The 71,796-nt window shown below is 39.8% G+C and overlaps 2 protein-coding genes across 5 annotated transcripts in view; both read right to left on the reverse strand.

Annotated features, from left to right (window-relative positions):
- leo1 (LEO1 homolog, Paf1/RNA polymerase II complex component) overlaps positions 1–5,917 on the reverse strand; it is a 28,251-nt gene extending 22,334 nt beyond the window's left edge. The window contains exons 1-4 of the mRNA XM_061886977.1: positions 5,762–5,917; positions 3,510–3,640; positions 2,843–3,249; positions 1,556–1,755 (exon numbers count right to left, since the gene is read on the reverse strand). Coding sequence (XP_061742961.1) covers positions 1,556–1,755; positions 2,843–3,249; positions 3,510–3,640; positions 5,762–5,819 — 796 coding nt within the window. The 5' untranslated portion in view covers positions 5,820–5,917. The remainder of the gene's footprint in view (positions 1–1,555; positions 1,756–2,842; positions 3,250–3,509; positions 3,641–5,761) is intronic.
- A 5,721-nt stretch (positions 5,918–11,638) lies between these two features.
- On the reverse strand, positions 11,639–60,474 carry usp8 (ubiquitin specific peptidase 8). Of its 4 annotated transcripts, none has more exons than XM_061887576.1 (19): positions 60,310–60,474; positions 54,728–54,867; positions 52,768–52,912; positions 48,832–48,917; positions 45,628–45,757; positions 45,354–45,396; positions 41,994–42,159; positions 33,466–33,628; positions 33,251–33,392; positions 28,207–28,385; positions 27,458–27,865; positions 24,959–25,033; positions 24,618–24,886; positions 21,856–22,077; positions 21,583–21,793; positions 16,231–16,467; positions 16,026–16,168; positions 12,406–12,538; positions 11,639–12,267 (listed from the first exon to the last, which is right to left on the reverse strand). In XM_061887576.1, the coding sequence occupies exons 2-19, from the start codon at positions 54,829–54,831 to the stop codon at positions 12,109–12,111; spliced, it is 3,015 nt and encodes a 1,004-aa protein (XP_061743560.1). In that variant the 5' UTR covers positions 54,832–54,867; positions 60,310–60,474; the 3' UTR covers positions 11,639–12,108. The 4 variants fall into 4 exon arrangements, with proteins under 4 accessions (XP_061743560.1, XP_061743557.1, XP_061743559.1 ...); XM_061887573.1 differs by having other exon boundaries at positions 41,994–42,162; XM_061887575.1 differs by having other exon boundaries at positions 41,994–42,162; positions 60,320–60,473.
- Between the last annotated feature and the right edge of the window lie 11,322 nt (positions 60,475–71,796).

Below are 71,796 nucleotides of genomic sequence, written 5' to 3' on the forward strand. Positions count from 1 at the left end.
GGAGGAGCTGACTTGTGTTTGGAGTGAGAGTGATGTTCCACATGTGTACTAGTGACTGACTGTTAGGAGGAGCTGACTTGTGTTTGGAGTGAGAGTGATGTTCCACATGTGTACTAGTGACTGACTGTTAGGAGGAGCTGACTTGTGTTTGGAGGGAGAGTGATGTTCCACATGTGTACTAGTGACTGACTGTTAGGAGGAGCTGACTTGTGTTTGGAGGGAGAGTGATGTTCCACATGTGTACTAGTGACTGACCGTTAGGAGGAGCTGACTTGTGTTTGGAAGGAGAGTGATGTTCCACATGTGTACTAGTGACTGACCGTTAGGAGGAGCTGACTTGTGTTTGGAGTGAGAGTGATGTTCCACATGTGTACTAGTGACTGACTGTTAGGAGGAGCTGACTTGTGTTTGGAGGGAGAGTGATGTTCCACATGTGTACTAGTGACTGACTGTTAGGAGGAGCTGACTTGTGTTTGGAGGGAGAGTGATGTTCCACATGTGTACTAGTGACTGACCGTTAGGAGGAGCTGACTTGTGTTTGGAAGGAGAGTGATGTTCCACATGTGTACTAGTGACTGACCGTTAGGAGGAGCTGACTTGTGTTTGGAGTGAGAGTGATGTTCCACATGTGTACTAGTGACTGACCGTTAGGAGGAGCTGACTTGTGTTTGGAGTGAGAGTGATGTTCCACATGTGTACTAGTGACTGACCGTTAGGAGGAGCTGACTTGTGTTTGGAGTGAGAGTGATGTTCCACATGTGTACTAGTGACTGACTGTTAGGAGGAGCTGACTTGTGTTTGGAGGGAGAGTGATGTTCCACATGTGTACTAGTGACTGACTGTTAGGAGGAGCTGACTTGTGTTTGGAGTGAGAGTGATGTTCCACATGTGTACTAGTGACTGACCGTTAGGAGGAGCTGACTTGTGTTTGGAGTGAGTGTGATGTTCCACATGTGTACTAGTGACTGACTGTTAGGAGGAGCTGACTTGTGTTTGGAGTGAGAGTGATGTTCCACATGTGTACTAGTGACTGACCATTAGGAGGAGCTGACTTGTGTTTGGAGTGAGAGTGATGTTCCACATGTGTACTAGTGACTGACCGTTAGGAGGAGCTGACTTGTGTTTGGAGTGAGAGTGATGTTCCACATGTGTACTAGTGACTGACCGTTAGGAGGAGCTGACTTGTGTTTGGAGTGAGAGTGATGTTCCACATGTGTACTAGTGACTGACCGTTAGGAGGAGCTGACTTGTGTTTGGAGTGAGAGTGATGTTCCACATGTGTACTAGTGACTGACCATTAGGAGGAGCTGACTTGTGTTTGGAGTGAGTGTGATGTTCCACATGTGTACTAGTGACTGACCGTTAGGAGGAGCTGACTTGTGTTTGGAGTGAGAGTGATGTTCCACATGTGTACTAGTGACTGAGCGTTAGGAGGAGCTGACTTGTGTTTGGAGTGAGAGTGATGTTCCACATGTGTACTAGTGACTGACCGTTAGGAGGAGCTGACTTGTGTTTGGAGTGAGAGTGATGTTCCACATGTGTACTAGTGACTGACCGTTAGGAGGAGCTGACTTCCTGCTGGCAGGACGCTGGAGGTCAGAGTGCTCCCTCTCTTCATCCGAGTAACGTTGCTTCTCTCCTTCCTCGTCTGATTGGTCGCTCTTAGCTAGGCCCTCCCACTTGTCCTGGTCTGAATGATTGTCTTCTCCATCAGAGCGCGGCGTAGCTGCAGCCGACTGAGGCGTTCCTAGGTCACTGATGCAAAGCAACAAACAAAGACTTGAGTCCAGTATTCCTGCAGCAGGAACAACTATGGAGGTTCTGCTGTTCATGCTTCCAACTTCTTCTTCTACATTATGTCGACCACACCATCAACTCAATTATCTTCCTATGTCGTTTTCACAGCAAGAGGGTTCACTCAGTGCATGGCTCTCAGCACACGTTTGCTCAATAGCAGAAAAGATATGGATCATATACAATATGTATTGCCATATTTGTTCCTGGTATGGATCATAAACAATAGTACAACAAAAAGTACTATGTGAATGTCAATTATTTGAGTCACAAATACTGCTGACTAGTACAATGTAAATAATGTTGACTAGTACAATATAAATAATTATGACTAGTACAATGTAAATGTAACTACTGCTGATTAGTACAATGTAAATAATGCTGATTAATACAATGTAAATGTAAATACTGCTGACTATGACTAGTACAATGTAAATGTAAATAATGCTGACTAGTACAATGTAAATAATGTTGACTAGTACAATGTAAATAATGTTGACTAGTGCAATGTAAATGTAAATACTGCTGACTAGTGCAATGTAAATAATGTTGACTAGTGCAATGTAAATGTAAATACTGCTGACTAGTGCAATGTAAATGTAAATACTGCTGACTAGTACAATATAAATAATTGTGACTAGTACAATGTAAATGTAAATACTGCTGACTAGTGCAATGTAAATGTAAATACTGCTGACTAGTACAATATAAATAATTATGACTAGTACAATGTAAATGTAAATACTGCTGACTAGTACAATGTAAATGTAAATACTGCTGACTAGTACAATGTAAATACTGCTGACTAGTGCAATGTAAATAATGTTGACTAGTGCAATGTAAATGTAAATACTGCTGACTAGTGCAATGTAAATGTAAATACTGCTGACTAGTACAATATAAATAATTATGACTAGTACAATGTAAATGTAAATACTGCTGACTAGTACAATATAAATAATTATGACTAGTACAATGTAAATGTAAATACTGCTGACTAGTACAATATAAATGTGTCACTAAGCTGAGCATTAAGACAATTACTGACCTTCTATCAGAGCGGACACTGCCCCTGTCAGAGCCAGGACTTCCTGCTGCAGACACCCCACTTCCTGCTGCAGACACCCCACTTCCTGCTGCAGACACTCCACTTCCTGCTGCAGACACTCCACTTCCTGCTGCAGACACTCCACTTCCTGCTGCAGACATCCCACTTCCTGCTGCAGACACCCCACTTCCTGCTGCAGACACCCCACTTCCTGCTGGGCTTGCACCGCCTGAGTGCCGCGCCCCAATGTCCTCGTCGTCATCGTCTACAACGCCGCGCTCTGAGCCGCTGTGTTGTTGTTCCACATCAGAGTGTTGATGGTCAGAGTGCATGCTGCCATCTGACTGATGATCACTGGGGGCCGCCTCCTCCTCCTCTTCCTCCTCACTGTCATCTCCAAACAACTCCTGTAACACACACTCACTAACATGTCACTTCCTGCACACACACTCACTAACATGTCACTTCCTGCACACACACTCACTAACATGTCACTTCCTGCAACACACACTCACTAACATGTCACTTCCTGCACAGAAAGTAAGTAAGACAAACACTTCCTGTACAGAAAGTAAGTAAGACAAACACTTCCTGTACAGAAGGTAAGTAAGACAATCACTTCCTGTACAGAAAGGAAGTAAGATGTGAGAAGAAGTAGAAGACGGACCTTATTCATGCTGGCTTTGCCGTCCTCGTGGTCCTCTTGTCCTCGCTCGCTGTCACTGCCGCTGCCAGAAGGGTTGCTGGCGGTACCCGCTCGTTCCATCTCCGAGTCGGAACCCGAGCCGGTGCCAGACTCTGAGAAACATCAGTCACAACGTTAGCACACGGGAAATGCAAAGGAAGTGCTCTGAGAAAAAAAAACATCAGCACTTACACTTAGTTATTATGATGTACACAATGGTGTAACATTGAGTAGATGTTGGTTATGATGTACACAATGTGTGTAACATAGAGTAGATGTTAGTAATTATGATGTACACAATGTGTGTAACATAGAGTAGATGTTAGTAATTATGATGTACACAATGTGTGTAACATGGAGTAGATGTTACTTATTATGATGTACAAAATGTAACATGGAGTAGATGTTACTTATTATGATGTACACTTAAGATGTGACTTTAAGGTTTTACTACTTACGTATAAAATACTACACGGTCTAGCTCCAGCCTATTTTGCCGATTGTATTGTACCGTATGTCCCGGCAAGAAATCTGCGTTCAAAAGACTCCGGCTTATTAGTGATTCCTAGAGCTCAAAAAAAGTCTGCGGGCTATAGAGCGTTTTCCGTTCGGGCTCCAGTACTCTGGAATGCCCTCCCGGTAACAGTTCGAGATGCTACCTCAGTAGAAGCATTTAAGTCTCATCTTAAAACTCATCTGTATACTCTAGCCTTTAAATAGACCTCCTTTTTAGACCAGTTGATCTGCCGCTTCTTTTCTTTCTCCTATGTCCCCCCCTCCCTTGTGGAGGGGGTCCGGTCCGATGACCATGGATGAAGTACTGACTGTCCAGAGTCGAGACCCAGGATGGACCGCTCGTCGGGACCCAGGATGGACCGGTCGCCTGTATCGGTTGGGGACATCTCTACGCTGCTGATCCGCTTGAGATGGTTTCCTGTGGACGGGACTCTCACTGCTGTCTTGGAGCCACTATGGATTGAACTTTCACAGTATCATGTTAGACCCGCTCGACATCCATTGCTTTCGGTCCCCTAGAGGGGGGGGGGTTGCCCACATCTGAGGTCCTCTCCAAGGTTTCTCATAGTCAGCATTGTCGCTGGCGTCCCACTGAATGTGAATTCTCCCTGCCCACTGGGTGTGAGTTTTCCTTGCCCTTTTGTGGGTTCTTCCGAGGATGTTGTAGTCGTAATGATTTGTGCAGTCCTTTGAGACATTTTTGATTTGGGGCTATATAAATAAACATTGATTGATTGATTGATTGATTGATGTACACAATGTTGTAACATGGAGTAGATGTTACTATGATGTACACAATGTTGTAACATGAAGTAAATGTTAGTTATTATGATGTACACAATGGTGTAACATTGAGTAGATGTTGGTTATGATGTACACAATGTGTGTAACATGGAGTAGATGTTAGTAATTATGATGTACACAATGTGTGTAACATGGAGTAGATGTTACTTATTATGATGTACACAATGTTGTAACATGGAGTAGATGTTACTTATTATGATGTACACAATGTTGTAACATGGAGTAGATGTTACTATGATGTACACAATGTTGTAACATGAAGTAAATGTTAGTTATTATGATGTACACAATGTTGTAACATGGAGTAGATGTTACTATGATGTACACAATGTTGTAACATGAAGTAAATGTTAGTTATTATGATGTACACAATGCTGTAACATGGAGTAGATGTTACTATGATGTACACAATGTGTAACATTGAGTAGATGTTAGTAATTATGATGTACACAATGTGTGTAACATGAAGTAAATGTTGGTTATTATGATGTACACAATGTGTGTAACATGGAGTAGATGTTACTTATTATGATGTACACGGTGTCTGTAACATGGAGTAGATGTTAGTAATTATGATGTACACGTATGTAACATGAAAAAAATATTAGTTATGATGTACACAATGTGTGTAACATGGAATAGATGTTAGTTATTATGATGTACACGTGTGTTACATGAAGTAAATGTTGGTTATTATGATGTACACAATGTGTGTAACATTAAGTAGATGTTATGATGTAAGATGGATGGATGTTTTCCGTTCATATTTACATCTAACACAATTTCCCAACTCATATGGAAACGGGGTTTGTATAAAGATGAAGTACGCACACTTCCAATGTTGAAGTATGCAGACGTGGATCCTGGCTAACGTCGTCAGCAAAGTCCATTAAGGCTGAAAAGGAGCTCCTTACCTCGGTGCTCATTGTCGCTGTCGCCGTCGCTGCCGAACAGCTCGTCCATGTCCGCCATTTTCTCTCACCTCCCGGAAGTGATGGACTCCGCTTAAAGAGGAAAGCTTTCACTTCCGGAACGAAGTTTCACTTCCGGAACGAAGTTTCACTTCCGGAATGACGCTAAAAGGACAAGCTGCTGATAAAAGGCCAGAAGGTGGCGCTAGAGAGCAGAACCAAACTGATCCATCTGTACCACACTATCAATGTTGACATGCTTTTTGAAATATGAACACCATTTTGTGTAAAAATGACAGCTAAATATACGTTTACGTTTAGTGAATATATACATTTCATTTTCTAAATGATACTTTTGTGAGTGAAAACTCGCTGACATTTCCCAACACAGCAAGAGTTTCATTTCCATCCATTTCTACCATTTTTAATCCATTTTATTTGCGGTGTTTGTCTGTGATAATGCAGCAATGGGATAGGTTGAAATTCAAAAAGGACTATTTAAAATACATATATTGATTGGAATGTGCATGTCTTTAATGTAACAAAGTAGAAATCATTATGCCTTACAGACATGAATAAACATGAGTTACAGACATAAATAATAATGAGTTACATACATGAATAAACATGAGTTACAGACATAAATAAATGATAAATGGGTTGTACTTGTATAGCACTTTTCTACCTTCAAGGTACTCAAAGCGCTTTGACACTACTTCCACATTACCACACACATTCACACACTGATGGAGGGAGCTGCCATGCAAGGGGCTAACCAGCACCCATCAGGAGCAAGGGTGAAGTGTCTTGCTCAAGGACACAACGGACGTGACGAGGTTGGTAGCAGGTGGGGATTGAACCAGGGACCCTTGGGTCGCGCACGGCCACTCTCCCACTGCGCCACGCCGTCATGAATAAACATGAGTTACAGACATGAATAGACATGAGTTACAGGCATGAATAAACATAAGTTACAGACATAAATAATCATGAGTTACAGACATGAATATACATGAGTTACAAACATGAATAAACATGAGTTACACACATGAATAAACATGAGTTACACACATGAATAAACATGGGTTACATACATGAATAAACATGGGTTACACACATGAATAAACATGAGTTACATACATGAATAAACATGGGTTACATACATGAATAAACATGAGTTACACACATGAATAAACATGAGGTACAGACATGAATAAACATGAGTTACATACATGAATAAACATGAGTTACACACATGAATAAACATGAGTTACATACATGAATAAACATGAGTTACACACATGAATAAACATGAGTTACATACATGAATAAACATGGGTTACATACATGAATAAACATGAGTTACATACATGAATAAACATGGGTTACATACATGAATAAACATGAGTTACACACATGAATAAACATGAGTTACAGACATGAATAAACATGAGTTACATACATGAATAAACATGAGTTACACACATGAATAAACATGAGTTACATACATGAATAAACATGAGTTACACACATGAATAAACATGAGTTACAGACATGAATAAACATGAGTTACATACATGAATAAACATGAGTTACACACATGAAAAAAACATGAGTTACAGACATGAATAAACATGAGTTACATACATGAATAAACATGAGTTACAGACATGAATAACATGAGTTACAGCCATGAATAAACACGAGTTACACACATGAATAAACATGAGATACAAACATGAATAAACATGAGTTACACACATGAATAAACATGGGTTACATACACGAATAAACATGGGTTACATACATGAATAAACATGAGTTACATACATGAATAAACATGGGTTACATACATGAATAAACATGAGTTACACACCTGAATAAACATGAGTTACAGACATGAATAAACATGAGTTACATACATGAATAAACATGAGTTACACACATGAATAAACATGAGTTACAGACATGAATAAACATGAGTCACATACATGAATAAACATGAGTTACACACACGAATAAACATGAGTTACAGACATGAATAAACATGAGTTACATACATGAATAAACATGAGTTACAGACATGAATAACATGAGTTACAGCCATGAATAAACACGAGTTACACACATGAATAAACATGAGATACACACATGAATAAACATGAGTTACACACATAAATAAATAAATAAATGGGTTGTACTTGTATAACGCTTTTCTACCTTCAAGGTACTCAAAGCGCTTTGACACTACTTCCACATTTACCCATTCACACACACATTCACACACTGATGGAGGGAGCTGCCATGCAAGGCGCTAACCAGCACCCATCAGGAGCAAGGGTGAAGTGTCTTGCTCAGGACACAACGGACATGACGAGGTTGGTACTAGGTGGGGATTGAACCAGGGACACTCGGGTTGCGCACGGCCACTCTTCCACTGCGCCACGCCGTCCCTATGAATAAACATGAGTTACACCCATGAATAAACATGTCTTACAGACATGAATAAACATGAGTTACAGACATGAATAAACATGAGTTACAGACATGAATCCAGCAAGAACACCGTCATATTACAACTAATCTAGTGTATGTTATTATGGTATAGTTCCTTAATATCATTTGTGGTATATTTGAAGTTGTTTCCATGAAATGTAAATGTTTAGTTTTCTGTCAGAGGTCAAAACGTCATGGATGTTTATTTAAAACCATCGTCATGATCAGAGGTGGGTAGAGTAGCCAGAAATTGTACTCAAGTAAGAGTACTGTTACTTTAGAGATTTATTACTCAAGTAAAAGTAAGGAGTAGTCATCCAAATATTTACTTGAGTAAAAGTAAAAAGTATGTTGTGAAAAAACAACTCAAGTACTGAGTAACTGATGAGTAACCCGTTCCTTTAATAATTACAGCAACAAGTAATGCACAAAAACATAAAAATAGCAATGAGCAAATTCATAGCCAGGAATATCTCTTAAGCAACTATAACAATAATATATATGAAATAATAATACATCAAAATTAAAAAATTAAGGCAAATTGAGCCACAATAAGTTAACAGCACCATAGGCTCAGTAGGCATTTATTGATTGATTGATTGATTGAAACTTGTATTAGTAGATTGCACAGTACAGTACATATTCTGTACAATTGACCACTAAATGGTAACACCCCAATAAGTTTTTCAACGTTAATCAATTACTTAATAAATGACCAAGTCGAGGTGATCTACCTCATATATACATACACACACATATCATATATATATATATATATATATATATATATATACATACATATATATATATATATATGCAGTATATAATTTATAGTTTATTTTGACGTTTTTGTTGACATGTTAAAAGGTGTTTTAATGAATATACATGCATGTTTAACATATAGATTCCTATCTTTCATGAAGACAAGAATATAAGTTGGTGTATTACCTGATTGTGATGACTTGCATTGAGTGGAATCAGACAGTATAGTGCTGATAATGTCCACATTTTCAAATGGAGGAGAAAAAAAGTTCCTCTTTTCTGTCTAATACCACATGAAAGTCGTTGGTTTTTGGCATCTTATTTGTCCAGCTTCCATATTGGTTTTTATACACTTTACAAGAAATACATTGGCGGCAAACTCCGTAGCTTGCTAGCTTGTTTGCGCTGGCTTTCGGAGACTCTTATTTTGTTAGCGCATGCGCGATGGAGCGGCGCTTTTATTGTGAAGACAGGAACTGTGCGATAGTCTTTAGGCTTTTGACGGGAAGTACGGTTGAAATAAAAAGTGTCTTTTTTCCTTTACACTTTTGATTGATTGATTGAAACTTTTATTAGTAGATTGCACAGTACAGTACATATTCTGTACAATTGAACACTGAATGGTAACACCCCAATAAGTTTTTCAACTTTTTTAGGTCGGCTTCGACGTGTGACGGTCACGTGACCGCCTGGTTTTGTTTGATTGGTCCAACATCACCAGTGACTGCATGTGATTGGTGAAACGCAGGCATGCGTAGTTCCTACTTTGAATGTGTGTCTGACAAAATCAAAACAAACAAAACGTGCATTAACAGATCGATAAAAAAAAAAAAAGTAGCGAGCAACGAGCTGATTGTAGATAAATGGAGCAGAGTAAAAGTAGCGTTTCTTCTTTATAAATATACTCAAGTAAAAGTAAAAGTATGTTGCATAAAAACTACTCTTAAAAGTACAATTTATCCCAAAAGTTACTCAAGTAGATGTAACGGAGTAAATGTAGCGCGTTACTACCCGTGTGTGTGTGTGTGTATATATATATATATATATATATATGACCTTTTGTGTCTCGCCCTCCTTCTTTAAAGTATCAATGGTCATCTTTTGGACAGTTGTCAAGTCAGCAGTCTTCCCCATGATTGTGTGTCATACAGAATCAAAACGAGAGACCATTTTAAAGGCTTTTCCAGGTGTTTTGAGTTAGTTAGCTAATTAGAGTGTGGCACCAGGTGTCTTCAATATCTGACCTTTTCACCATATTCTAATTTTCTGAGATGTTGAATTTAGGGTTTTCATTGGTTGTCAGCTATAATCATCTCCTTTTTGGCAAAAAACACTTGAAATGTATCAGTCTGCTTGGAATGAATGTATACATTCTACAAGTTTGACTTTCTAAATGGAATTAATGAAATAAACCAACTTTTTCATGATATTCTAATAATATGACCAGCACCTGTATATATGGAGGTGGGTGTGAAGGAGCATGCGGGTCACCTGGACGTGGGTGTGAAGGAGCATGCGGGTCACCTGGAGGTGGGTGTGAAGGAGCATGCGGGTCACCTGGAGGTGGGTGTGAAGGAGCATGCGGGTCACTTGGAGGTGGGTGTGAAGGAGCATGCGGGTCACCTGGAGGTGGGTGTGAAGGAGCATGCGGGTCACCTGGAGGTGGGTGTGAAGGAGCATGCGGGTCACCTGGAGGTGGGTGTGAAGGAGCATGCGGGTCACTTGGAGGTGGGTGTGAAGGAGCATGCGGGTCACCTGGAGGTGGGTGTGATGGAGCATGCGGGTCACCTGGAGGTGGGTGTGAAGGAGCATGCGGGTCACCTGGAGGTGGGTGTGAAGGAGCATGCGGGTCACTTGGAGGTGGGTGTGAAGGAGCATGCGGGTCACCTGGAGGTGGGTGTGAAGGAGCATGCGGGTCACCTGGAGGTGGGTGTGAAGGAGCATGCGGGTCACCTGGAGGTGGGTGTGATGGAGCATGCGGGTCACTTGGAGGTGGGTGTGAAGGAGCATGCGGGTCACCTGGAGGTGGGTGTGATGGAGCATGCGGGTCACCAGGAGGTGGGTGTGAAGGAGCATGCGGGTCACTTGGAGGTGGGTGTGAAGGAGCATGCGGGTCACCTGGAGGTGGGTGTGAAGGAGCATGCGGGTCACCTGGAGGTGGGTGTGAAGGAGCATGCGGGTCACCTGGACGTGGGTGTGAAGGAGCATGCGGGTCACCTGGAGGTGGGTGTGAAGGAGCATGTAGGTCACCTGGAGGTGGGTGTGATGGAGCATGCGGGTCACCTGGAGGTGGGTGTGAAGGAGCATGCGGGTCACCTGGAGGTGGGTGTGATGGAGCATGCGGGTCACCTTGGAGGTGGGTGTGAAGGAGCATGCGGGTCACCTGGAGGTGGGTGTGAAGGAGCATGCGGGTCACCTGGAGGTGGGTGTGATGGAGCATGCGGGTCACCTGGAGGTGGGTGTGATGGAGCATGCGGGTCACTTGGAGGTGGGTGTGATGGAGCATGCGGGTCCAAGAGACACGTGCGATCATCAGACACTTCCATCTTTCACAAACACAAACCTTGAGGAACTTTAAAAGTCATCATTTCTATCACCATCTTGAAGAAAAAGTCCATAAACTTGTGTCTGATGTGAATATATTTGTTATCGTCAAACATTTACAAGACATGCTAGCAAGTAGCAACTCAATCAATCAGAAATCAATGAGTGGATTACAAGACATTTGGCAATTAGCGTGGGTAATAGATAATGTAATATGATTGCATATTATGCAAATGTACATGTATTATGCTAATGAGCAGCTAGTAGTGTGTCTTCTCTAACCATCATGATAATTAGCAGGAGAGCTGAGAAATAAAAGTGCAACATCAGCATGAAGTCCATGCTATCTAGATGTTCTCCTGCAATGGTCCATGTGACCACTGAAGCAGTGTTCACAACTACAGTGCCCTCTAGTGGCGGACACCTTCTCGCCTCTTCTCAGCCAACAGCTGCTCCACAAACACCTCCTTCGTCAACTGTGGCCTTCTAGAAGAAAGCAGACAACCTCCTGGGTTGCTGTGAGATGTTCATCTGCAGCTCCAGCAGGCTCAGAGGGTGGAATAGAAGAGAATGTAGGCTGCAGAAGATTTGACGGAGGAGGTGGAGAACTCCGAAACCTCGTGATCATCAAACTTGTACCAACGCTGCTTGACGGTGTTCTTACAGTAGGCGGTGTAATGGCCGCCATCCAGACCTCCGTAGTGGTTCTGGGAAAAGGAACATTCAAAAACATACATGTATAAATATATACATTTACATATAGATACATACATATCCATATATACAGTATATAGTATGTATGTGTGTATATATACACAAACACACAGACATGGTTTGATACTTACAGACACGCCAAAGAGGTTATATTTCTTCAGGTTGTGTTTGGGTCCAATGACGTAGTGTGAAAGGTCCAGAAAGTCCAAAGGAAAATCCACAGAGGTCTGCAGCTTCTGCTTCCATCGACCTTCGTAGGAGAATCTACAAGAACGGCAGCAAAGTTTACAGCTGACTGCATGATGATGAGACATGAATATCACATTGACTCAGCAGTTAACATGTTCTCTGCTAGTTAAAGTAATATTTGTGTATTTTACATTCCATCAATAACCAGTAAATGTGTTTGACAGAATAATATTTGTGTATTTTACATTCCATCAATAACCAGTAAATGTGTTTGATAGAATAATATTTGTGTATTCTACATTCCATCAATAACCAGTAGATATGTTTGAAGTACCTGTACTTAACCATTGTGGAACCACAGACAGTTTGTACAATTGATGCTCATTTCAGTGTCCAGATACTTGACACATTTGTAGGGTTTCTGCTAATTACTGGCACTATAACTGCAGATACTTGTATGCTCAAATGAATTGTATTGACAAAGTCAACAGGATGTAGCATTCAGTTCATCAGCTGCAGTCATACTTGCCGACCTTGAGACCTCTGAATTTGGGAGATAGCTAGAATTCACAGAAATTCAAGTATTTCATATGTATATGTTTATTGTGCTTCTCTGACCGTTCATGAGTGACTATATCCATTCGGCCACCGTGTTCAATGGAGAAGTCTGATCTACAAAACTTGCAGGCAGCATACCCCTTCCCCTTCGAGCTGTTCAGGATGAACTGAAATTCTTTTTTCCAATCATTTTGGAACTTGCAAGCATACTTCTTCTTACTCGTCGTTGCCATGACTGTCTCTTCTTGGTTCTTCTTCTTCGTCCCCTTCTTGTTGTGTGTGCAATTGTGCGCTCTCCAAATTCCGTAGATGGGCCGGCACGCAGTTTATATGGAGGGAGAGCGGACGTGACGACAGGCTGTCCTCACTCAGGTCCTCATGGACACACCCCCAATATTGTTTGGGAGAACGGTTGTCCCGGGAGATTTTCGGGAGAGGAACTAAAATTCGGGAGGGTTGGCAAGTATGGTCACGGTTAGCCAAATAAAAGACTGTATCATTTAAATAACAATTGTGAATATTCATGTTTTTCCCATCAACTGTTGGGCCTGTGTTAAGTTAAAGTTAAAGTACCAGTGATTGTCACACACATACTAGATGTGGCGAAATTATGCTCTGCATTTGACCCATCACCCTTGATCACCCCCTGGGAGGTGAGGGGAGCAGTGGGCAGCAGCGGTGCCGCACCCAGAATTCATTTTTGGTGATTTAACCCCCAATTCCAACCCTTAATGCTGAGTGCCAAGCAGGGAAATAACGGGTCCCATTGTTAATAGTCTTTGGTATGACTCAGCCGGGGTTTGAACTCACGACCTACTGATCTCAGGGCGGACACTCTAACCACTAGGCCACTGTGCTAGTGTACTTTGGTAGACCTCACTCCCTGACAGCCTTAAGAGCAGTGCTGGATACTGAATGGTCAGCTCAGCCTTTTAGCTCGGTAGCTAGCACGCTGCACTCTCATTCGAAGGACCCAGGTTCTACTCTCAGGCTGACCAGAAGCATGAACTGAACCAGGCAGGTTAAACCTTGGCCCAAAACACATTTTGCCGGTTATAAATATTCCGACAAATCACTGCCGATAAACAACATGACTAAATTAAACACTAATGTAAACCTAATAATAATAATATATTCCAACAAATCACTGCCGATAAACTTCATGACCAAATTAAACAATAATGTAAACCTAATAATAATAATAATATATTCCGACAAATCACTGCCGATAAACAACATGACTAAATTAAACACTAATGTAAACCTAATAATAATAATATATTCCAACAAACCACTGCCGATAAACTTCATGAACAAATTAAACACTAATGTAAACCTAATAATAATAATAATATATTCCAACAAATCACTGCCGCTAAACAACATGACCAAATTAAACACTAATGTAAACCTAATAATAATAATACAAGTAACCCTTTCAAACGCAACAAAGTTGTTTGTAATTATGTGACACTATTGGAATTGCAAATTAATGACCCTAAAAAGTAAACACCAGCTTTGTGTCAGCGTTCACCAATGATGACAAAGACAACAGAAAGATCATGACAACTTCTAAGATACATTATACAGACCATTTCCATCAAAAAGTACATTTTGAAATATAATAATATATATAAGTAAATATATATAATATATAATAAATATGAATATAATATGATGCTTTTATTTTGTTGGTATCCCTTGCACATGTTTGTTTATTCTTTATGGTACTACATCACTTGTTGTCAGTACCAGAACCAATAGTGCCGGTAAATTGAGGTACCACAGTACTTGCTGTCAGTACCAGAACCAACGGCGCCCGTAAGTTGAGGTACCACAGTACTTGTTGTCAGTACCATAACGTTTTGGTACCACATTACTTGTCAGTACCAAGAAGTTGTGGTACCACAGTACTTGTTGTAAGTACCCGGAAGTTGATGTACCACAGTACTTGTTGAAAGTACCAGGAAGTTGACATACCACAGTACTTGTTGTCAGTACCATAAAGTTGTGGTACCACATTACTTGTCAGTACCAAGAAGTTGTGGTACCACAGTACTCCTTGTAAGTACCAGGAAGTTGACGTACCACAGTACTTGTTTTCAGTACCATAAAGTTGTGGTACCACATTACTTATCAGTACCTAGAAGTTGTGGTACCACAGTACTTGTTGTAAGTACCAGGAAGTTGACATACCACAGTACTTGTTGTCAGTACCAGGAAGTTGAGGTACTACAATACTTGTTGTAAGTACCAGGAAGTTGAGGTACCACAGTACTTGTTGTCAGTACCATAAAGTTGTGGTACCACATTACTTGTCAGTACCAAGAAGTTGTGGTACCACAGTACTTGTTGTAAGTACCAGGAAGTTGACGTACCACAGTACTTGTTGTCAGTACCCGGAAGTTGATGTACCACAGTACTTGTTGAAAGTACCAGGAAGTTGACGTACCACAGTACTTGTTGTCAGTACCATAAAGTTGTGGTACCACATTACTTATCAGTACCTAGAAGTTGTGGTACCACAGTACTTGTTGTAAGTACCAGGAAGTTGACATACCACAGTACTTGTTGTCAGTACCAGGAAGTTGAGGTACTACAATACTTGTTGTAAGTACCAGGAAGTTGAGGTACCACAGTACTTGTTGTCAGTACCATAAAGTTGTGGTACCACATTACTTGTCAGTACCAAGAAGTTGTGGTACCACAGTACTTGTTGTAAGTACCAGGAAGTTGACGTACCACAGTACTTGTTGTCAGTACCAGGAAGTTGAGGTACCACAGTAATTGTTGTAAGTACCAGGAAGTTGAGGTACCACAGTAATTGTTGTAAGTACCAGGAAGTTGAGGTACCACAGTACTTGTTGTCAATACTAGGAAGTTGTGGTAACAAAGTACTTGATATAAGTACCAGGAAGTTGAGGTACCACAGTACTTGTTGTCAAAACTAGGAAGTTGTGGTACCAAAGTACTTGATATAACGTGAGTAACAGGAAGTACAAACCGCTTCAGGTGCACCAAGAGAATAGGAGGAACCTTCCAGATCTCCAGTTTCTTGGTGGAATCTCTATGAGCTTTACAGTGTCGACAAAAGACTTTGTTGTTATCGGTCAGCCGCTCCTCCTTGGAGAACATCTTCAGACAATCCTGGGATGCGAAGAGCAGCTTATCAATGTTTGATCAACATGTAGACAGGTGTGGTGACATACCTGCAGGGAGCACTTGCTGCTGGAGGCCAGAGACAAGGAAAGGTACATGAAGGTCTCAAAGGTGCGAGACTTGCGCTGGCAGGTCTGACACTGTACCGTGGACTTGAACTGGCCCTGGAAGAGAGCAACAATGATGGACTCGTTCAGTAGCTTGTGTTTGTTCCAGGCCAGGTCTGCTGCCTTCTCATCGTCCAGGTGGTCGTTCTCCTCCTCCTTGTACCGCTTCCTGTTGTCCGCCTGACCACACACACACGCAGACATAGTGTGTGAGAGCAAACACTAACATAGTGTGTGAGAGTAAACACTGACATAGTGTGTGAGAGTTAACACTAACATAGTGTGTGAGAGTTAACACTGACATAGTGTGTGAGAGTAAACCCTGACATAGTGTGTGAGAGTAAAGACTGACATAGTGTGTGAGAGTAAACACTGACATAGTGTGTGAGAGCAAACACTAACATAGTGTGTGAGAGTAAACACTGACATAGTGTGTGAGAGTAAACACTGACATAGTGTGTGAGAGTTAACACTAACATAGTGTGTGAGAGTTAACACTGACATAGTGTGTGAGAGTAAACACTGACATAGTGTGTGAGAGTAAACACTGACATAGTGTGTGAGAGTAAACACTGACATAGTGTGTGAGAGTAAACACTGACATAGTGTGTGAGAGTAAACACTGACAGTGTGTGAGAGCAAACACTGACAGTGTGTGAGAGTAAACACTGACATAGTGTGTGAGAGTAAACACTAACATAGTGTGTGAGAGTAAACACTGACATAGTGTGTGAGAGTAAACACTGACATAGTGTGTGAGAGCAAACACTAACATAGTGTGTGAGAGTAAACACTGACATAGTGTGTGAGAGTAAACACTGATATAGTGTGTGAGAGTTAACACTAACATAGTGTGTGAGAGTTAACACTGACATAGTGTGTGAGAGTAAACCCTGACATAGTGTGTGAGAGTAAACACTGACATAGTGTGTGAGAGTAAACACTGACAGTGTGTGAGAGCAAACACTGACATAGTGTGTGAGAGTAAACACTGACATAGTGTGTGAGAGTAAACACTGACATAGTGTGTGAGAGCAAACACTGACATAGTGTGTGAGAGTAAACACTAACATAGTGTGTGAGAGTAAACACTAACATAGTGTGTGAGAGTAAACACTGACAGTGTGTGAGAGTAAACACTAACATAGTGTGTGAGAGTAAACACTGACATAGTGTGTGAGAGTAAACACTAACATAGTGTGTGAGAGTAAACACTGACATAGTGTGTGAGAGTAAACACTGACATAGTGTGTGAGAGTAAACACTGACATAGTGTGTGAGAGTAAACACTGACATAGTGTGTGAGAGTAAACACTGACATAGTGTGTGAGAGTAAACACTGACATAGTGTGTGAGAGTAAACACTGACATAGTGTGTGAGAGCAAACACTAACAGTGTGTGAGAGCAAACACTAACATAGTGTGTGAGAGTAAACACTGACATAGTGTGTGAGAGTAAACACTAACAGTGTGTGAGAGTAAACACTGACATAGTGTGTGAGAGTAAACACTGACATAGTGTGTGAGAGTAAACACTGACAGTGTGTGAGAGCAAACACTGACATAGTGTGTGAGAGTAAACACTGACATAGTGTGTGAGAGTAAACACTGACATAGTGTGTGAGAGCAAACACTGACATAGTGTGTGAGAGCAAACACTGACATAGTGTGTGAGAGTAAACACTAACATAGTGTGTGAGAGTAAACACTGACATAGTGTGTGAGAGTAAACACTAACAGTGTGTGAGAGTAAACACTGACATAGTGTGTGAGAGTAAACACTGACATAGTGTGTGAGAGTAAACACTGACATAGTGTGTGAGAGTAAACACTGACATAGTGTGTGAGAGTAAACACTGACATAGTGTGTGAGAGTAAACACTGACAGTGTGTGAGAGTAAACACTGACAGTGTGTGAGAGCAAACACTGACATAGTGTGTGAGAGTAAACACTGACATAGTGTGTGAGAGTAAACACTGACATAGTGTGTGAGAGTAAACACTGACATAGTGTGTGAGAGTAAACACTGACATAGTGTGTGAGAGTTAACACTAACATAGTGTGTGAGAGTTAACACTGACATAGTGTGTGAGAGTAAACCCTGACATAGTGTGTGAGAGTAAACACTGACATAGTGTGTGAGAGTAAACACTGACAGTGTGTGAGAGCAAACACTGACAGTGTGTGAGAGTAAACACTGACATAGTGTGTGAGAGTAAACACTAACATAGTGTGTGAGAGTAAACACTGACATAGTGTGTGAGAGTAAACACTGACATAGTGTGTGAGAGCAAACACTAACATAGTGTGTGAGAGTAAACACTGACATAGTGTGTGAGAGTAAACACTGACATAGTGTGTGAGAGTTAACACTGACATAGTGTGTGAGAGTAAACCCTGACATAGTGTGTGAGAGTAAACACTGACAGTGTGTGAGAGCAAACACTGACATAGTGTGTGAGAGTAAACACTGACATAGTGTGTGAGAGTAAACACTGACATAGTGTGTGAGAGCAAACACTGACATAGTGTGTGAGAGTAAACACTAACATAGTGTGTGAGAGTAAACACTAACATAGTGTGTGAGAGTAAACACTGACAGTGTGTGAGAGTAAACACTGACATAGTGTGTGAGAGTAAACACTGACATAGTGTGTGAGAGTAAACACTAACATAGTGTGTGAGAGTAAACACTGACATAGTGTGTGAGAGTAAACACTAACAGTGTGTGAGAGTAAACACTGACATAGTGTGTGAGAGTAAACACTGACATAGTGTGTGAGAGTAAACACTGACATAGTGTGTGAGAGTAAACACTGACATAGTGTGTGAGAGTAAACACTGACATAGTGTGTGAGAGTAAACACTGACATAGTGTGTGAGAGCAAACACTAACAGTGTGTGAGAGCAAACACTAACATAGTGTGTGAGAGTAAACACTGACATAGTGTGTGAGAGTAAACACTAACAGTGTGTGAGAGTAAACACTGACATAGTGTGTGAGAGTAAACACTGACATAGTGTGTGAGAGCAAACACTGACATAGTGTGTGAGAGTAAACACTAACATAGTGTGTGAGAGTAAACACTAACATAGTGTGTGAGAGTAAACACTGACAGTGTGTGAGAGTAAACACTGACATAGTGTGTGAGAGTAAACACTGACATAGTGTGTGAGAGTAAACACTAACATAGTGTGTGAGAGTAAACACTGACATAGTGTGTGAGAGTAAACACTAACAGTGTGTGAGAGTAAACACTGACATAGTGTGTGAGAGTAAACACTGACATAGTGTGTGAGAGTAAACACTGACATAGTGTGTGAGAGTAAACACTGACATAGTGTGTGAGAGTAAACACTGACATAGTGTGTGAGAGTAAACACTGACATAGTGTGTGAGAGCAAACACTAACAGTGTGTGAGAGCAAACACTAACATAGTGTGTGAGAGTAAACACTGACATAGTGTGTGAGAGTAAACACTAACAGTGTGTGAGAGTAAACACTGACATAGTGTGTGAGAGTAAACACTGACATAGTGTGTGAGAGCAAACACTGACATAGTGTGTGAGAGTAAACACTAACATAGTGTGTGAGAGTAAACACTAACATAGTGTGTGAGAGTAAACACTGACAGTGTGTGAGAGTAAACACTGACATAGTGTGTGAGAGTAAACACTGACATAGTGTGTGAGAGTAAACACTAACATAGTGTGTGAGAGTAAACACTGACATAGTGTGTGAGAGTAAACACTGACATAGTGTGTGAGAGTAAACACTGACATAGTGTGTGAGAGTAAACACTGACATAGTGTGTGAGAGTAAACACTGACATAGTGTGTGAGAGCAAACACTAACAGTGTGTGAGAGCAAACACTAACATAGTGTGTGAGAGTAAACACTGACATAGTGTGTGAGAGTAAACACTAACAGTGTGTGAGAGTAAACACTGACATAGTGTGTGAGAGTAAACACTGACATAGTGTGTGAGAGTAAACACTGACATAGTGTGTGAGAGTAAACACTGACATAGTGTGTGAGAGCAAACACTAACAGTGTGTGAGAGCAAACACTAACATAGTGTGTGAGAGTAAACACTGACATAGTGTGTGAGAGTAAACACTAACAGTGTGTGAGAGTAAACACTGACATAGTGTGTGAGAGTAAACACTGACATAGTGTGTGAGAGTAAACACTGACAGTGTGTGAGAGCAAACACTGACATAGTGTGTGAGAGTAAACACTGACATAGTGTGTGAGAGTAAACACTGACATAGTGTGTGAGAGCAAACACTGACATAGTGTGTGAGAGCAAACACTGACATAGTGTGTGAGAGTAAACACTAACATAGTGTGTGAGAGTAAACACTGACATAGTGTGTGAGAGTAAACACTAACAGTGTGTGAGAGTAAACACTGACATAGTGTGTGAGAGTAAACACTGACATAGTGTGTGAGAGTAAACACTGACATAGTGTGTGAGAGTAAACACTGACATAGTGTGTGAGAGTAAACACTGACATAGTGTGTGAGAGTAAACACTGACAGTGTGTGAGAGTAAACACTGACATAGTGTGTGAGAGCAAACACTGACATAGTGTGTGAGAGTAAACACTGACATAGTGTGTGAGAGTAAACACTGACATAGTGTGTGAGAGTAAACACTGACATAGTGTGTGAGAGCAAACACTGACATAGTGTGTGAGAGCAAACACTGACATAGTGTGTGAGAGTAAACACTGACATAGTGTGTGAGAGTAAACACTAACAGTGTGTGAGAGCAAACACTGACATAGTGTGTGAGAGTAAACACTATCATAGTGTGTGAGAGTAAACACTAACATAGTGTGTGAGAGTAAACACTAACACAGTATGTGAATAAACATTAACACAGTGTGTGAATAAACATTAACAAAGTGCGTGTGAGTAAACATTAACAAAGTGTGTGTGAAAAAACAGTAGTAACAGTGTGTAAGGGTAAACTTGTTGAGGTCCTCGTGGAGACCATCCATGAGAAAAAAGGTGCTAATAGTTTGGACTACTACAAGGTGGACAGGTACCTTGTTGAGGTCCTCGTGGAGACCATCCATGAGAAAAAAGGTGCTAATAGTTTGGACTACTACAAGGTGGACAGGTACCTTGTTGAGGTCCTCGTGGAGACCATCCATGAGAAAAAAGGTGCTAATAGTTTGGACTACTACAAGGTGGACAGGTACCTTGTTGAGGTCCTCGTGGAGACCATCCATGAGAAAAAAAGGTGCTAATAGTTTGGACTACTACAAGGTGGACAGGTACCTTGTTGAGGTCCTCGTGGAGCCCATCCATGAGAAAGAGCAGCAGCTCCTGAGAGTCCTGCTGGTCGTAGCCTGCAAACTGGTCATTGATCTTGCCGATGGTGGTCTTAAAGTCCCGAGGACTGATGCACTTGTACAGACCAGCCCACAGCGCCTTCATGATGACACCAAACTCCTCCGCCACTTCCCCTTTATGGCCAAGAATGTTAAACCTAAAGAAACAGGCTGATTAGCTCCAAGATGGCTGCCTATTCTTGGTCTTCATTGTGCTCACCTGTTGATGTCTTGCAGGTAATAATTGTTGTTGAAGTACTCCGCCATGGCTGGAGTGTTACACAAACACTGCAAGATGGAGTTCATGTAACAGGTGTTGCCGAGGTTACGAAGGCCAGTCAAACTAGTACCCAGGCCTCCAAATGTTGGATTCAGGTTGCGGATTTTGGAAGCTGATGGACGTGCCAGCTCCACTTTAGAATAAACTTTAGCACTTGGCGGTCTGAGGAAATAACAAGAACATATGACACACTTTAGCACTGGACAGAGTAAGGAAATAAGAAAAAAATACAAACTTTAGCACTGGACGGTGAGGAAATAACAAGAACATATGACACACTTTAGCACTGGACAGAGTAAGGAAATAAGAAAAAAATACAAACTTTAGCACTGGACGGTGAGGAAATAACAAGAACATATGACACACTTTAGCACTGGACAGTCTGAAGAAATAATAAAATATGACAAACTTTAGCACTGCACAGTGTGGAAATAAGCAAATATGACCATAAACTTTAGCACTGGATAATCTGAGGAAATTATAAATATGACAAACTTTAGCACAGGACAGTTTGAGGAAATAAAAAGAAACTATTAGAATTAACTTTAGCACTGAACAGACTGAAAGAAATAGCAAGAAACAATGATAATAAACTTTAGCACAGGAGAGTGTAAAGAAATAACAAGAAAATATATAACAAGTTTAAAGATCAGGCCTTTTCCACTGCAGGGACTCTGCCATTTAAATCAAATACCTTCCAACTCTCTTAACCCCAAACTCACTGTCAACAATTGATAGGACTATTTGATGTCGACATTGCATGTGTATTGTCAACATGTGATTCTACTATTGTCAACACGTGATTGTACTATTGTCGACTAAAATTTTGTGATTGTATTGACAACATTTAATTGTACTATTGTCAACTGTACTATTGTCAACATGTGATTGTACTACTATTAACATATGATTGTACTACTGTCAACATTTGAAGTGTATTGTTAACATTTGATTGTACTATTGTCAACAATTGATTGTACTACTTTCAAGACGTGACTGTACAATTGTGGATAATTGATTATAATATTGTCAACAACTGAATGTACTATTGTCAACATGCAATTGTATTGTCAAGATTTAATTGTACTATTGTCAACAACTCATTGTATTTTTGTCAACATTTGATATTACTACTGCCCTGCGATGAGGTGGCGACTTGTCCAGGGTGTACCCCGCCTTCCGCCCGATTGTAGCTGAGATAGGCGCCAGCGCCCCCCGCGACCCCGAAAGGGAATAAGCGGTAGAAAATGGATGGATGGATGGATGGATGATATTACTACTGTCAAAATTAGTTTGTACTATCATCAACAATTGATTGTACTATTGTAAGCAATTTGTCGAACAGTTTTGGAACAACATTTCTCAACGAGCTATTGCATGGAAATTTAGGGATTTTGCCATCTAGGTCCGTACTGTTGCTTTTTCTACATTTATTGTACTATTGTCAACATTTGATGCGTATTATTGTCAACATTTGATGCGTTTTGTCAATTGATTGTACTACTGTCAACATTTGATTGTATTATTGTTAACATTTGAAGTTTATTGTCAACATTTGATTGTACTATTGTCTACAATTGATTGTACCATAGTTACCAACTGACTGTACTATTGTCAACATTTGATTGTACTATTTAATCAATCAATCAGTGTTTATTTATATAGTCCTAAATCACGAGTGTCTCAAAGGGCTGCACAAGCCACAACAACATCCTCGGTTCAGATCCCACATCAGGGCAAGAAAAAACCCAACAGGACAATGAGAAACCTAGGAGAGGACCGCGGATGGCGGATGGCGGGACCCCCCCACCCTCGGGCGAACGGTGCAATGGATGCTATTGATTATACTTTTGTCAACAACGGATTGTACTACTGTCAACATGCGATTGTACAATTGTGGATAATTGATTATAATATTGTCAACAACTGAATGTACTATTGTCTACATTTGAGTGTACTATTGATTGTACTTTTGTCAACAACGGATTGTACTATTGTCAACATGTGATTGTACAATTGTGGATAATTGATTATAATATTGTCAACAACTGAATGTACTATTGTCTACATTTGAGTGCACTATTGATTGTACTTTTGTCAACATGTGATTGTACAATTGTGGATAATTGATTATAATAGTCAAAAACTGAATGTACTATTGTCTACATTTGAGTGTACTATTGATTGTACTTTTGTCAACAACGGATTGTACTATTGTCAACATGCGATTGTACAATTGTGGATAATTGATTGTAATATTGTCAACAACTGAATGTACTATTGTCTACATTTGAGTGCACTATTGATTGTACTTTTGTCAACAACGGATTGTACTATTGTCAACATGTGATTGTAAAATTGTGGATAATTGATTATAATAGTCAACAACTTAATGTACTATTGTCTACATTTGAGTGTACTATTGATTGTACTTTTGTCAACAACGGATTGTACTATTGTCAACATGCGATTGTACAATTGTGGATAATTGATTATAATATTGTCAACAACTGAATATACTACTGTCTACATTTGAGTGTACTATTGATTGTACTTTTGTCAACAACGGATTGTACTACTGTCAACATGCGATTGTACAATTGTGGATCATTGATTATAATATTGTCAACAACTGAACGTACTATTGTGAACAAGTGTTTGTACTATTGTCATCACTTGATGGTAGTGGAAAACAACCTTACTTGGTTTCTCTGTTGATTGTGGGTATGGGGGCAACAGGAGACTTCTTCTGGACCTCTTCTCTCAGATCCTGGCTGATGTCTGGAGAAGAGTAGGACCGCTTTAACTTGGACTGTTCCCGCTCCTGCTCCTTCTCCACAGTGGAGGGTGGTCGCGGAGGTCTCTGCTCCACGGCCGGCGGCGTGGGAAGAGTGACCTCAGGTGGGTACATGTGGACGCGGTTGGTTGGAGAATGGTAGTATCGGAAGGTTCCGGTAACAGTGTCAAGGAACTACATGAGGAGAGACATTATTAGTAAAGCACTTACTAGAAAGAAATCAGATCAAATGGAATTGGATGTCACCTTCATCCAACCATCTGGCAGGCCTGGTACACTTCTTCCCATTTCTTCACTTCTTGCCCTCATCAGTGGCTCTCTCTGGGGAACAAACACCAAAGTAGAACATTCTTTTACTCAACATCATTGACCAGTATTTGTACAGCATAAAATGGCTCTGCGTATCTTTTTATCATAACTTCTTGTGTAATTCCCTATATAGAACTTGTGTTCGTGACAAGATGATGGTGGAACACTTTATATTGAGATGTGGAGTTGTTGAATGAATGTCTTTCATAGTACATGATGGACAAAAGCAGTGAAGTTGTGTAAATGCTAAATAAAAAGAGAATACAACAAATCCTTTTCAACTTATATTCATTTGAATAGACAAGATAGCCAAGACAAGATATTTCATCGTCACACTGACAAACTTCATTTTTGTTCTGCAAATAATCCTGAAGTTAGAATGTAATGGCAGCAACACATTACAAAAAAGGCATTTCTACCAGTGTTTTACATGGCCTTTCCTTTTAACAACACCCAGTAAAGTTTGGGAACTGAGGAGACACATTTTTGAAGTGGAATTCTTTCCCATTCTTGCTTGATGTACAGCTTAAGTTGCTCAACAGTCTCCCGCCTCATATTTTAGGCTTCACACGTTTTCAATGGGAGACAGGTCTGGACTACAGGCTGTCCAGTCTAGTACCTGCACTCTTTTACTATAAAGCCACGCTGTTGTAACATGTGGCTTGGCATTGTCTTGCTGAAATAAGCAGGGGTGTCCATGAAAAAGACCTGTAGTTACTGACAGTGGGTTTCTGAGACCATGTGGTGATATCCTTTACACACTGATGTGGCTTTTTGATGCAGTACCGTCTGAGGGATCAAAGGTCGCGAGCATTCAGTGTTGGTTTTCAGCCTTGCTGCTTACGTGCAGTGATTTCTCCAGATTCTCTGAACCTTTTGATGATATTACGGAGCGTAGATGGTGAAATCCCTAAATTCCTTGCAATAGTTGCTTGACAAATGTTGTTCTTTAACAATTTGCTCGGGCGTTTGTTGACAAAGTGGTGACCCTCACCTCGTACTTGTTTGTGAATGAGTGAGCATTTCATGGAAGCTGTTTTTATAGCCAATCATGGCATCCACCTGTTCCCAATTAGCCTGTTCCCCTGTGGATGTTCCAAATAAGTCTTTGATGAGCATTCCTCAACTTTCTCACTCTTTTTTTGCGCCTTGTGCCAGCTTTTTTGAATCATGTTGCAACCATCTAATTCCAAATGAGCTAATCTTTGCAAAAAAGTAAGTTTCTCAGTGTAAACATGAAATATCTTGTCTTTGTAGTCTACTCAACTGAATATAAGTTGAAAAAGATTTGCAAATCATTGTTTTTATTTGTCAGTTACACAACATCACTGTTGTTGTACTTCTGATCTGAGGTTGTGCACAATGTTTCTCACACCCATTGAGTCTTCCTGCAGGTGTAGAGGTGTCCCAACACTAGGGGTGTAACGGTACACAAACATTTCGGTTCTGTACGTACCTCGGTGTAGAGGTCACGGTTCGGTTCATTTTCGGTACAGTAAGAAAACAAACAAATATAATTTTTTGGGTTATTTATATACCAAATTTGTAAACAATGGCTTTATCCTTTTAACATTGGCAACACTATAATAATTCTGCCCACGTTAATCCACATTAAACTGCCTCAAGTTGTTTCTTTGATGAAATAAAATGACAAAACCTTTCTTCTACATATAAAAAGTGCAATATTAAACAGTTTCAAGTCAACTCATCATGCTTGATTTATTACAGCATTTGGGAAGCCTGTAGTTGCTTTTTATTATGTAAATGTTATATTTTTGTCAACATGTGATAGCAGGCACCCTGCCATTCAAAACTAGGCTGCTACATTACTAATGGTTCATGTAACAATTGCTGAAAAATAGTACAATTGCTATAGGAGACTATTCATCCCTGAACACCATGGAGTTCATGTTAGTTCATGTGAAATAACAGACAGACAGGGCTTTGCTGCCCCTAACACACACACACACACACACACACAGCAAAATGAGCTAACGTAACGCTAAAAGCTAATTAGCCTTCACATCACCTCAAGTCAGAAATGTGAGCGAAATGTGAACTGCAGTTTAAGTTTCTAGAAGGTCAACGGGCTCATAGTGACGTTTGTAATAGTTGTGACTGGAAAGTGTTTTTTATAATTTGGGGAGTGTACGATGTCCGCTGCTAAACACGTCGGCTCGACAATGAAGCATTTACAACATGCGTTCTGAATACGCACTGCTGATTGGCTTTGTATGTAACCAATCAGATGGTTGCGTGGGCGGGACAATGCTGGGTGCTCACTGCTCAGACAGAGGCAGAAAGCAGAGCAGATTGTTAAGACTTTAGAATACAAACTCGTTCGATACACCCTCGTACCGAACCGAAACCCCCGTACCGAAACAGTTTAATACAAATACACGTACCGTTACACCCCTACCCAATACTAATGCTTACCTTGACTTCACTGACCACAAGGTTGGGAGCAGGTGAGTCCAGAGACATACTCTTTGTGGGGGCGTCAGAATCCTTGTTGTTTTTCTCCTGCTTGTCTATGTCCTCCTTTTCCTCGGCTTTCTGTCTCTCCAGCCTCTTTTTCTCTTGATGTGGGTTCTCCTCCTCCTCCTCCTTTGGTTTCTTCTCAGGCTCTTCTTCTTTTCCCAGTCTGTCTTTCAGCTCCTGTTCCTGCCTAACTTTCTCCACGGAGGCCAGCGCCTCAGAGTGACTGTGGTCTTCTTCAGATGAAGAAATGTTGAGGGCTGGTTTGGCCGAGCGGTTAGGGACGCCTGGCCTGATGCTGCTGGACTCCTTGTCTACTGTAGGCTGGTCTAACACGCGGATGGAGGGCTTTTTGCTGCGGTCAAACTGGGACAAGACAATCAATCAATCAATCAATCAATCAATGTTTATTTATATAGCCCTAAATCACAAGTGTCTCAAAGGGCTGCACAAGCCACAACAACATCCGCGGATCAGCGCTCACATAAGGAACACATGGAAAAACTCACAACCCAGTGAGACGTCGATGAGAATGACTATGAGAAACCTTGGAGAAGACCACAAATGTGGGTAACTCCCCTCCCACCCCCTCTAGGGGACTAGGAGAGCGCGGATGCAATGGACGTCGAGTGGGTCTGACATAATATTGTGAAAGTAATAGTGACAAGGAAGCAATGAGTGCAAAAGGGTAAAAATATGAATCCTACCTGTGGAATAGATTGGCTGGACGTTCCTTTCTTACTTGCATCCAGCGTGTGTGCAGGTCGGCCTGGAGATCCTGCTGGGCTGCTTTCAACTCCATTCTCTAGTAAGGGAGCGCTGGGTTCTACAGCTTCTGCTTCTTCTTGAGGCTTTGGTTCCTCAAGGGATGGATAACTGAAGTTTACTATTCAAAACATCAACAAATGGGGAATAAACCTTAGAGAGCATGAAAACCATGTTTGAAGTCCACTCAGCATCTGACTCTGTAACATGTCAGATACTTCACACTTCAAGACAGTGCTTCATTTATCATCTACATATCACTTGATATTGTTCATGTATCATCTACATCAGGGGTCGGGAACCTATTTGGCTGAGAGTATATTTTAAAATGTATTTCCGTGAGAGCCATATAATATTTTTCAACACGGAATACAACTAAATGCGTGCATTTTTAAGTGAGACCAACATTTCTTTTGAGTATAATAATTCTCTTATTCTTTTTTAATAACATTGTTATTCTGAAGCTAACCAATAATAAATAAAATACTTCTTATCATTAATGCGACCTCATTTGAACGTTATTTTTAATACTGTTATTACCAGTGGAAGTATTCATTACTTATCGTGTTAAGCAATGTCATCTAAGATTTATCGGAGAGCCAGATGCAGTCATCAAAAGAGCCACAGGTTCCCTACCCCTGATCTACATAACACTTGATACTGTTCATGTATCATCTACATATCATTTGATACTGTTCATGTATCATCTACATACATGTACCAATGTTCATGTATCATCTACATATATGTACCAATGTTCATGTGTCATCTACATATATGTACCAATGTTCATGTATCATCTACATACATGTACCAATGTTCATGTATCATCTACATATATGTACCAATGTTCATGTATCATCTACATACATGTACCAATGTTCATGTATCATCTACATACATGTACCAATGTTCATGTATCATCTACATATATGTACCAATGTTCATGTATCATCTACATATATGTACCAATGTTCATGTATCATCTACATACATGTACCAATGTTCATGTATCATCTACATATATGTACCAATGTTCATGTATCATCTACATATATGTACCAATGTTCATGTATCATCTACATATATGTACCAATGTTCATGTATCATCTACATACATGTACCAATGTTCATGTATCATCTACATATATGTACCAATGTTCATGTATCATCTACATATATGTACCAATGTTCATGTATCATCTACATACATGTACCAATGTTCATGTATCATCTACATACATGTACCAATGTTCATGTATCATCTACATACATGTACCAATGTTCATGTATCATCTACATACATGTACCAATGTTCATGTATCATCTACATATATGTACCAATGTTCATGTATCATCTACATATATGTACCAATGTTCATGTATCATCTACATATATGTACCAATGTTCATGTATCATCTACATATATGTACCAATGTTCATGTATCATCTACATACATGTACCAATGTTCATGTATCATCTACATACATGTACCAATGTTCATGTATCATCTACATATATGTACCAATGTTCATGTATCATCTACATATATGTACCAATGTTCATGTATCATCTACATATATGTACCAATGTTCATGTATCATCTACATATATGTACCAATGTTCATGTATCATCTACATATATGTACCAATGTTCATGTATCATCTACATATATGTACCAATGTTCATGTATCATCTACATATATGTACCAATGTTCATGTATCATCTACATACATGTACCAATGTTCATGTATCATCTACATACATGTACCAATGTTCATGTATCATCTACATATATGTACCAATGTTCATGTGTCATCTACATATATGTACCAATGTTCATGTATCATCTACATATATGTACCAATGTTCATGTATCATCTACATATATGTACCAATGTTCATGTATCATCTACATATATGTACCAATGTTCATGTATCATCTACATATATGTACCAATGTTCATGTATCATCTACATATATGTACCAATGTTCATGTATCATCTACATATATGTACCAATGTTCATGTATCATCTACATATATGTACCAATGTTCCTGTATCATCTACATACATGTACCAATGTTCATGTATCATCTACATACATGTACCAATGTTCATGTATCATCTACATACATGTACCAATGTTCATGTATCATCTACATACATGTACCAATGTTCATGTATCATCTACATACATGTACCAATGTTCATGTATCATCTACATATATGTACCAATGTTCATGTATCATCTACATATATGTACCAATGTTCATGTATCATCTACATATATGTACCAATGTTCATGTATCATCTACATACATGTACCAATGTTCATGTATCATCTACATACATGTACCAATGTTCATGTATCATCTACATATATGTACCAATGTTCATGTATCATCTACATACATGTACCAATGTTCATGTATCATCTACATATATGTACCAATGTTCATGTGTCATCTACATATATGTACCAATGTTCATGTATCATCTACATATATGTACCAATGTTCATGTATCATCTACATATATGTACCAATGTTCATGTATCATCTACATATATGTACCAATGTTCATGTATCATCTACATATATGTACCAATGTTCATGTATCATCTACATATATGTACCAATGTTCATGTATCATCTACATATATGTACCAATGTTCATGTATCATCTACATATATGTACCAATGTTCATGTATCATCTACATACATGTACCAATGTTCATGTATCATCTACATATATGTACCAATGTTCATGTATCATCTACATATATGTACCAATGTTCATGTATCATCTACATATATGTACCAATGTTCATGTATCATCTACATATATGTACCAATGTTCATGTATCATCTACATACATGTACCAATGTTCATGTATCATCTACATACATGTACCAATGTTCATGTATCATCTACATACATGTACCAATGTTCATGTATCATCTACATATATGTACCAATGTTCATGTATCATCTACATATATGTACCAATGTTCATGTATCATCTACATATATGTACCAATGTTCATGTATCATCTACATACATGTACCAATGTTCATGTATCATCTACATACATGTACCAATGTTCATGTATCATCTACATATATGTACCAATGTTCATGTATCATCTACATACATGTACCAATGTTCATGTATCATCTACATATATGTACCAATGTTCATGTGTCATCTACATATATGTACCAATGTTCATGTATCATCTACATATATGTACCAATGTTCATGTATCATCTACATATATGTACCAATGTTCATGTATCATCTACATATATGTACCAATGTTCATGTATCATCTACATATATGTACCAATGTTCATGTATCATCTACATATATGTACCAATGTTCATGTATCATCTACATACATGTACCAATGTTCATGTATCATCTACATACATGTACCAATGTTCATGTATCATCTACATACATGTACCAATGTTCATGTATCATCTACATACATGTACCAATGTTCATGTATCATCTACATATATGTACCAATGTTCATGTATCATCTACATCAGGGGTCACCAACCCTTTTGAAAGCAAGAGCTACTTCTTGGGTACTGATTAAGGCGAAGGGCTACCAGTTTGATACACACTTAAAAATTGCCAGAAATGCCCAATTTGCTCAATTTACCTTTAGTAAATAAATCTATATATATATAAACAAATGGGTATTTCTGTCTGTCATTCCGTCGTACATTTTTTTTCCTTTTATGGAAGGTTTTTTGTAGAAAATAAATGATGAAAAAACACTTAATTGAACAGTTTAAAAGAGGAGAAAACAGGAAAAAAATGAAAATTTAATTTTGAAACATAGTTTATCTTCAATTTTGACTCTTTAAAATTCAAAATTCAATCGAAAAAAAGAAGAGAAAAACTAGCTAATTTAAATATTTTTGAAAAAATTTAAAAAAAGAATTTATGGAGCATCATTAGTCATTTTTCCTGATTGAGATTAAATTTATAATTTTGATGACATGTTTTAAATAGGTTAAAATACAATCTGCACTTTGTTAGAATATATAACAAAATGGACCAAGCTATATTTCTAACAAAGACAAATCATTATTTCTTCTAGATTTTCCAGAACAAAAATTTTAAAAGAAATTCAAAAGACTTTGATATAAGATTTAAATTTGGTTCTAAAGATTTGCTAGACTTGCCAGAATATTTTTTTTTTAATTTTAATCATAAGTTTGAAGAAATATTTCACAGATATTCTTTGTCGAAAAAACAGAAGCTAAAATGAAGAATTAAATTAAAATGTATTTATTATTCTTTACAATAAAAAAAAAAATAATTTACTTGAACATTGATTTAAATTCTCAGGAAAGAGGAGGAAGGAATTTAAAAGGTAAAAAGTGTTTAAAAATCCTATCATCATTTTTTAAGGTTGTATTTTTTCTCTAAAATTGTCTTTCTGAAAAATATAAGAAGCAAAGTAAAAAAATAAATGAATTTATTTAAACAAGTGAAGACCAAGTCTTTAAAATATTTTCTTGGATTTTCAAATTCTATTTGATTTTGTCTCTCTTAGAATTAAAAATGTCCAGCAAAGCGAGACCAGCTTGCTAGTAAATAAATACAATTTAAAAAAATAGAGGCAGCTCACTGGTAAGTGCTGCTATTTGAGCTATTTTTAGAACAGGCCAGCGGGCGACTCATCTGGTCCTTACGGGCGACCTGGCCTTGGTGAGCCCTGGTCTACACAACGACCTGGTCTTGGTGACCCCTGGTCTACACAACGACCTGGTCTTGGTGACCCCTGGTCTACACAACGACCTGGCCTTGGTGAGCCCTGGTCTACATGTATGTATCAATGACTTGTTGATGCATCTCTTACATTGATACTGTTGATGTATCATCAACATACATGTACACATATGTCTTGAGAAAGAAAAGAGTTGATAGTGAAGGATGATGCAGTGATACTCACGCTGAGGCAAGGTGCTGACGTAGTTTAGTCTGGGAGGGCGGACTTTGGCGTTGGTGGTGTACATTGGGTAGAACAAAAGCCAGTTTTCATAACCTCCTTCCAACACCAGCGGTTGACTTTGCAAGATGGTGATACTGTCCCACTGGCCAGTGTGAGAATGGGGGTGGGAGGTCAAGGAGTGTGTAAGGGAAAGTGACAGATTGTATGGACAATACCTTGTAGAGAGCATCTTTCAGGCTCTGCAAGGTGGTCCCCAGTGTAAGATCGCTCACAGAGTTAAACCAGTCTAACAGGACTACATAGTCCACACACCCACGCCTCTTCCATTCTTCTTTGGATGCTTCAGGAAGCTTGTCCTCAATCTGGTTCACAGTGATTCTGAACATGTCCATGTCAGTCATTTCAGAGCATGTACACATTTCATACTGCACAAAGTCAATCAAATGGCACAAGAAAACATTTCTTTTTTACGGTACCTACAGTACATTTGATGAGCTCTTTTGTTAAGCAGTGCTCCAAAGTACATGTTGAAACCTTTGTGTCCACAATGTCACATAAGACACACACATGACGTATGATTGAGACATGTGACACACACGTGACGTATGATTGAGACATGTGACACACATATGATGTATGATTGAGACATGTGACACACACATGATGTATGATTGAGACATGTGACACACACATGATGTATGATTGAGACATGTGACACACATGATGTATGATTGAGACATGTGACACACACATGATGTATGATTGAGACATGTGACACACACATGACGTATGATTGAGACATGTGACACACACATGACGTATGATTGAGACATGTGACACCCATATGATGTATGATTGAGACATGTGACACACACATGATGTATGATTGAGACATGTGACACACACATGATGTATGATTGAGACATGTGACACACACATGACGTATGATTGAGACATGTGACACACATATGACGTATGATTGAGACATGTGACACACACGTGACGTATGATTGAGACATGTGACACACACGTGACGTATGATTGAGACATGTGACACACACGTGATGTATGATTGAGACATGTGACACACACGTGACGTATGATTGAGACATGTGACACACACATGATGTATGATTGAGACATGTGACACACACATGACGTATGATTGAGACATGTGACACACACATGACGTATGATTGAGACATGTGACACACACATGACGTATGATTGAGACATGTGACACACACATGACGTATGATTGAGACATGTGACACACACGTGACGTATGATTGAGACATGTGACACACACGTGACGTATGATTGAGACATGTGACACACACATGACGTATGATTGAGACATGTGACACACACATGACGTATGATTGAGACATGTGACACACACATGACGTATGATTGAGACATGTGACACACACATGACGTATGATTGAGACATGTGACACACACATGACGTATGATTGAGACATGTGACACACATATGATGTATGATTGAGACATGTGACACACACATGATGTATGATTGAGACATGTGACACACACATGACGTATGATTGAGACATGTGACACACACATGACGTATGATTGAGACATGTGACACACACATGACGTATGATTGAGACATGTGACACACACGTGACGTATGATTGAGACATGTGACACACACATGACGTATGATTGAGACATGTGACACACACATGACGTATGATTGAGACATGTGACACACACATGACGTATGATTGAGACATGTGACACACACACGACGTATGATTGAGACATGTGACACACACACGACGTATGATTGAGACATGTGACACACACACGACGTATGATTGAGACATGTGACACACACACGATGTATGATTGAGACATGTGACACACACATGATGTATGATTGAGACATGTGACACACATGATGTATGATTGAGACATGTGACACACATGATGTATGATTGAGACATGTGACACACATGATGTATGATTGAGACATGTGACACACATATGATGTATGATTGAGACATGTGACACACATATGATGTATGATTGAGACATGTGACACACATGATGTATGATTGAGACATGTGACACACATGATGTATGATTGAGACATGTGACACACATATGATGTATGATTGAGACATGTGACACACATGATGTATGATTGAGACATGTGACACACATGATGTATGATTGAGACATGTGACACACACATGATGTATGATTGAGACATGTGACACACACATGATGTATGATTGAGACGTGACACACATGATGTATGATTGAGACATGTGACACACACATGATGTATGATTGAGACATGTGACACACACATGATGTATGATTGAGACATGTGACACACGTATGATGTATGATTGAGACATGTGACACACACATGATGTATGATTGAGACATGTGACACACACATGATGCATGATTGAGACATGTGACACACACATGATGCATGATTGAGACATGTGACACACACATGATGTATGATTGAGACATGTGACACACATATGATGTATGATTGAGACATGTGACACACACATGATGTATGATTGAGACATGTGACACACATGATGTATGATTGAGACATGTGACACACATGATGTATGATTGAGACATGTGACACACATGATGTATGATTGAGACATGTGACACACACATGATGTATGATTGAGACATGTGACACACACATAATGTATGATTGAGACATGTGACACACATGATGTATGATTGAGACATGTGACACACACATGATGTATGATTGAGACATGTGACACACACATGATGTATGATTGAGACATGTGACACACGTATGATGTATGATTGAGACATGTGACACACACATGATCTATGATTGAGACATGTGACACACACATGATGTATGATTGAGACATGTGACACACATATGATGTATGATTGAGACATGTGACACACATGATGTATGATTGAGACATGTGACACACATGATGTATGATTGAGACATGTGACACACATATGATGTATGATTGAGACATGTGATACACATATGATGTATGATTGAGACATGTGATACACACATGACGTATGATTGAGACATGTGACACACACATGACGTATGATTGAGACATGTGACACACACATGATGTATGATTGAGACATGTGACACACATGATGTATGATTGAGACATGTGACACACATATGATGTATGATTGAGACATGTGACACACATGATGTATGATTGAGACATGTGACACACATATGATGTATGATTGAGACATGTGACACACATGATGTATGATTGAGACATGTGACACACACATGATGTATGATTGAGACATGTGACACACACATGATGTATGATTGAGACATGTGACACACATATGATGTATGATTGAGACATGTGACACACATATGACGTATGATTGAGACATGTGACACGTGAGATATGATAGACATGCGAAACATGACATACTGCTGAGATACATGACACATGACAAACATACTGTGAGTACATTTCAACTATGAGGGACAAAATCAGTATTTTGGCCCAGTCCTCCATTCAGATCTCCTCTGGAGCACTGATGTTTTGGGGCTGTCCAAAGAGTTTCTTTGGGGTGGAGATGTCCAGGACCTAGAAATGCTTCTTAGGAAGCCAGTCCTTGGTCGTGTGTGGATCATAGTCATGTCCAGTCCTTGGTCGTGTGTGGATCATAGTCATGTCCAGTCCTTGGTTGTGTGTGGATCATAGTCATGTCCAGTCCTTGGTCGTGTGTGGATCATAGTCATGTCCAGTCCTTGGTTGTGTGTGGATCATAGTCATGTCCAGTCCTTGGTTGTGTGTGGATCATAGTCATGTCCAGTCCTTGGTTGTGTGTGGATCATTGTCATGTCCAGTCCTTGGTCGTGTGTGGATCATTGTCATGTCCAGTCCTTGGTTGTGTGTGGATCATTGTCATGTCCAGTCCTTGGTCATGTGTGGATCATTGTCATGTCCAGTCCTTGGTCATGTGTGGATCATTGTCATGTCCAGTACTTGGTTGTGTGTGGATCATAGTCATGTCCAGTCCTTGGTCGTGTGTGGATCATAGTCATGTCCAGTACTTGGTCGTGTGTGGATCATAGTCATGTCCAGTCCTTGGTCCTGTATGGATCATTGTCATGTCCAGTCCTTGGTCGTGTGTGGATCATTGTCATGTCCAGTCCTTGGTCGTGTGTGGATCATAGTCATGTCCAGTACTTGGTCGTGTGTGGATCATAGTCATGTCCAGTCCTTGGTCGTGTGTGGATCATAGTCATGTCCAGTCCTTGGTCGTGTGTGGATCATAGTCATGTCCAGTCCTTGGTCCTGTATGGATCATTGTCATGTCCAGTCCTTGGTCGTGTGTGGATCATAGTCATGTCCAGTCCTTGGTTGTGTGTGGATCATAGTCATGTCCAGTCCTTGGTTGTGTGTGGATCATAGTCATGTCCAGTCCTTGGTTGTGTGTGGATCATAGTCATGTCCAGTCCTTGGTCGTGTGTGGATCATTGTCATGTCCAGTACTTGGTTGTGTGTGGATCATAGTCATGTCCAGTACTTGGTCGTGTGTGGATCATAGTCATGTCCAGTCCTTGGTCCTGTGTGGATCATTGTCATGTCCAGTCCTTGGTTGTGTGTGGATCATAGTCATGTCCAGTCCTTGGTTGTGTGTGGATCATAGTCATGTCCAGTCCTTGGTTGTGTGTGGATCATAGTCATGTCCAGTCCTTGGTTGTGTGTGGATCATTGTCATGTCCAGTCCTTGGTTGTATGTGGATCATAGTCATGTCCAGTCCTTGGTTGTGTGTGGATCATAGTCATGTCCAGACCTTGGTTGTGTGTGGATCATTGTCATGTCCAGTCCTTGGTCGTGTGTGGATCATTGTCATGTCCAGTCCTTGGTCGTGTGTGGATCATAGTCATGTCCAGTCCTTGGTCGTGTGTGGATCATTGTCATGTCCAGTCCTTGGTCGTGTGTGGATCATAGTCATGTCCAGTCCTTGGTCGTGTGTGGATCATTGTCATGTCCAGTCCTTGGTTGTGTGTGGATCATAGTCATGTCCAGTCCTTGGTTGTGTGTGGATCATTGTCATGTCCAGTCCTTGGTCGTGTGTGGATCATAGTCATGTCCAGTCCTTGGTTGTGTGTGGATCATAGTCATGTCCAGTCCTTGGTTGTGTGTGGATCATAGTCATGTCCAGTCCTTGGTTGTGTGTGGATCATAGTCATGTCCAGTCCCTTGGTTGTGTGTGGATCATAGTCATGTCCAGTCCTTGGTTGTGTGTGGATCATAGTCATGTCCAGTCCTTGGTTGTGTGTGGATCATAGTCATGTCCAGTCCTTGGTTGTGTGTGGATCATAGTCATGTTCAGTCTTTGGTCGTGTGTGGATCATAGTCATGTCCAGTCCTTGGTCGTGTGTGGATCATAGTCATGTCCAGTCCTTGGTTGTGTGTGGATCATAGTCATGTCCAGTCCTTGGTTGTGTGTGGATCATTGTCATGTCCAGTCCTTGGTCGTGTGTGGATCATAGTCATGTCCAGTCCTTGGTCGTGTGTGGATCATAGTCATGTCCAGTCCTTGGTCGTGTGTGGATCATAGTCATGTCCAGTCCTTGGTCGTGTGTGGATCATTGTCATGTCCAGTCCTTGGTCGTGTGTGGATCATAGTCATGTCCAGTCCTTGGTCGTGTGTGGATCATTGTCATGTCCAGTCCTTGGTCCTGTGTGGATCATTGTCATGTCCAGTCCTTGGTTGTGTGTGGATCATAGTCATGTCCAGTCCTTGGTTGTGTGTGGATCATTGTCATGTCCAGTCCTTGGTCGTGTGTGGATCATTGTCATGTCCAGTCCTTGGTCGTGTGTGGATCATAGTCATGTCCAGTCCTTGGTCGTGTGTGGATCATTGTCATGTCCAGTCCTTGGTCGTGTGTGGATCATAGTCATGTCCAGTCCTTGGTCGTGTGTGGATCATTGTCATGTCCAGTCCTTGGTCGTGTGTGGATCATAGTCATGTCCAGTCCTTGGTCGTGTGTGGATCATTGTCATGTCCAGTCCTTGGTTGTGTGTGGATCATAGTCATGTCCAGTCCTTGGTTGTGTGTGGATCATTGTCATGTCCAGTCCTTGGTCGTGTGTGGATCATAGTCATGTCCAGTCCCTTGGTTGTGTGTGGATCATAGTCATGTCCAGTCCTTGGTTGTGTGTGGATCATAGTCATGTCCAGTCCTTGGTTGTGTGTGGATCAATGTCATGTCCAGTCCTTGGTTGTGTGTGGATCATAGTCATGTCCAGTCCTTGTTTGTGTGTGGATCATAGTCATGTCCAGTACTTGGTTGTGTGTGGATCATTGTCATGTCCAGTCCTTGTTTGTGTGTGGATCATAGTCATGTCCAGTCCTTGGTTGTGTGTGGATCATAGTCATGTCCAGTCCTTGTTTGTGTGTGGATCATTGTCATGTCCAGTCCTTGGTTGTGTGTGGATCATAGTCATGTCCAGTCCTTGGTTGTGTGTGGATCATAGTCATGTCCAGTCCTTGGTCGTGTGTGGATCATTGTCATGTCCAGTCCTTGGTCCTGTGTGGATCATTGTCATGTCCAGTCCTTGGTTGTGTGTGGATCATAGTCATGTCCAGTCCTTGGTTGTGTGTGGATCATTGTCATGTCCAGTCCTTGGTCGTGTGTGGATCATTGTCATGTCCAGTCCTTGGTCGTGTGTGGATCATAGTCATGTCCAGTCCTTGGTCGTGTGTGGATCATTGTCATGTCCAGTCCTTGGTCGTGTGTGGATCATAGTCATGTCCAGTCCTTGGTCGTGTGTGGATCATTGTCATGTCCAGTCCTTGGTCGTGTGTGGATCATAGTCATGTCCAGTCCTTGGTCGTGTGTGGATCATTGTCATGTCCAGTCCTTGGTTGTGTGTGGATCATAGTCATGTCCAGTCCTTGGTTGTGTGTGGATCATTGTCATGTCCAGTCCTTGGTCGTGTGTGGATCATAGTCATGTCCAGTCCCTTGGTTGTGTGTGGATCATAGTCATGTCCAGTCCTTGGTTGTGTGTGGATCATAGTCATGTCCAGTCCTTGGTTGTGTGTGGATCAATGTCATGTCCAGTCCTTGGTTGTGTGTGGATCATAGTCATGTCCAGTCCTTGTTTGTGTGTGGATCATTGTCATGTCCAGTCCTTGTTTGTGTGTGGATCATAGTCATGTCCAGTCCTTGGTTGTGTGTGGATCATAGTCATGTCCAGTCCTTGTTTGTGTGTGGATCATTGTCATGTCCAGTCCTTGGTTGTGTGTGGATCATAGTCATGTCCAGTCCTTGGTTGTGTGTGGATCATAGTCATGCTGACTCAGTCAGGTTTCATCTTCAATGTCCTTGCTGATGGAAGGATGTTTTCACTCAAAATCTCAACATGTTCTCTTTGTGAGATGCTCATTCTAATACACTCAAATTTACAAACCCTGTTTCCATATGAGTTGGGAAATTGTGTTAGATGTAAATATAAACAGAATACAATGATTTGCAAATCCTTTTCAACCCACATTCAGTTGAATATGCTACAAAGACATTTTTGTTGTTCAAACTGATACATTTTTTTTTTTTTTTAGAATTTGATGCCAGCAACATGTGACAAAAAAGTTGGGAAAGGTGGCAATAAATACTGATAAAGTTGCAGAATGCTCATCAAACACTTATTTGGAACATCCCACATATGTTGTTCCAAAACCTGTATGGACCATTCAGCATTAATGGTGCCATCACAGATGTGTAAGTTACCCATGCCTTGGGCACTAATACACCCCCATACCATCACACATGCTGGCTTTTACACTTTGCGCCTATAACAATCCGAATGGTTATTTTCCTCGTTTTTCTAGACGTCACCACATCCACAGTTTCCAAATATAATTTGAAATGTGGACTCGTCGGACCACAGAACACTTTTCCACTTTGCATCAGTCCATCTCAAATGAGCTGGGGCCCAGCCAAGCCGGCGGCGTTTCAGGATATTGTTGATGAATGGCTTTTGCTTTGCATAGTAGAGTTTTAACTTGCACTTACAGATGTAGCGACCAAGTGCAGTTACTGACAGTGGTTTTATGAAGTGTTCCTGAGCCCATGTGGTGATATCCTTTACACACGGATGTCGGTTTTTGATGCAGTACCGCCTGAGGGTTTAAAAGTTCGTAATATCGCTTACGTGCAGTGATTTCTCTACATTCTCTGAACCTTTGGATGATTTTACGGACCGTAGATGGTAAAATCTCTAAATTCCTTGCAATAGCTCGTTGAGAAATGTTGTTCTAAAACTGTTCCGACAATTTGCTTACAAAGTGGTGACCCTCGCCCCATCCTTGTTTGTGAATTACTTAGCATCTCATGGAAGCTGTTTTTATAGCCAATCATGGCACCCACCTGTTCCCAATTAGCCTGCACACCTGTGGGATGTTCCAAATAAGTGTTTGATGAGCATTCCTCAACTTTATCAGTATTTATTGCCACCTTTCCCAACTTCTTTGTCACGTGTTGCTGGCATCAAATTCTAAAGTCAATGATTATTTGCAAAAAAAAATTGTTTATGAGTTTGAACATCAAATATGTTGTCTTTGTAGCATATTCAACTGAATATGGCTTGAAAATGATTTCCAAATAACGGGGTTTGTATAAACGTACATGTATATATAATTTTATAAGAAAATATAAATGTATATTTGAAGTCAGGTACCCTGGACTGATGGCTTCCTGAGGCACACTGATGCAGGCCTGTGATGGAACCTGAATGTGAGACTCCTGAAAGTCGGCATGTGTGCGAGCGTCCATGACAATGACAGTAATCATCTGGTCCTTCATCATGTGGAACAGTTTCTCAGCGGTGATGCCCCCAGCAGGCACTGCTGAACAAACACATGCAGGTATTATTGCAGTGACACACCCAATCTAGATCACACCTCAGCAAAATACACATGAGGCCCATTAAGACTTTCAATCCGGACAGCCGGACGTTGTACGTCATTTTTTACACCTCTAACATCAAAAGTGTATTTTCCATTATGATGTGCAGAGCTGTTTTTAAATGACCGTCATTCTTGAACTATACAAAGTATTTCAATGCTTGAAATCTGCACTTTTGAGTGTTGTAGGAGTCAGGATAATCTAAGTCACAGCAGCTCAGACCAGGAACAAAGCAGAGAGTTTTCAGAGCAGACAGCCCCAAACACATGTCTCAGGAACAGATTTTTACCACAAAGTTCTGCATAAAAGTGATAATATAACATATTCCATCCATTCATTTTATACCCCTTGTCCCTTTTGGGGTCGCAGTGGCTGCTGGCGCCTATCTCAGCTGCATTCGGACGAAAGGCGGGGTACACCCTGGACAAGTCACCACCTCATCACAGGGCCAACACAGATAAACAGACAACATTCACACACTAGGGACCATTTAGTGTTGCCAATCAACCTATCCCCAGGTGCATGTCTTTGGAGGTGGGAGGGGCCTATCCCCAGGTGCATGTCTTTGGAGGTGGGAGGGGCCTATCCCCAGGTGCATGTCTTTGGAGGTGGGAGGGGCCTATCCCCAGGTGCATGTCTTTGGAGGTGGGAGGGGGCTATCCCCAGGTGCATGTTTTTGGAGGTGGGAGGGGCCTCTCCCCAGGTGCATGTTTTTGGAGGTGGGAGGGGCCTATACCCAGGTGCATGTCTTTGGAGGTGGGAGGAAGCCGGAGTACCCAGAGGGAACCCACGAGTCACGGGGAGAACATGCAAACTCGTCACAGAAAGATCCAGAGCCCGGGATTGAACTGAGGACAACTCAGGACCTTCTTATTGTGAGGCACATGCACTAACCCCTGGCCCACCGTGCTGCCCATATATATCATATTGTAGGTGTTTATTACCCTTTGCATTCATATTTTGCTGTTTGTCACATTTTTGTCCTGTTTTGCTTGATAGTAAAATATGTATATGGAGGAGCGATGTTCATGTGTTAATATTCCGTGTTTTATTGTTCACCGTTAATATTGAAAAATTCCTCTTTCTTTATTTTTATGTACATTTTGGGTGTCCTATTCAGTAAAAAAAATTAAAATTCAGTTCCGTTTTTTTGAGGTGGTCTGTCATAACTTTTTTAGTACTCTATGGGACATTTTTACTTTTGGTATTAGTGTTTCTGGGAAAAAAAAAGGGATCCAAACACACATCTAAATGTGTATATATCATTTATACACACATACTGTACATCTAAATGTGTATATAACATTGATACACACATACTGTACATCTAAATGTGTATATAACATTGATACACACATACTGTACATCTAAATGTGTATATGACATTGATACACACATACTGTACATCTAAATGTGTATATGACATTGATACACACATACTGTACATCTAAATGTGTATATGACATTGATACACACATACTGTACATCTAAATGTGTATATAACATTGATACACACATACTGTACATCTAAATGTGTATATGACATTGACACACACATACTGTACATCTAAATGTGTATATAACATTGATACACACATACTGTACATCTAAATGTGTATATAACATTGACACACACATACTATACATCTAAATGTGTATATAACATTGATACACACATACTGTACATCTAAATGTGTATATAACATTGATACACACATACTATACATCTAAATGTGTATATGACATTGACACACACATGCTGTACATCTAAATGTGTATATAACATTGACACACACATACTGTACATCTACAAACCCCGTTTACAAATGAGTTGGGAAATTGTGTTAGATGTATATATAAACGGAGTGATTTGCAAATCGTTTTCAACCCATATTCAATTGAATGCACTACAAAGGCAACATATTTGATGTTCAAAACTCATAAACTTTATTTTTTTTTCAAATAATAATTAACTTAAAATTTCGTGGCTGCAACACGTGCCAAAGTAGTTGGGAAAGGGCATGTTCACCACTGTGTTACATCAACTTTTCTTTTAACAACACTCAATAAACGTTTGGGAACTGAGGAAACTAATTGTTGAAGCTTTGAAAGTGGAATTCTTTCCCATTCTTGTTTTATGTAGAGCTTCAGTCCTTCAACAGTCCGGGGTCCCCGCTGTCCTATTTTACGCTTCATAATGCGCCACACATTTTCCATGGGAGACAGGTCTGGACTGCAGGCGGGCCAGGAAAGTACCCGCACCTTTTTTTAACGAAGCCATGCTGTTGTAACACGTGCTGAATGTGGCTTGGCATTGTCTTGCTGAAATAAGCATCTAAAACAATTTCCCAACTCATATGGAAACGGGGTTTGTAAATGTGTATATAACATTTATACACACATACTGTACATCTAAATGTGTATATAACATTTATACACACATACTGTACATTTAAATGTGTATATAACATTTATACACACATACTGTACATCTAAATGTGTATATAACATTTATACACACATACTGTACATCTAAATGTGTATATAACATTGATACACACATACTGTACATCTAAATGTGTATATAACATTGATACACACATACTGTACATCTAAATGTGTATATAACATTGATACACACATACTGTACATCTAAATGTGTATATAACATTTATACACACATACTGTACATCTAAATGTGTATATAACATTTATACACACATACTGTACATCTAAATGTGTATATAACATTTATACACACATACTGTACATCTAAATGTGTATATAACATTTATACACACATACTGTACATCAAAATGTGTATATAACATTGATACACACATACTGTACATCTAAATGTGTATATAACATTTATACACACATACTGTACATCTAAATGTGTATATAACATTTACACACACATACTGTACATCTAAATGTGTATATAACATTTATACACACATACTGTACATCTAAATGTGTATATAACATTTATACACACATACTGTACATCTAAATGTGTATATAACATTTATACACATTGGACCCTCCAGACACATCTTTTCTCTCAAAGTGGCCGCCCTCGAGTCCAAATATTTCTGATGTAAATGTAGCAGGTTACGACATCATTTACCTTTTGAAGATGCATTCTTCAGCTCGTTTTCTTCTGCTTTCACCTGAGAGTCACAAGAATGGAGCATAGGTTCACCAATATTTCACTACAAATGTTCAGACATGAGAAGGATCCATGCTTAAATCATATTGACTTGAATATTTGTTAAATGAGGTATGAGCTGATGATTCAAAAATTCAAAAGATAATTCTTCTCATGCTTTATGAGACAGAAATATACATGCACAATACCAACAGATAAGAATACACGTGCACAATAAAGTGTTTTTCACTACCTTATTGTTTGATGAGGAGCACTTTGGAGAACCTCCACTGCCATCTTTCTCGCTGATTTCGTCCTTTCTCCTTTTCTCCTCTTGTCGCTCCTTCTCTTCCAACTTTTTCCTGACTTCTACTTCCTCATACCTGTTCACAAGTCTACAACTTAGAAGGTGGTCCTAGCAACACTTCCTCATACCTGTTCACAAGTCTACAACTTAGAAGGTGGTCCTAGCAACACTTCCTCATACCTGTTCACAAGTCTACAACTTAGAATGTGGTCCTAGCAACACTTCCTCATACCTGTTCACAAGTCTACAACTTAGAATGTGGTCCTAGCAACACTTCCTCACACCTGTTCACAAGTCTAGAACTTAGAAGGTGGTCCTGGCAACACTTCCTCATACCTGTTCACAAGTCTACAACTTAGAAGGTGGTCCTAGCAACACTTCCTCATACCTGTTCACAAGTCTACAACTTAGAATGTGGTCCTAGCAACACTTCCTCATACCTGTTCACAAGTCTACAACTTAGAAGGTGGTCCTAGCAACACTTCCTCATACCTGTTCACAAGTCTACAACTTAGAATGTGGTCCTGGCAACACTTCCTCATACCTGTTCACAAGTCTACAACTTAGAATGTGGTCCTAGCAACACTTCCTCATACCTGTTCACAAGTCTACAACTTAGAATGTGGTCCTAGCAACACTTCCTAATACCTGTTCACTAGTCTACAACTTAGAAGGTGGTCCTAGCAACACTTCCTCATACCTGTTCACAAGTCTACAACTTAGAATGTGGTCCTGGCAACACTTCCTCATACCTGTTCACAAGTCTACAACTTAGAAGGTGGTCCTAGCAACACTTCCTCATACCTGTTCACAAGTCTACAACTTAGAATGTGGTCCTAGCAACACTTCCTCATACCTGTTCACAAGTCTAGAACTTAGAAGGTGGTCCTGGCAACACTTCCTCATACCTGTTCACAAGTCTACAACTTAGAAGGTGGTCCTAGCAACACTTCCTAATACCTGTTCACAAGTCTACAACTTAGAAGGTGGTCCTGGCAACACTTCCTCATACCTGTTCACAAGTCTACAACTTAGAAGGTGGTCCTAGCAACACTTCCTAATACCTGTTCACAAGTCTACAACTTAGAATGTGGTCCTGGCAACACTTCCTCATACCTGTTCACAAGTCTACAACTTAGAATGTGGTCCTAGCAACACTTCCTCATACCTGTTCACAAGTCTACAACTTAGAAGGTGGTCCTAGCAACACTTCCTCATACCTGTTCACAAGTCTACAACTTAGAATGTGGTCCTGGCAACACTTCCTCATACCTGTTCACAAGTCTACAACTTAGAATGTGGTCCTAGCAACACTTCCTCATACCGGTTCACAAGTCTACAACTTAGAATGTGGTCCTAGCAACACTTCCTAATACCTGTTCACTAGTCTACAACTTAGAAGGTGGTCCTAGCAACACTTCCTCATACCTGTTCACAAGTCTACAACTTAGAAGGTGGTCCTAGCAACACTTCCTCATACCTGTTCACAAGTCTACAACTTAGAATGTGGTCCTAGCAACACTTCCTTTATACCTGTTCACAAGTCTACAACTTAGAAGGTGGTCTTAGCAACACTTCCTCATACCTGTTCACAAGTCTACAACTTAGAAGGTGGTCCTAGCAACACTTCCTCATACCTGTTCACAAGTCTACAACTTAGAAGGTGGTCCTAGCAACACTTCCTCAGACCTGTTCACAAGTCTACAACTCAGAAGGTGGTCCTAGCAACACTTCCTCATACCTGTTCACAAGTCTAGAACTTAGAAGGTGGTCCTAGCAACACTTCCTCATACCTGTTCACAAGTCTACAACTTAGAAGGTGGTCCTAGCAACACTTCCTCATTCCTGTTCACAAGTCTACAACTTAGAAGGTGGTCCTAGCAACACTTCCTCATACCTGTTCACAAGTCTACAACTTAGAATGTGGTCCTGGCAACACTTCCTCATACCTGTTCACAAGTCTACAACTTAGAATGTGGTCCTAGCAACACTTCCTCATACCGGTTCACAAGTCTACAACTTAGAATGTGGTCCTAGCAACACTTCCTAATACCTGTTCACTAGTCTACAACTTAGAAGGTGGTCCTAGCAACACTTCCTCATACCTGTTCACAAGTCTACAACTTAGAAGGTGGTCCTAGCAACACTTCCTCATACCTGTTCACAAGTCTACAACTTAGAATGTGGTCCTAGCAACACTTCCTTTATACCTGTTCACAAGTCTACAACTTAGAAGGTGGTCTTAGCAACACTTCCTCATACCTGTTCACAAGTCTACAACTTAGAAGGTGGTCCTAGCAACACTTCCTCATACCTGTTCACAAGTCTACAACTTAGAAGGTGGTCCTAGCAACACTTCCTCAGACCTGTTCACAAGTCTACAACTCAGAAGGTGGTCCTAGCAACACTTCCTCATACCTGTTCACAAGTCTAGAACTTAGAAGGTGGTCCTAGCAACACTTCCTCATACCTGTTCACAAGTCTACAACTTAGAAGGTGGTCCTAGCAACACTTCCTCATTCCTGTTCACAAGTCTACAACTTAGAAGGTGGTCCTAGCAACACTTCCTCATACCTGTTCACAAGTCTACAACTTAGAAGGTGGTCCTAGCAACACTTCCTCATACCTGTTCACAAGTCTACAACTTAGAAGGTGGTCCTAGCAACACTTCCTCATTCCTGTTCACAAGTCTACAACTTAGAAGGTGGTCCTAGCAACACTTCCTCATTCCTGTTCACAAGTCTACAACTGAGAAGGTGGTCCTAGCAACACTTCCTTTATACCTGTTCACAAGTCTACAACTTAGAAGGTGGTCCTAGCAACACTTCCTCATTCCTGTTCACAAGTCTACAACTTAGAAGGTGGTCCTAGCAACACTTCCTCATACCTGTTCACAAGTCTACAACTTAGAAGGTGGTCCTAGCAACACTTCCTCATACCTGTTCACAAGTCTACAACTTAGAAGGTGGTCCTAGCAACACTTCCTCATTCCTGTTCACAAGTCTACAACTTAGAAGGTGGTCCTAGCAACACTTCCTCATACCTGTTCACAAGTCTACAACTTAGAAGGTGGTCCTAGCAACACTTCCTCATACCTGTTCACAAGTCTACAACTTAGAAGGTGGTCTTAGCAACATACAAGGTTATGACCTGAGTTTGAGGCTTTCGGCCAGCTTTTCCGCTTCTTCGATGGCTTTCTTGAAGTTGTTGGTGCCCAGCATGGTCATGTAGTATTCCTTTGGAGTCAATTCACAAACACATTTTGTTGACCTCCAAATTATATTCACCTATTTCCAGTGCAAAATAACCACTGATGATGATAATAATGTTCATAATATTCCCTTTTAAATGCAATAAACATGTATTTCTTGGATGTATGAACATTGAAATTGGAATGTAAAGCCTTAAATAAAACAAATATATATGTAATATTTGTATCCCAGTGGGTTGAGTTATTTCTTGCCCTGATGTGGAACCTGAGTTGTGGCTTCTGCAGCCCTTTGAGACATTTGTGATGAAGGGCTACGTAAATATACTTTAAATGATTGGATTGCTATACACTGTCTGTTGAAGCTGATTAAAATCACAACCAAAAGCAAGGACACAGGTGGTGTCTCTGTTAAGGACCCTTAAATGTACACAACCAAAACAATTAAGAAAATGGCAAAATCAAATTATTGTCAACACAATGATCAGAGATACGTTTATTATCACACTCAAAAGTATTTCTACTCACACTCAGATCTTTTAACCAAGTTGTACCTTTGTAATAAATACAGACTTTCTTGGCGGCGGAAACATGAAATAGTCTTATGGCTTTGTAACAGCCTAATTCTTTTTTTAATCAAACTATCACTTATCTTCTTTCATTGTCACCTGTTGATTGTTTTAGGAAATGCAAATTACCTATTTTTGTTTGGTTTCTGCTTTATGTGGCATCACATGACTTCACTTCCTGTGGAAGACACCTCCACCTGTTTCCACTTGACATTTTACTACAATGTGAAGACACCTCCAACTGCTTCTACTTTACTACAATGTGAAGACACCTCCACCTGTTTCCACTTGACAACAATGTGAAGACACCTCCAACTGTTTCCACTTGACTACAATGTGAAGACACCTCCACCTGTTTCCACTTGACTACAATGTGAAGACACCTCCACCTGTTTCCACTTGACTATCAATCAATCAATCAATGTTTACTTATATAGCCCTAAATCACTACAATGTGAAGACACCTCCAACTGCTTCTGCTTTACTACAATGTGAAGTCACCTCCACCTGTTTCCACTTGAATACAATGTGAAGTCACCTCCACCTTTTCCACTTGACAACAATGTGAAGACACCTCCAACTGTTTCCACTTGACCACAATGTGAAGACACCTCCACCTGTTTCCACCTGACTACAATGTGAAGACACCTCCACCTTTTTCAATTTGACACTTAACTACAATGTGAAGACACCTCCACCTGTTTCCACTTGACTACAATGTGAAGACACCTCCACCTTTTTCAATTTGACACTTGACTACAATGTGAAGACACCTCCACCTGTTTCCACTTGACTACAATGTGAAGACACCTCCACCTGTTTCTACTTGACACTTGACTACAATGCGTAGACACCTCCACCCCGTTTCAACTTGAATAAAATGTGAAGACACCTCCACCTGTTTTCACTTGAATACAATGTGAAGACACCTCCACCTGTTTCCACTTGACTACAATGTGAAGACACCTCCACCTGTTTCCACTTGACTACAATGTGAAGACACCTCCACCTGTTTCTACTTGACTACAATGCGAAGACACCTCCACCCCGTTTCAACTTGACTACAATGTGACGACACCTACACCTGTTTCCACTCGAGTACAATGTGAAGACACCTCCACCTGTTTCCACTCGACTACAATGTGAAGACACCTCCACCTGTTTCTACTTGACTACAATGTGAAGACACCTCCACCTGTTTCTACTTGACACTTGACTACAATGCGAAGACACCTCCACCCCGTTTCAACTTGACTACAATGTGACGACACCAACACCTGTTTCCACTCGACTACAATGTGAAGACACCTCCACCTGTTTCCACTTGACTACAATGTGAAGACACCTCCACCTGTTTCCACTTGACTACAATGTGACGACACCTCCACCTCTTTCTACTTGACACTTGACTACAATATGAAGACACCTCCGCCCCGTTTCAACTTGAATACAATGTGAAGACACCTCCACCTGTTTCCACTTGACTACAATGTGAAGACACCTCCACCTGTTTCCACTTGACTACAATGTGACGACACCTCCACCTCTTTCTACTTGACACTTGACTACAATGTGAAGACACCTCCGCCCCGTTTCAACTTGAATACAATGTGAAGACACCTCCACCTGTTTCCACTTGACTACAATGTGAAGACACCTCCAACTGTTTCCACTTGACTACAATGTGAAGACACCTCCACCTGTTTCCACTTGACTACAATGTGAAGACGCCTCCACCTGTTTCCACTTGACTACAATGTGAAGACACCTCCACCTGTTTCCACTTGACTACAATGTGAAGACGCCTCCACTTGTTTCCACTTGACTACAATGTGACGACACCTCCACCTGTTTCCACTTGACTGCAATGTGAAAACACCTCCACCTGTTTCCACTTGACTACAATGTGAAAACACCTCCACCTGTTTCCACTTGACTACAATGTGAAAACACCTCCACCTGTTTCCACTTGACTACAATGTGAAGACACCTCCACCTGTTTCCACTTGACTACAATGTGAAGACGCCTCCACTTGTTTCCACTTGACTACAATGTGACGACACCTCCACCTGTTTCCACTTGACTGCAATGTGAAAACACCTCCACCTGTTTCCACTTGACTGCAATGTGAAAACACCTCCACCTGTTTCCACTTGACTGCAATGTGAAAACACCTCCACCTGTTTCCACTTGACTACAATGTGAAAACACCTCCACCTGTTTCCACTTGACTACAATGTGAAGACACCTCCACCTGTTTCCACTTGACTACAATGTGAAGACGCCTCCACTTGTTTCCACTTGACTACAATGTGACGACACCTCCACCTGTTTCCACTTGACTGCAATGTGAAAACACCTCCACCTGTTTCCACTTGACTGCAATGTGAAAACACCTCCACCTGTTTCCACTTGACTACAATGTGAAAACACCTCCACCTGTTTCCACTTGACTACAATGTGACGACACCTCCACCTGTTTCCACTTGACTGCAATGTGAAAACACCTCCACCTGTTTCCACTTGACTACAATGTGAAAACACCTCCACCTGTTTCCACTTGACTACAATGTGAAAACACCTCCACCTGTTTCCACTTGACTACAATGTGAAGACACCTCCACCTGTTTCCACTTGACTACAATGTGAAGACGCCTCCACTTGTTTCCACTTGACTACAATGTGACGACACCTCCACCTGTTTCCACTTGACTGCAATGTGAAAACACCTCCACCTGTTTCCACTTGACTGCAATGTGAAAACACCTCCACCTGTTTCCACTTGACTGCAATGTGAAAACACCTCCACCTGTTTCCACTTGACTACAATGTGAAAACACCTCCACCTGTTTCCACTTGACTACAATGTGAAGACACCTCCACCTGTTTCCACTTGACTACAATGTGAAGACGCCTCCACTTGTTTCCACTTGACTACAATGTGACGACACCTCCACCTGTTTCCACTTGACTGCAATGTGACGACACTTCCACCTGTTTCCACTTGACTACAATGTGAAGACACCTCCACCTGTTTCCACTTGACTACAATGTGACGACACCTCCACCTGTTTCCACTTGACTACAATGTGAAGACACCTCCACCTGTTTCCACTTGACTACAATGTGACGACACCTCCACCTGTTTCCACTTGACTGCAATGTGAAAACACCTCCACCTGTTTCCACTTGACTACAATGTTTGTGCCCCTGCTTAATGTCTGTAGTTAGCATGGTCACGCACACACTTCATGTGTCCTGGGCTTCGTTGACTCAAGGAGTAGAAGGTCAAAGGTGAAAGGTCGTACCGACTGTTGCTTGAAGTCTGCTCTCTTCTTCAGCAGGTCGTACACAGTCAGATACTTCATGTAGAAGACGTAAGCTTTCTCCTCGTCTCTCTCCAGGCGACACTCCTCTGCTGCCTTGAACAGTTTGCAGGCGCTCTGAACATAACTGAACATATGTACAGTGTTATTTCCATATTTATGTACAGTACATTCATGTCTGAACATATGTACAATGTTCCATGGATGATTTGTGAACATACAGTGGGGCAAACAAAGTATTTAGTCAGCCAGCGATTGTGCAAGTTCTCCCACTTAAAATGATGACAGAGGTCTGTCATTTTCATCATAGGTACACTTCAACTGTGATAGAATGTGAAAAATAATTCAGGAATTTTAAAGAATTTATTTGTAAATGATGGTGGAAAATAAGTATTTGGTCAACCATTCAAAGCTCTCACTGATGGAAGGAGGTTTTGGCTCCAAATCTCACAATACATGGCCCCATTCATTCTTTCCTTAACACGGATCAATCGTCCTGTCCCCTTAGCAGAAAAACAGCCCCAAAGCATGATGTTTCCACCCCCATGCACAGTAGGTATGGTGTTCTTGGGATGCAACTCAGTATTCTTCTTCCTCCAAACACCACGAGTTGAGTTTATAGCAAAATCAATCAATCAATCAATGTTTACTTATATAGCCCTAAATCACTAGTGTCTCAAAGGGCTGCACAAACCACAACACAAACCACTACAACATCCTCGGTAGGCCCACATAAGGGCAAGGAAAACTCACACCCAGTGGGACGTCGGTGACAATGATGACTATGAGAACCTTGGAGAGGAGGAAAGCAATGGATGTCGAGCGGGTCTAACATGATACTGTGAAAGTTCAATCCATAATGGATCCAACACAGTCGCAAGAGTCCAGTCCAAAGCGGATCAAACACAGCAGCGAGAGTCCCGTTCACAGCAGAGCCAGCAGGAAACCATCCCAAGCGGAGGCGGATCAGCAGCGCAGAGATGTCCCCAGCCGATACACAGGCAAGCAGTACATAGCCAACGGATCGGACCGGACCGGACCCCCTCCACAAGGGAGAGTGGGACATAGGAGAAAAAGAAAAGAAACGGTAGATCAACTGGTCTAAAAAGGGAGTCTATTTAAAGGCTAGAGTATACAAATGAGTTTTAAGGTGAGACTTAAATGCTTCTACTGAGGTGGCATCTCGAACTTTTACCGGGAGGGCATTCCAGAGTACTGGAGCCCGAAATGAAAACGCTCTATAGCCCGCAGACTTTTTTGGGGCTTTGGGAATCACAAATGGATACATGGATGATACAGCAGAGGATTGGGAGAATGTCATGTGGTCAGATGAAACCAAAATAGAACTGGTGGTGTTTGGAGGAAGAAGAATACTGAGTTGCAACCCAAGAACACCACACCTACTGTGAAGCATGGGGGTGGAAACATCATGCTTTGGGGCTGTTTTTCTGCTAAGGGGACAGGACGATTGATCTGTGTTAAGGAAAGAATGAATGGGTTAGATTAGATTAGATTAGATAGTACTTTATTTATTCCGTCAGGAGAGTTCCTTCAGGAAAATTAAAATTTTCAGCACAATCCCATTCAAGTTTAGACAAACATTACAGGGAGACAGAACAGGATCGCTGACGGGTCTGCCGGCCATGTATCGTGAGATTTTCAGCCAAAACCTCCTTCCATCAGTGAGAGCTTTGAATGGTTGAGCAAATACTTATTTTCCACCATCATTTACAAATAAATTCTTTAAAATTCCTACAATGTGAATTCCTGGATTTTTTTCCACATTCTGTCTCTCACAGTTGAAGTGTACCTATGATGAAAATTACAGACCTCTGTCATCATTTTAAGTGGGAGAACTTGCACAATCGCTGGCTGACTAAACACTTTTTTTGACCCACTGTATTTAGAGTGTTCCATGTATAGATTGAAGGGTGTCACACACTTCCTTGTGCTGATCTTGTCTGCCTTGACTTCAGCCTTCTTGTTGAGCTCTCCCAGATTAGTGGACAAGTACAAGTCCTTGGCTCCAGTGGACACAGCAGGCATGTTGTTTAGTCACAGGTGCTCATCCCTGACAACCACCTAGCAAACACACACACACACAAGGGTTGTACATACACCACTACTGGTACAGTATGGCAGTACTAATCAATCAAAAACACTACTATACTCTGTTAGAAAGTACCCGTTTCCCATATTTCATTTCTTTTTTGACAGCCATGACAGCGCGTCATCCCGTGGTGACATTGTTGCTTTAGGAGCAGAGGGGCGTGTTCACACACACAGAGTACTTACAAGCAGACACAGTGTGTATAGACAGAAAAGGGAGAATGGAGGCATTTTGGTGTAAAAAGTCAAGATGAAGGTGAAGTTATAACACGCAGGAAGAGCTGCTTCAAAACATGGCTAGCTAGCTAGCAGCTAACATCCACACAGTGTTTTAACTACTTCTAAATCACTAATCCTGGCCTCCACGGCAACAAATAAAGTAAGTTTCTTACAAGTAACATTATCACTGGAGGACAAGGAAGAGCTAAACATGCTTCGAATGGTTTAGACCAGGGGTGCCCACACTTTTTCTGCAGGCGAGCTACTTTTCAATTGACCAACTCGAGGGGATCTACCTCATTTATATATATCATTTATATTTATTTATTTATGAAAGAGACATTTTTGTAAACAGGTTAAATGTGTTTAATGATAATACAAGCATGTGTAACACATATAGATGTCTTTCATTCACAAAGACAAGAATATAAGTTGGTGTATTACCTGATTCTGATGACTTGCATTGATTGGAATCAGACAGTAATGATGATAACGCCCACATTTTCAAATGGAGGAGAAAAAAAGTTGTCCTTTCTGTACAATACCACATGAAAGTGGTTGGTTTTTGGCATCTAATTCATCCAGCTTCCATACACTTTACAAGAAAAACATTGGCGGCAAATTCCGTAGCTTGCTTGATTGACATTCACGGCACCCGAGGGTCTTGTGAGATGACGCTGGCTGCTGCCAGTTCATTATTATGAAAAAAATGACAGAGGGGAAGGCGAGAAACACTTTTTATTTCAACGGACTTTCGCACCGTCCCTTCCGTCAAAACTCTAAAGGCCGACTGCACATTTCCTATCTTCACAATAAAAGCCCTGCTTCATGCTGCCTGCGCTAACAAAATAAGAGTCTCGGAAAGCTGGCGTGCACAAGTGATGTGCACGCCAGCTTTCTGAGGGATCGCTTGTGCTCGCCAGTTTTCCGAGACTCTGTATTTAGTTAGCGCAGGCAGCATGAAGCAGGGCTTTTATTGTGAAGATAGGAAATGTGCAGTCGGCCTTTAGAGTTTTGACGGAAGGTACGGCGCGAGAGTCTGTTGAAATAAAAAGTGTTTCTGGCCTTCCTCTCGGTCATATTTTCATAATAATGATCTTGCAGCAGCCAGCGTCATCTCACAAGACCCTCCGGTACCGTGAATGTCATTTAAGTGACGTCTTGGTGAAGATTGATGATCACTCATTTTTAGGTCTATTTTTTTTTAAAGGCCTGGCTGGAGATCGACTGACACACCCCCCGCGGTCGACTGGTAGCTCGCGATCGACGTAATGCCCACCCCTGGTTTAGACTACTGCAATGGCCTGTATGTGGGCATTAGCCAGGCCTGCAGCTGGTGCAGAACTCTGCTGCTCGTCTGCTAACACAGACCCGCAGACGTCAGCACATCACTCCTATATTAGCGTCCCTTCACTGGCTCCCTGTGCGTTATCCAATCCATTTTAAACTCCTTCTATTTGTTTTTAAATGTCTGAACAACCTGGTGCCAACATATCTCTCCGACCTCCTTCAGCCTTACTGCCCCACTCCATCCCTAAGATCAGCTGCTACTGAGCGTCCCTGACACAAGGCTGAAACTTAGAGGTGACAGAACTTTCGCCGCTGCTGCTCCCAAGCTCTGGAACGACCTGCCTCTGAGTGTTAGACAAGCCACCTCTCTTCCTCTTTTTAAATCTCTTAAAAACATAATTTTATTCCTTTGTTTTTAACACTGAGTGATATCCATCCTGCAATGGCGCCCCATTATACACCTGCTGTCAACCTGTTTTATTTATTTATTTATCATGTTCTGTTTGTGTTGTGTTGTTTGCTCGGTCCTCGTATTATCTTTTAACCTGCCCATTGTACAGCACTTTGGCTACCCCTGTGGTACATTTTAAATGTGCTTTATAAATAAAGTTGATTTGATTCACTACACACCGCAGCTCACCAGCATCACAATGTAAACAAATGCCATGGGTGGATCTACACCGGACATACACTATAATGATATCTAGTACAGTATTGCATCTATGTTTACGTTGATATTTTTTAGCATCACAACATCTTTTTAATATTTCTGAAGGAACTCTCCTGAAGGAATCAATAAAGTACTATCTATCGTTTTTTTTTCAATGTAAATTATTTTTATAAAGTCAGTAAATATGTCCCGAGACACATGAGGACTTTGAATATGACCAATGTATGATCCTGTAACTACTTGGTATCGGATCCATACCTAAATGTGTGGTATCATCCAAAACTAATGTCAAGTATCAAAGAAGAGAAGAATAAGTGATTGTTACATTTTAACAGAAGTGTAGATACAACATGTTCAATCAGAAAATAAGCAGATATTAACAGTAAATGAACAAGTAGATGAATAATCCATGTTTACAGTTTGTCCCTCATAATGTGTAGAAAATAATAGGTGAATAAATGACACAGTATGTTAATGCATACATCAGCAGACTAATTAGGAGTCTTTGTTTGTTTACTTACTACTAAAAGACAAGTTGTCTAGTATGTTCAACATTTTATTGAAGGACTAAATGACAATAATAAACATATTACACGTACACTAACATTTTGTGTTCAAATAAAGACAATAATGATATGTTCTGTGGTCCCCTTTATTTAAAAAAGTATAAAAATACATTTTGGTAGCAGTACCAAAATATTGGTATGGAAACAACCCTAATTGAATGTAACTTGTCATCTGATGATATAAGATCATCATTCATGTGGTCATCATTCATGTGGTCATCATCACAACAACATGCTTGTCAAACATTAGAAAATGTCAACAAAAGACTAAGAATGTTGTTGCAAAGTACAAAGCTCCCATTAGATAGATAAATGGATGGATAGTACTTTATTGATTCCTTCAGGAAAATAAAAGTGGTGCAGGTGTTAAAATAGTGACTGATAGGTAGCTTGCAGTCAAAGATGGACTTAATGCCAACAATTATTAGTCAAAGATGGACTTAATGTGAACATTTATTAGTCAAAGATGGACTTAATGCCAACATTTATTAGTCAAAGATGGACTTGTGAACATTTATCAGTCAAAGATGGACTTAATGTGAACATTTATTAATCAAAGATGGACTTAATGCCAACAATTATTAGTCAAAGATGGACTTAATGTGAACATTTATTAGTCAAAGATGGACTTAATGTGAACATTTATTGGTCAAAGATGAACTTAATGTGAACATTTATTAGTCAAAGATGGACTTAATGCCAACAATTATTAGTCAAAGATGGACTTAATGTGAACATTTATTAGTCAAAGATGGACTTAATGTGAACATTTATTAGTCAAAGATGGACTTAATGCCAACATTTATTAGTCAAAGATGGACTTGTGAACATTTATCAGTCAAAGATGGACTTAATGTGAACATTTATTAGTCAAAGATGGACTTAATGTGAACATTTATTAGTCAAAGATGGACTTAATGTGAACATTTTTTAGTCAAAGACGGACTTAATGTGAACATTTATTAGTCAAAAATGTACTTAATGCCAACAATTATTAGTCAAAGATGGACTTAATGGGAACATTTATTGGTCAAAGATGAACTTAATGTGAACATTTATTAGTCAAAGATGGACTTAATGTGAACATTTATTAGTCAAAGATGGACTTAATGTGAACATTTATTAGTCAAAGATGGACTTAATGTGAACATTTATTAGTCATAGATGGACTTAATGTGAACATTTATTAATCAAAGATGGACTTAATGTGAACAGTTATTAGTCAAAGATGGACTTAATGTGAACATTTATTAGTCAAAGATGGACTTAATGTGAACATTTTTTAGTCAAAGACGGACTTAATGTGAACATTTATTAGTCAAAAATGTACTTAATGCCAACAATTATTAGTCAAAGATGGACTTAATGTGAACATTTATTGGTCAAAGATGAACTTAATGTGAACATTTATTAGTCAAAGATGGACTTAATGTGAACATTTATTAGTCAAAGATGGACTTAATGTGAACATTTATTAGTCAAAGATGGACTTAATGTGAACATTTATTAGTCATAGATGGACTTAATGTGAACATTTATTAGTCATAGATGGACTTAATGTGAACATTTATTAGTCAAAGATGGACTTAATGTGAACATTTATTAGTCATAGATGGACTTAATGTGAACATTTATTAGTCATAGATGGACTTAATGTGAACATTTATTAGTCAAAGATGGACTTAATGTGAACATTTATTAGTCATAGATGGACTTAATGTGAACATTTATTAGTCATAGATGGACTTAATGTGAACATTTATTAGTCATAGATGGACTTAATGTGAACATTTATTAGTCAAAGATGGACTTAATGTGAACATTTTTTAGTCAAAGACGGACTTAATGTGAACATTTATTAGTCAAAAATGTACTTAATGCCAACAATTATTAGTCAAAGATGGACTTAATGTGAACATTTATTGGTCAAAGATGAACTTAATGTGAACATTTATTAGTCAAAGATGGACTTAATGTGAACATTTATTAGTCAAAGATGGACTTAATGTGAACATTTATTAGTCAAAGATGGACTTAATGTGAACATTTATTAGTCATAGATGGACTTAATGTGAACATTTATTAGTCATAGATGGACTTAATGTGAACATTTATTAGTCAAAGATGGACTTAATGTGAACATTTATTAGTCAAAGATGGACTTAATGCCAACATTTATTAGTCAAAGATGGACTTAATGTGAACATTTATTAGTCAAAGATGGACTTAATGTGAACATTTTTTAGTCAAAGACGGACTTAATGTGAACATTTATTAGTCAAAAATGTACTTAATGCCAACAATTATTAGTCAAAGATGGACTTAATGTGAACATTTATTAGTCAAAGATGGACTTAATGTGAACATTTATTAGTCAAAGATGGACTTAATGTGAACATTTATTAGTCAAAGATGGACTTAATGTGAACATTTATTAATCAAAGATGGACTTAATGCCAACATTTATTAATCAAAGATGGACTTAATGCCAACATTTATTAGTCAAAGATGGACTAAATGCCAACATTTAGCACTAACAGTTAGCATGTAGCTTAGCTGAGTGCAGCTATGATGTTTAGCATGAGCTCACGCAGCTAATGTGAGACGTTAAACAAACACACTTGACGACAAGGCTGCTACATGTAAACACCACTGACCGATAATGTTTACCTGGAAATACCTTTGTTGACAGCTTCTTTGACTCCAAATACTTTCTTTGCCAGCTGATTCCTTCCTCGTCTTCCTCGTCTTCTCCTTCTTCTTCTTCTTCTTCTTCTTCTTCTCCTCCTCAAAGTCTTGCTGCGCGGCGCCACTCTCCAGGCGCTATGCTGCCACCTGCTGGACACAATGTGCACACACATAATAAGGAATGTTTAACATACAGAGCTATTTAAAAACTGCACATTTATCCTCCCTTTTCAGCACATACTGTTTTTCATTCTATTATCATTTTGAAATATTGTTAATAAAATTAATGCACTCACTAAATCAATCATTCAATCAATGTTTATTTATATAGCCCTAAATCACAAGTGTCTCAAAGGGCTGCACAAGCCACAACGACGTCCTCGGTGCAGATCCCACATCAGGGCAAGGAAAAACTCAATCCAATGGGATGACAATGAGAAACCTTGGACCGGACCGCCATGGCCACCAGAACTGTGCCCCCCCCCCCCCCCCCTCCCCTCCACAAGGGAGAGCGGGGCAGAGCAGAGCAGAAAAGAAACGGCAGATCAACTGGTCTAAAAAGGGGGTCTATTTAAAGGCTAAAGTATACAAATGAGTTTTAAGATGGGTGGCATCTCGAACTGTTACTGCTAGAACATTCCAGAGTACTGGAGCCCCAATAGAAAACGCTCTATAGCCCGCAGACTTTTTTTGGGCTCTGGGAATCACTAATAAGCCGGAGTTCTTTGAAGGCAGATTTCTTGCCGGGACATATGGTACAATACAATCGGCAAGATAGGATGGAGCTAGACCGTGTAGTATTTTATACGTAAGTAGTAAAACCTTAAAGTCACATCTTAAGTGACACTGAAAGACAGAAATACAATCAAGTAGGAACTCCAAAAAGGTCATCCTGAAGTTTCTGGAAATAAATGATATATACATTCTGATTTTGTTGTTGAAAATATGACTGTTTACATGATCATATCATTAGGTTAGGCGTACAGCTAACAATGATAATGATAAACAAATATATTTGTCATTGACATTTGTCTAATCAATTATTGACATTCGTCTAATCCAGGGGTGGGCATTACGTCGATCGCGAGCTACCAGTCGACCGCGGGGGGGTGTGTCAGTCGATCTCCAGCCAGGCTTTTAAAAAAAAATAGACCTAAAAATGAGTGATCATCAATCTTCACCAAGACGTCACTTAAATGACATTCACTGTATCGGAGGGTCTTGTGAGATGACGCTGGCTGCTGCAAGATCATTATTATGAAAATATGACCGAGAGGAAGGCGAGAAACACTTTTTATTTCAACAGACTCTCGCGCCGTACCTACCGTCAAAACTCTAAAGGCCGACTGCACATTTCCTATCTTCACAATAAAAGCCCTGCTTCATGCTGCCTGCGCTAACAAAATACAGAGTCTGGGAAAACTGGCGTGCACAAGCGATCCCTCAGAAAGCTGGCGTGCACATCACTTGTGCACGCCAGCTTTCCGAGACTCTTATTTTGTTAGCGCAGGCAGCATGAAGCAGGGCTTTTATTGTGAAGATAGGAAATGTGCAGTCGGCCTTTGGAGTTTTGACGGCACGAAAGTCTGTTGAAATAAAAAGTGTTTCTCGCCTTCCTCTCTGTCATTTTTTCATAATAATGAACTGGCAGCAGCCAGCGTCATCTCACAAGACCCTCGGGTGCCGTGAATGTCAATCAAGCAAGCTACGGAATTTGCCGCCAATGTTTTTCTTGTAAAGTGTATGGAAGCTGGATGAATTAGATGCCAAAAACCAACCACTTTCATGTGGTATTGTACAGAAAGGACAACTTTTTTTCTCCTCCATTTGAAAATGTGGGCGTTATCATCATTACTGTCTGATTCCAATCAATGCAAGTCATCAGAATCAGGTAATGCACCAACTTATATTCTTGTCTTCGTGAAAGAAAGACATCTATATGTGTTACACATGCTTGTATTATCATTAAACACATTTAACTTGTTTACAAAAATGTCTCTTTCATAAATAAATAAATATAAATGATATATATAAATGAGGTAGATTCCCTCAAGTTGGTCAATTGAAAAGTAGCTCGCCTGCAGAAAAAGTGTGGGCACCCCTGGTCCAAACCATCATTGACATTTGTCCAAATGATTGCTTTTAACGTCTCTTGAACAACACTGCACTGTTGTGCTCAATATTTATGTCTTGCAATCAAAATGTATTTATCAGACACACACGGTGTTGATCAGACAACAATCAACAATGTTGGTAAGTTGTCATTTGTAAATATTACTTACAATAAATCATATATTTTCCAACGACATTAGTTTTTAATTTTCCCGAAGGAACTCTCCTGAAGGAATCAATAAAGTACTATCTATCAATACATCTAGTTGTAGCTCATTAACAAAATGTAAATATTGCCTATTTGGAAAAAGTCTGGACAGGCCTAATCTTATGCAATACAATTATGATATAATATTATTATAATATTGTTATACAACAATATTATAATATTATGGTATTTTATTATATTATAATATATATAACTATATGGTATATATATTATGTTCATAACTTTTATGGACAGAATTTCTAGGCGCAGTCAAGGCGTTGAGGGGTTCCGGTTTGGTGACCGCAGGATTAGGTCTCTGCTTTTTGCAGATGATGTGGTCCTGATGGCTTCATCTGACCGGGATCTTCAGCTCTCACTGGATCGGTTTGCAGCCGAGTGTGAAGCGACCAGAATGAGAATCAGCACCTCCAAGTCCGAGTCCATGGTTCTCGCCCGGAAAAGGGTGGAATGCCATCTCCGGGTTGGGGAGGAGACCCTGCCCCAAGTTGAGGAGTTCAAGTACCTAGGAGTCTTGTTCACGAGTGGGGGAAGAGTGGATCATGAGATCGACAGGCGGATCGGTGCGGGGTCTTCAGTAATGCGGACGTTGTATCGATCCGTTGTGGTGAAGAAAGAGCTGAGCCGGAAGGCAAAGCTCTCAATTTACCGATCGGTCTACGTTCCCATCCTCACCTATGGTCATGAGCTTTGGGTCATGACCGAAAGGATAAGATCACGGGTACAAGCGGCCCAAATGAGTTTCCAGGTCTCTCCCTTAGAGATAGGGTGAGAAGCTCTGCCATCTGGGAGGAACTCAAAGTAAAGCCGCTGCTCCTTCACATGGAGAGGAGCCAGATGAGGTGGTTCGGGCATCTGGTCAGGATGCCACCCAAACGCCTCCCTAGGGAGGTGTTTAGGGCACGTCCAACCGGTAGGAGGCCACGGGGAAGACCCAGGACACGTTGGGAAGACTATGTCTCCCGGCTGGCCTGGGAACGCCTTGGGATCCCCCGGGAAGAGCTAGACGAAGTGGCTGGAGAGAGGGAAGTCTGGGTTTCCCTGCTTAGGCTGCTGCCCCCGCGACCCGACCTCGGATAAGCGGAAGAAGATGGATGGCTGGATGGATGGATATAATATATATTATTAGAACATTGGTACAAAGGTGTGTTTGTATTATTGTTGACTTGTAGTGATTTATGAGCAATGTTGAGCAGAACAATGTTGCTTGTTGACGTGATGACGAGAGTGCAGCTGACCTTCACTTTCAAGGCTGCAGCAGCACTTGGAGCTCCATCACACAATCATCTAGTCACAGAATCACCCTGCTTGAAAGAGGAGTCCACACACTTTCCTCCGACATGAAAGCAGAAGAATAATTCGAGTCCATCACAAAGAGCAAGAAGATGATGTTCATGCACACTTCAGTGGATCCAAACTGAAAGCAATGATAACATTTACCTTTGATCTGATGACTCGCTGGTAAATGTCACAATAGTCATATTCATGTTGTGACAATAATCATAACACGTGACTGAAAACATCATGTTTCTTTTGGACTTTTATTTTGAAAAACTGATGTGGTTTTAATATTCATGTCATTGTTTTTTTTGACCCTTTTACTTTTTTATTGATTTTTTTTTTTCTGTGGATCAACTGGATTATTTTAAATGTGCTATATTATAATAAAATATAATGTGAAATAACATATTATATAAAATATTACAAAATAATGTCATATGAAGTCATATAATATTTATTGTGAAATAACACCTAAGTTGGTAGGTAGGTCTGTATTGTCATTGCACAAGTACAAGGAAACTTGGTTTTCAACACAAACCCGTTGAAGATGAGACAAACAAACAAACAAACAGTGTACATGGTTACAAACAAACAATGTACATGGTTACAAACAAACAGTGTGCATAATTACAAACAAACAGTGTACATGGTTACAAACAAACAGTGTACATGGTTACAAACAAACAGTGTACATGGTTACAAACAAACAGTGTACATGGTTACAAACAAACAGTGTGCATGGTTACAAACAAACAGTGTACATGGTTACAAACAAACAGTGTACATGGTTACAAACAAACAGTGTACATGGTTACAAACAAACAGTGTACATGGTTACAAACAAACAGTGTACATGGTTACAAACAAACAGTGTACATGGTTACAAACAAACAGTGTACATGGTTACAAACAAACAGTGTACATGGTTACAAACAAACAGTGTACATGGTTACAAACAAACAGTGTACATGGTTACAAACAAACAGTGTACATGGTTACAAACAAACAGTGTACATGGTTACAAACAAACAGTGTACATGGTTACAAACAGTGTACATGGTTACAAACAAACAGTGTACATGGTTACAAACAAACAGTGTGCATGGTTACAAACAAACAGTGTGCATGGTTACAAACAAACAGTGTACATGGTTACAAACAAACAGTGTACATGGTTACAGACAAACAGTGTACATGGTTACAAACAAACAGTGTACATGGTTACAAACAAACAGTGTGCATGGTTACAAACAAACAGTGTACATGGTTACAAACAAACAATGTACATGGTTACAAACAAACAGTGTACATGGTTACAGACAAACAGTGTACATGGTTACAGACAAACAGTGTACATGGTTACAAACAAACAGTGTACATGGTTACAAACAAACAGTGTACATGGTTACAAACAAACAGTGTACATGGTTACAAACAAACAGTGTACAGGGTTACAAACAAACAGTGTACATGGTTACAAACAAACAGTGTAAAGCGTTACAAACAAACAGTGTACATGGTTACAAACAAACAGTGTACATGGTTACAAACAAACAGTGTACATGGTTACAAACAAACAGTGTACATGGTTACAAACAAACAGTGTACATGGTTACAAACAGTGTACATGGTTACAAACAAACAGTGTACATGGTTACAAACAAACAGTCTACATGGTTACAAACAAACAGTGTACATGGTTACAAACAGTGTACATGGTTACAAACAAACAGTGTACATGGTTACAAACAAACAGTGTACATGGTTACAAACAAACAGTACATGGTTACAAACAAACAGTGTGCATGGTTACAAACAAACAGTGTACATGGTTACAAACAAACAGTGTGCATGGTTACAAACAAACAGTGTACATGGTTACAAACAAACAGTGTACATGGTTACAAACAAACAGTGTGCATGGTTACAAACAAACAGTGTACATGGTTACAAACAAACAGTGTACATGGTTACAAACAAACAGTGTACATGGTTACAAACAAACAGTGTACATGGTTACAAACAAACGGTGTACATGGTTACAAGCAAACAGTGTACATGGTTACAAACAAACAGTGTACATGGTTACAAACAAACAGTGTGCATGGTTACAAACAAACAGTGTACATGGTTACAAACAAACAGTGTGCATGGTTACAAACAAACAGTGTACATGGTTACAAACAAACAGTGTGCATGGTTACAAACAAACGGTGTACATGGTTACAAGCAAACAGTGTACATGGTTACAAACAAACAGTGTACATGGTTACAAACAAACAGTGTGCATGGTTACAAACAAACAGTGTGCATGGTTACAAACAAACAGTGTGCATGGTTACAAACAAACAGTGTACATGGTTACAAACAAACAGTGTACATGGTTACAAACAAACAGTGTACATTGTTACAAACAAACAGTGTACATGGTTACAGACAAACAGTGTACATGGTTACAAACAAACAGTGTACATGGTAACAAACAAACAGTGTACATGGTTACAAACAAACAGTGTACATGGTTACAAACGAACAGTGTGCATGGTTACAAACAAACAGTGTACATGGTTACAAACAAACAGTGTACATGGTTACAGACAAACAGTGTACATGGTTACAAACAAACAGTGAACATGGTTACAAACAAACAGTGTACATGGTTACAAACAAACAGTGTGCATGGTTACAAACAAACAGTGTACATGGTTACAAACAAACAGTGTACATGGTTACAAGCAAACAGTGTACATGGTTACAAACAAACAGTGTACATGGTTACAAACACACAGTGTGCATGGTTACAAACAAACAGTGTACATGGTTACAAACAAACAGTGTACATGGTTACAAACAAACAGTGTGCATGGTTACAAACAAACAGTGTGCATGGTTACAAACAAACAGTGTGCATGGTTACAAACAAACAGTGTACATGGTTACAAACAAACAGTGTACATGGTTACAAACAAACAGTGTGCATGGTTACAAACAAACAGTGTGCATGGTTACAAACAAACAGTGTGCATGGTTACAAACAAACAGTGTGCATGGTTACAAACAAACAGTGTACATGGTTACAAACAAACAGTGTACATGGTTACAAACAAACAGTGTACATGGTTACAAACAAACAGTGTACATTGTTACAAACAAACAGTGTACATGGTTACAAACAAACAGTGTACATGGTTACAAACAAACAGTGTACATGGTTACAAACAAACAGTGTACATGGTTACAAACAAACAGTGTACATGGTTACAAACAAACAGTGTACATGGTTACAAACAAACAGTGTACATGGTTACAAACAAACAGTGTACATGGTTACAAACAAACAGTGTACATGGTTACAAACAGTGTACATGGTTACAAACAAACAGTGTACATGGTTACAAACAAACAGTGTGCATGGTTACAAACAAACAGTGTGCATGGTTACAAACAAACAGTGTACATGGTTACAAACAAACAGTGTACATGGTTACAGACAAACAGTGTACATGGTTACAAACAAACAGTGTACATGGTTACAAACAAACAGTGTGCATGGTTACAAACAAACAGTGTACATGGTTACAAACAAACAATGTACATGGTTACAAACAAACAGTGTACATGGTTACAGACAAACAGTGTACATGGTTACAGACAAACAGTGTACATGGTTACAAACAAACAGTGTACATGGTTACAAACAAACAGTGTACATGGTTACAAACAAACAGTGTACATGGTTACAAACAAACAGTGTACAGGGTTACAAACAAACAGTGTACATGGTTACAAAAAAACAGTGTAAAGCGTTACAAACAAACAGTGTACATGGTTACAAACAAACAGTGTACATGGTTACAAACAAACAGTGTACATGGTTACAAACAAACAGTGTACATGGTTACAAACAAACAGTGTACATGGTTACAAACAGTGTACATGGTTACAAACAAACAGTGTACATGGTTACAAACAAACAGTCTACATGGTTACAAACAAACAGTGTACATGGTTACAAACAGTGTACATGGTTACAAACAAACAGTGTACATGGTTACAAACAAACAGTCTACATGGTTACAAACAAACAGTGTACATGGTTACAAACAGTGTACATGGTTACAAACAAACAGTGTACATGGTTACAAACAAACAGTGTACATGGTTACAAACAAACAGTACATGGTTACAAACAAACAGTGTGCATGGTTACAAACAAACAGTGTACATGGTTACAAACAAACAGTGTGCATGGTTACAAACAAACAGTGTACATGGTTACAAACAAACAGTGTACATGGTTACAAACAAACAGTGTGCATGGTTACAAACAAACAGTGTACATGGTTACAAACAAACAGTGTACATGGTTACAAACAAACAGTGTACATGGTTACAAACAAACAGTGTACATGGTTACAAACAAACGGTGTACATGGTTACAAGCAAACAGTGTACATGGTTACAAACAAACAGTGTACATGGTTACAAACAAACAGTGTGCATGGTTACAAACAAACAGTGTACATGGTTACAAACAAACAGTGTGCATGGTTACAAACAAACAGTGTGCATGGTTACAAACAAACAGTGTACATGGTTACAAACAAACAGTGTGCATGGTTACAAACAAACAGTGTGCATGGTTACAAACAAACAGTGTGCATGGTTACAAACAAACAGTGTACATGGTTACAAACAAACAGTGTACATGGTTACAAACAAACAGTGTACATGGTTACAAACAAACAGTGTACATTGTTACAAACAAACAGTGTACATGGTTACAGACAAACAGTGTACATGGTTACAAACAAACAGTGTACATGGTTACAAACAAACAGTGTACATGGTTACAAACAAACAGTGTACATGGTTACAAACGAACAGTGTGCATGGTTACAAACAAACAGTGTACATGGTTACAAACAAACAGTGTACATGGTTACAGACAAACAGTGTACATGGTTACAAACAAACAGTGAACATGGTTACAAACAAACAGTGTACATGGTTACAAACAAACAGTGTGCATGGTTACAAACAAACAGTGTACATGGTTACAAACAAACAGTGTACATGGTTACAAGCAAACAGTGTACATGGTTACAAACAAACAGTGTACATGGTTACAAACACACAGTGTGCATGGTTACAAACAAACAGTGTACATGGTTACAAACAAACAGTGTACATGGTTACAAACAAACAGTGTGCATGGTTACAAACAAACAGTGTGCATGGTTACAAACAAACAGTGTGCATGGTTACAAACAAACAGTGTACATGGTTACAAACAAACAGTGTACATGGTTACAAACAAACAGTGTGCATGGTTACAAACAAACAGTGTGCATGGTTACAAACAAACAGTGTGCATGGTTACAAACAAACAGTGTGCATGGTTACAAACAAACAGTGTACATGGTTACAAACAAACAGTGTACATGGTTACAAACAAACAGTGTACATGGTTACAAGCAAACAGTGTACATTGTTACAAACAAACAGTGTACATGGTTACAGACAAACAGTGTACATGGTTACAGACAAACAGTGTACATGGTTACAAACAAACAGTGTACATGGTTACAAACAAACAGTGTACATGGTTACAAACAAACAGTGTACATGGTTACAAACAAACAGTGTACATTGTTACAAACAAACAGTGTACATGGTTACAGACAAACAGTGTACATGGTTACAGACAAACAGTGTACATGGTTACAAACAAACAGTGTACATGGTTACAAACAAACAGTGTACATGGTTACAAACAAACAGTGTACATGGTTACAAACGAACAGTGTGCATGGTTACAAACAAACAGTGTACATGGTTACAAACAAACAGTGTACATGGTTACAGACAAACAGTGTACATGGTTACAAACAAACAGTGTACATGGTTACAGACAAACAGTGTACATGGTTACAGACAAACAGTGTACATGGTTACAGACAAACAGTGTACATGGTTACAAACAAACAGTACATGGTTACAAACAAACAGTGTGCATGGTTACAAACAAACAGTGTACATGGTTACAAACAAACAATGTACATGGTTACAAACAAACAGTGTACATGGTTACAGACAAACAGTGTACATGGTTACAGACAAACAGTGTACATGGTTACAAACAAACAGTGTACATGGTTACAAACAAACAGTGTACATGGTTACAAACAAACAGTGTACATGGTTATAAACAAACAGTGTACAGGGTTACAAACAAACAGTGTACATGGTTACAAACAAACAGTGTACATGGTTACAAACAAACAGTGTACATGGTTACAAACAAACAGTGTACATGGTTACAAACAAACAGTGTACATGGTTACAAACAAACAGTGTACATGGTTACAAACAGTGTACATGGTTACAAACAAACAGTGTACATGGTTACAAACAAACAGTCTACATGGTTACAAACAAACAGTGTACATGGTTACAAACAGTGTACATGGTTACAAACAAACAGTGTACATGGTTACAAACAAACAGTGTACATGGTTACAAACAAACAGTACATGGTTACAAACAAACAGTGTGCATGGTTACAAACAAACAGTGTACATGGTTACAAACAAACAGTGTGCATGGTTACAAACAAACAGTGTACATGGTTACAAACAAACAGTGTACATGGTTACAAACAAACAGTGTGCATGGTTACAAACAAACAGTGTACATGGTTACAAACAAACAGTGTACATGGTTACAAACAAACAGTGTACATGGTTACAAACAAACAGTGTACATGGTTACAAACAAACAGTGTACATGGTTACAAACAAACAGTGTACATGGTTACAAACAAACAGTGTACATGGTTACAAACAAACAGTGTACATGGTTACAAACAAACAGTGTACATGGTTACAAACAAACAGTGTACATGGTTACAAACAAACAGTGTACATGGTTACAGACAAACAGTGTACATGGTTACAGACAAACAGTGTACATGGTTACAAACAAACAGTGTGCATGGTTACAAACAAACAGTGTACATGGTTACAAACAAACAGTGTACATGGTTACAAACAAACAGTGTACATGGTTACAAACAAACAGTGTACATGGTTACAAACAAACAGTGTACATGGTTACAAACAAACAGTGTACATGGTTACAAACAAACAGTGTACATGGTTACAAACAAACAGTGTACATGGTTACAAACAAACAGTGTACATGGTTACAAACAAACAGTGTACATGGTTACAAACAAACAGTGTGCATGGTTACAAACAAACAGTGTACATGGTTACAAACAAACAATGTACATGGTTACAAACAAACAGTGTACATGGTTACAGACAAACAGTGTACATGGTTACAGACAAACAGTGTACATGGTTACAAACAAACAGTGTACATGGTTACAAACAAACAGTGTACATGGTTACAAACAAACAGTGTACATGGTTACAAACAAACAGTGTACAGGGTTACAAACAAACAGTGTACATGGTTACAAACAAACAGTGTAAAGCGTTACAAACAAACAGTGTACATGGTTACAAACAAACAGTGTACATGGTTACAAACAAACAGTGTACATGGTTACAAACAAACAGTGTACATGGTTACAAACAAACAGTGTACATGGTTACAAACAGTGTACATGGTTACAAACAAACAGTGTACATGGTTACAAACAAACAGTCTACATGGTTACAAACAAACAGTGTACATGGTTACAAACAGTGTACATGGTTACAAACAAACAGTGTACATGGTTACAAACAAACAGTGTACATGGTTACAAACAAACAGTACATGGTTACAAACAAACAGTGTGCATGGTTACAAACAAACAGTGTACATGGTTACAAACA

This window comes from Nerophis ophidion, linkage group LG25 (assembly GCF_033978795.1).
Source record: "Nerophis ophidion isolate RoL-2023_Sa linkage group LG25, RoL_Noph_v1.0, whole genome shotgun sequence".
In the NCBI taxonomy this organism is placed as follows: Eukaryota; Metazoa; Chordata; class Actinopteri; order Syngnathiformes; family Syngnathidae; genus Nerophis; species Nerophis ophidion.

Bases quoted from the DNA above. Each gene is read 5' to 3' on its own strand.
- usp8 (XM_061887573.1), bottom strand. From the start codon at position 54,831: ATGCCTGCTGTGTCCACTGGAGCCAAGGACTTGTACTTGTCCACTAAT. The intron at 24,887-24,958 runs GTGACATCCAAT...CTCCTCATGTAG, and splicing joins TGCCAGATGGTTGGATGAAG to TTCCTTGACACTGTTACCGG. The intron at 16,169-16,230 runs GTATGTCACCAC...TTCGCATCCCAG, and splicing joins GCAGCAAGTGCTCCCTGCAG to GATTGTCTGAAGATGTTCTC.